General features: G+C 40.3%; 1 protein-coding gene across 1 annotated transcript; it reads right to left on the reverse strand.

The window, feature by feature from the left end:
• Window positions 1-719: 719 nt before the first annotated feature.
• SLC25A20 (solute carrier family 25 member 20) lies at window positions 720-50,363 on the reverse strand. Its single transcript, XM_043977031.1, has 9 exons — window positions 50,146-50,363; window positions 28,416-28,508; window positions 23,738-23,865; window positions 18,000-18,090; window positions 8,218-8,335; window positions 5,741-5,813; window positions 5,153-5,262; window positions 4,387-4,511; window positions 720-1,589 (listed from the first exon to the last, which is right to left on the reverse strand). The coding sequence occupies exons 1-9, from the start codon at window positions 50,284-50,286 to the stop codon at window positions 1,527-1,529; spliced, it is 942 nt and encodes a 313-aa protein (XP_043832966.1). The 5' UTR covers window positions 50,287-50,363; the 3' UTR covers window positions 720-1,526.
• Window positions 50,364-54,924: the final 4,561 nt, after the last annotated feature.

The following is a 54,924-nucleotide window of genomic DNA, read 5'->3' on the forward strand; positions in this document are numbered from 1 at the left end:
CCAAGGCCTAGTGGCAAGCAAGATCTGTATTGAATTGAAAGCAGTTTGTGGAGAGGTGCAGATTGTGGCCAGGAAGCAGACTGAAGCTACCTTGCTTGACAGAGAAAACCATGGCCTCATTTCTTTCTTTCTTTCTTTTTTTTGTGGGGCAATGACGGTTAAGTGACTTGCCCAAGGTCACACAGCTAGTAAGTGTCAAGTGTCTGAGGCCGGATTTGAACTCAGGTCCTCCTGAATCCAGGGCCGGTACCTTATCCACTGTGCCACCTAGCCGCCCCCCTCATTTGTAATTATCTGAAGATAGTAGCCTGATGGGGGGGCAATGGTACACAGTGGAGAGAACAGTGGATATGGAGTCAAAGGGCCGAAGAGGGAATCTTGGCTCTGTCACTAACTGTGATTTTACCATCCTTCTCTGGGCCTCAAGACTCATACCTGTATAATGATGGAGTTGGGTTAGGTGATCTCCAAGGTCCCTTGCAGTTCTAAATCTGATCCTATGGACTAACCAGGTAGAAAGAGCAGCAGCTGATCCAGCTCTCATCCCTCTGCTAGCAGGGGCAGAGTGGGATTCAGAAAAATTCCTCCTCCCAGAAGTAGGAGAACTGAATAAAGGTCTGAAGGTCAAGGGGGAGTCTCAGCAGTCACTTTCATTAGTCCTCGGCATCTGCCAGCTAACAGGCTGCCAGCTGAGAAGTACACAGTCAGAAGAACAAAAATCAGAGAAAAAATGGTATTTATTATTTCCTGATAAAAGAGGATCCCCTCATCACAAAGTGTGTAGAAGGGGTCCTCCCACACACCCGATTTATCCTCACCAATTCCATGACTCGATTGTTGATTTAAAATCGTCCTACTCATAGGGTGGGAGTTGGTTGGGGAAGAGGACACTTTCCCACACAATCCTACCAGAATTAGGCTACTTCTCGATTAGTGACACACAAAATTAAAACCTGAGTGTTGACAAGCTATCTATATGCTCTTAAATATACATCCAAAGACAGCACAAATGGAGAGAGTAAGCTATTGTCACATTTCAACATGTGCAACCAAAGATGAAAAGGTATCCTGAGAATTAAGCGCTCACCAACTGGGGCTTGAACAATCTTGCAACTGAAGGCTAGCTGGTATTAACAATAGATCTCTGGTATTGTTAGTGAGACTGATGGCCCTTCTAGAACCGAGGAAGATGTCCCAGTAGCAGGTTTATAAGAGTTGGGTAGTGATGGCATAGGTGCAAAATAGATTCCATTTTGAGACTAGCTACTGACTTCCACCTCGAAAGCCTTATGAAATCTCCTTAAATCATCAAGACTGAATTTAAGTTTCAAAATGGCACACATTGTACCAGCCAAAGGATGTCTTTAAGGCATACGTTATACAAAGTTCATTAAGTGCTCTTATTTCTTCATTCTCTTCCCTCCCACTAATATGCAGGCTCTTGCCAAGTTAAGTTCAGTCCCATCCCTTCCTTTTGTCATTGTATTTCTTCTCCCTTTGTCTGGAGGGTTTAAGATCTCTGAGTTTCATAAATTAGGTGCGATCCAATTGAAGAACTTCATGGCAATTTCAAAGCCAAGGAAACAGGCCTAGGAAAAAAAGAGATGGAAGGGTTGTTAGGAGAGAGTACTGATTCCCCGTATCATGTGGAGACTAGCTCTCTAACCATTCTGCCCTGCTACAGATGAAGAGAAATCCATTAAATTCAAGGACTTCTGAAGCAGAAAATGCTCAGTGTTGCTGCTATTAAAATAAAATAATTATATCAAATCAGTAGAGTAGTCAGACATATCTACCAACAGTCAGTCTCCCTACAGTCTCTCAATTCCTTGCTACCCACCACCTACTAGCCACAAAACCAATTCAGAAACCTAAGTTCCCATGATCTACATTTTCGTGGAACCCCAGCACCCACAGAGGTGGTCACATCCTAGGTCTCTCCATCATCTGTGACTGTGCCGCCACCACGATCTCAACACTGAAATTTGCCTCTCAGATAACTTCTAATCTGATAGTCTCTCCTATTATTTCATTCTAGAAGAATTTTAGCTTCTTGAAGACAGGGACTGTTTCTTGTTTTCATTTTTGTATCTCCAGCACCTACCATAGTAGACACCTAAGAAACGCTAGCTGACAATTTAACTGGTGTTTGGTTTTTTGGCCTTTATTTGCATTCAAGAGCTGAGTGTATGGAATGCCATATAAGTATAGGTACTTAATTAATGCTTATTAAAGCTAGAGCCAGCCAGCTGGTTAACTGCTGAGGCTCTAGGCCAGGGGTGCTCAACCTTCAGTTTGTAAATTTGTGGTGTTTTTAATATTTAATTTAATTTAATTTAATTTAATATCTAATAATAAATTCATCTCATCATAATGGCTTTCCTTTGTAATCTTGTGTATTTTGTTTGTGCATTTAAAAACGTGATTCTGACAAGGGTTCCATAGGCTTCACCAGACACTGCACCAGGGGTCCATGACAGTAAACAAATTCAGAGCCCTTACTTAAGGCAAACAGTCTCCTCTTTCTGTCAAATAATGAAATAAAAGCTGTGCACTGGACAGCACAGGGACAGTGGAGGTACTGTAACAGACAAGCAATCAGCATGCCTCAGTCTAAGTTCTGACTCAGCCACATAACTAGCTAGTCATGATTTGGGAAAATCTTTCCCCTCGCTGGTCAGCTGCCTCTGCCATAAAATGAGGATGGTGGGCTGCATCATCCTCTCCAACTTGAACATTCTGTGACTCACATTCCCAATATCCAAAAGAAGGAATAGTTGTCCCTTGGCTAAGAGCTTCTCTTCAAAAGCCAATTTACGATTTAAGAGGCCAGTTTGTTCCCAGAGTGGAGATGTAAGCTCAAGATGATTTGAAGCCCAGAGGACAGAAACAGGCTCCTGTGCCCCAAGGCACATGTGAGGAGCCAGTGCCCTAACTTTTTGTAGAACTAAACAGTGCAAGGGGCAGCTAGGTGTCACAGTGGATAAAGCACTGGCCCTGGATTCAGGAGTTCCTGAGTTCAAATCTGGCCTCAGACACTTGACACTTACTAGCTGTGTGACCATGGGCAAGTCACTTAACCCCAACTGCCTCACGAAAGAAAGAAAGAAAGAAAGAAAGAAAGAAAGAAAGAAAGAAAGAAAGAAAGAAAGAAAGAAAGAAAGAAAGAAAGAAAGAAAGAAAGAAAGAAAGAACTAAACAGTGCAAGCACCCAGGGACATAGAAAACCCCTGCTCCCCATAGGGAATGGCAATTGTTCAGCCACAACAGGTAGGACAAATATTCTCTGAAATCTAGGCAGGATGCAGAATTTCAAAACCTGAAGATGCAACTTCCCTCTTCCACCTGAGGACCAAGAATAGGACTCAATGATAACCATATCATAAAGGGATAGAGCACAAGAGTCTGAAATCAGGAAGGTGGCAACATCTGCCTCTGGTCCTTAGTTTGGAGAAAGGCAGGAACTTTAGGTGAGGCACAGAGGGTGACATAGATTCATATCTGCTACTTCTGAACCTTAAGTTTCCTTATCTGTAAAATTGGACTAATAATTCTTACAGTATTGTTTGTTGTGACCTGGCTGCTTTCAAGAACTATGTAAATATGAGTATGGAGAACAGTGCAGTGTCATGGAAATAGCTTTGGACTTGGAATAAGGAGACCTGGATTCCAATGCTTCTCTGACATTTACTAGCCATATGATGTTCAGCAAGTCATTTCAATTCTCTAAGCCTCAGTTTCTTTCTTTTTCCTTTTTTTTTTTTAAGTTTTCAACATTTGTTTTGGGTTTTCTGAGGGTTTTTTGGGTGAGGTTAAGTGACTTGCCTAGGGTCACACAGCTAGTAAGTGTTAAGTGTCTGAGGTCATATTTGAACTCGGGTCCTCCTGTACATTTGTTTTAATAAGATTTCTAGTTTCAAATTTTTCTCCCTCCCTCCCCTATTTCCCCCCTCCCCAAGACAGCAAGCAATCTGATATGTTATATATGTACAATTACATTAAACATATTTCTGCATTAGTCATGTCGTGAAAGAAGAATCAGAGCAAAAGGGAAAAACAAAAAAAAAAGAGATAGTATGGTTCAATCTGCTTCTATATTCCACAGTTCTTTTTTATTCTTTTCTAGATTTGGAGAGCATTTTCCATCATGAGTCCTTTGGAACTATCTTGGACCACTGTATTGCCGAGAAGAGTCAAGTCTATCACAGTTGATCAACACACAATGTTGTTGATACTGTGTACAATGAGCCTCAGTTTCTTTATCCTTAAAAATGGCATCATAACCATTGTATTTTCTATCTCACAAGACTGTTAAAAGGAAATTACTTTGCAAACCTTTAAGCTCTACAGAACTGTAGGCAAATAATGTTATCATTTTGTACTTACAGCATTTGCTGGGAAGGCACGGATCATTACAGCAGTAAAACCTTTATAAAGGGATGCGACACCCTCTTCTCGGATCAGCTCTTTCAACACATCTCGAAACCCATTAGGGTATTTTCCAGGTGGGGCTGTTGGAGCAAAACAGACAACTAAGACTTTAAAACGCTACCTGGGACCACTGTTTGAGCCGACAGCATTACTAACACAGTTGAGTAAAGGGGTGGGAATGGGGGGTTCCATCAGCAGTGGCTCAGGATACCAGCATATGTCATTGAAGAACACAGCAGCTGCCAAAAAAGGCTAAGGCTTTAAGATGACAGATTGAATCAGGTGTTTAACTCCTCAAACATATCTTTTATCTTGTCTACTGATCGAGTACTAACCTCCCCACCTGACGCAAACAGAAAAGGGCAGTGGCTGAATAATCCACAAATTATTTTCTGTTCGGCTTTCAAGTATGGTAGTATGTGTGATTTAGATTTTGGAAGAAAAGTAGATTTATCTTCTCAATTTTTTTTTGGTCCAGGCTGACATGACAATGAATCTGCATTCCTGGTACACACCCTGGCTTAGGTCTATCTTGGAGACTAATGGGGAAGCCAGCTAGGGATTTAAGCACTGCTGTGGAGATTCCACCAAGCAACAGAGTTGATTGTACTTGCAACAATTTTTTCTTCAAGAAAAGTCTTCTGATCAAAAGTAAAGGATGAAACATACATGGAAGTCTTGTGGGTCAACTTCCCACACTGGTGGCCTTATTCTCTCTCACCAGTCTGGAAGCGGGACTTCAGCACATCTGGAGGGATAGCCACAATCCAATTGAATATTCCTGCAAAGCCTCCAGCCACCAGGATTCGAGGGGCACTGAGCTCACTAACACTGCAGAGAAAAAAACCAACAACATTGTAACAGGATGGTTAAGAGGAAGAGAAAGGCTGTGTGAACCAACAGGGCCCAGTAGATCTGGCTGCAGAGGAGGGGGGAGGAGAAGCAGGGACAAGAGCAGGGGTCAGAGAGGCCTTCTTGGACTGTAGCCTCAGTGAAAATAACAGCTACAGGAAAAAGACGAGTGTTCCCTATTCACTTCTTAGGCAGCCTCAAGAAAAGCAGTGAGTTGCAAGAATGGGGAACAATGAGAAAAATGCAGTTGAGAAGCAATTTCTTTTTTTGTTCAGACAGGGCTGGACCTCCTATTCCAGTCCCAGTGTAGGACTGTTAGTCCTGGCCTATAGAAGCCAATGAATGAAAGGACAGCAGAAGGTCAATAGAAATGGAGCCAATCCTGGAAGGCCACATCTATCCCTTATACTTCTTAAGTTAAGAGCAGCAATTCCCTAGGGAAGCCATTTCTACTTACCTTTTGCCTTCTGGGGTGAAGATATCTTTCAGCCACTCATAACTCATGAAGTACATACCACTGGCAGGAACATCTGTTTGTGTCAAGAAAGATACTTACTAAGAAAAATAAAACAAAACTAGCCAATATTCTTGAATTTAAGAGTGTACAGTTAAAATACTGGCTCTAAAAAAGATATAAAAAGAAAAGTTCCTGAATTCTGATCCCAACAGCTATGTAATACATTGCTGACATAAATCACACATGACTGTGTTTAAACTATGGAGTGCCAGAGTTTATTTTCTTGAAATTATTAATTTTAATTATTATTCAAGAAGAAACTCAGTAGCACATTGGTTTAAAGTCTTCCCACTGTGTACATGATTTTTAAAAAATAAATTGAACAATGGAATACTATTGTGCTGTAAGAAATGATGAGCAGGAGGAGTTTAGAGAAACCTGGAGAGTCTTCCATGAGCTGATGATGAGTGAGATGAGCAGAACCAGAAGAACATTGTACACAGTATCATTAATACTGAGTGTTGATCTACTGTGATGGACTATATTCTTCTCACCAATGCAATGGCACAGAAGAGTTCCAGGGAACTTGTGATGGAAGAGGATCTCCAAATCCAAGGAAAAAAAAAAAGAACTGCAGAGTATAGATGCTGAATGAATCATACTATTTCTTTTGTTTTTGATGCTGTTGTTTTTTTCTATTTTGAGGTTTTTCATCATTGCTCTGATTTTTTCTCTTATAACATGACTAATGCAGAAATAGGATTAATGTTGTTATGTGTATATATATATATATAACCTATATCAGATTATCAGCTGTCTAGGGGAGGGGGGAGGGAGGGAGAAAAATCTGAAATTGTAGAGCTTGTATAAACAAAAGTTGAGAACTATCTTTACATGTAATGGAAAAAATAAAATACTTTATTAATTAAAAAAATAATAAATTGAACATGGAAAATTTTTTAAATAAAAAAAATTTTTTTTAAGATATATAAAAAGATACTTCCTTCCATCCCTTTGCAGAGAGGTAGGAGGGTGGTCCATGGATGTGCAACATTGCATATAACATCAGATTTTTTCAAAATGGTTACTGATTTTGTGGATTCTTTTTCCTCCTTTTTTTACAACAAACACTTTTTTTTTGGTGGGGCAATGAGGGTTAAGTGACTTGCCCTCGGTCACAAAGCTAGCTAGTAAGTGTCAAGTTCTGTGGTTGGATTTGAACTCAGGTCCTCCTGAATCCAGGACCAGTGCTTTATCCACTGTGCCACCTAGCTGCCCCTCTTCCTTTTTTAAAAGAAAATCTTTATTATAAGACACTATTCTCTTGGAGGAAAGAGAAGGGATTCAAGGGGAAATCTGAGCAATGTAAAAACAAAGGATATCAATATGAATCTATAATTTAAAAAAAATTATCTACTAAGGCATGGAAGGCTTGGAATTTGGAAGGAGTATCCACAATGAAGAAATGAAACATATTTTAAAGTATTATTATATTGCTAGTTTATCATCAGTTTTACTTTCTGAACCCATAAACTAGCCTGGTTTTACTTGGGTTTTTGCTAAATTATCAATATTTTATTTGAATGGCTGCAAAAATTTATCATGTCATTGCTATTTGGAAGTACAATTAAAAAATTCAAACAACTTTTCTTACCCCGCCCCCCAAAATGATGGTAAATAGTTCAAAGCTCAGTACAGGGCCCCTCCTAAGATTTTTTCAGGAATACCACAAGACCCACTCCTTGCTACAAAGTCCTGGATAGGTGGAAGGAAAAGATTCACTCCACCACCCACATCAGCCAAGACATCCCCTTTGTACAACCCAGTCCAACCTCCTCTACTTTACCTTCTCTGCCACACCATAATCTCAACCTAGGGTCTGCTCTTTTTCCCTGGAGATTTGTGTTCATCATTTCCTTTCCCATCCCAGCTCCTGCAGTCTCCTCCACGAAGAGTCTGCAAAGAGACCACACTGAGGATTGCTGGCAATGCTCAGCCCTATGGCGTTCCCCATCCTTTATGGGAAAAGGCTGTCCAGCAGTATCCAACAGGTCAGCCTATGTACTATCCCCAAACTTACATCATATGCTCTTGGCTCAACTGACCTATTACCTATTTTGGTATTCCCTAAAGATCTGCTCCTGATTCAAGGCACTGAAGCGATTCCTGCTTAAAGCCAATTTCATCTTAAATATGAAAAATAAGCATTGTATCCTGGGCAAGAATGGGGGTAAAAAAATTCCAACTGGGGGCAGCTAGGTGGCGCAGTGGATAGAGCAGTCCTGGAGTCAGGAGTACCTGAGTTCAAATCCGGATTCAGACACTTAACACTTACTAGCTGTGTGACCCTGGGTAAGTCACTTAACCCCAGTTGCCTCACTTAAAAAAAAAAAATTCCAACTTATGCCTTCTCTCAATGTAAGATATGCCTTCATGGCAGTTTTGCATACTCTGGAAGGGCGATCCCCAGTGCTTACCTCTCATGAGCGTAAGCACAGTTCCTTTGTAAATGCCTCTTATTCCAGCTTCATGATACAGTTTTTTGACACAGTCCCAAGCACCATTGTATTTTGTTTCTCCTGTAGAAGCTTGAATCTGCAGGGGGAAAGGCGGGGGGGGGGGGGGGGGAAAGGAGTAAGAAAAATCAGATTATCAAAAGTGAATCAACCCAGGAAAGAGGCAAGGCCGAAATGACATGGTAGAGAACAGCACTTAGCTGAGCTCTCCCAAATTCCCTTCCAAATAACTCAACAATAGCACCTCAAATTCTGGATCAGCAAAACCAACAACAGATCAACAATAGAAAATTGTTCTAACCCAAGACAACTCAAGAGGTCAGCAAAAATGTTCTGTTTCACAAGGGTGGTGGTTAGGCCTGGAGTACAGCACAGAATGCACAACACAGGTCACAACATAGTGAACCTTGGGGATAGTTGCACTGGCAGTGGTGACAACTTCTGGAGCTCTCAGACCATGGACAGTGGAAGAGTCAGACAACTGTTTGGAAGGATATTACAGGGGACCCTTTGCTGGAGCTGGGTTCAAGACCCTGGTGCTTCTGGGTCACAGCCCCAGGGCCAAAGGGAACAACAGCAATTGTGGTTGCAGGGGAATAGGGGCCTTGGTTGCAATTTGAGGACAAGAGCAGTGTCTATGATTGCTCACAGGGAACCTGGTCTCAATTTCAAGACAGAAAGAAGCACCAGCAATTGTGGCTGCAGGAGAGCAGAGGATCTGGTCATAGTCCCAGGGCAAGGAAAAGTGTTAGCATTGGTGGCTACAGGGGGAAAAGGTCCCTTGCTGGGTAAGGACCAGAAAACAGGTCAGAAGAGTAGTGACCACACCTCTCCTTAGATAATACTACGTTGGGGGGCAGCTAGGTAGTGCAGTGGATAGAGCACCGGCTCTGGAGTCAGGAGTACCTGAGTTCAAAGCCAGCCTCAGACACTTAACACTTACTAGCTGTGTGACCCTGGGCAAGTCAACCCCAATTGCCTCATTGAAGAAAAAAAAAAAAGATAATACTACGTTGTAAGCACTAAAACTATACAGACCCTCAGACCTAACTCTGAAAACAGCAGCAAAAAAGTCCTGAAGCTTGGGATAGTGCCCCTCCATTCCAGGAACAGAGCCCAAATTTAACATAAAAGTCAAGAAACTGGCTAGAAAAATAAGCAAACAGCAAAAGAACGTGACCATAACAGGTTACCATGGAGATAGGGAAGCTCAAGACAAAAACCCAGAAGACAGTGATGTCAAAGCCACTACAAGCAAAGCCTTAAAGAAAAAATGTAAATTGGATATAAGTGCAACAAGAATTCCTGGAAGAGCTCAAAAAGGATTTTAAAAACAAAATAAGAGAGGTAGAAGAAAAACTGATAAAAGAAATGAGAATGATGAAAGAAAATTATGAAAAGAGTAAACAGCTTGGTAAAAGAAGCACACAAAAAAAATGATAAAGAAAACAGTACCTTAAAAAAACAAAATGAGCCAACTGGTAAAAGCAGGCACAAAATTCACTGAAAAAAACTCCTTAAAAATTATAATTGGCCAAATTTTTAAAAAGGTATAAAAGCTCACTGAAGAAAATAATTGCTTAAAAATTAGAATTGGAGTGGGGCAGCTTGGTGGCACAGTGGATAGAGCAAGAGCCCTGGATTCGGGAGGACCTGAGTTCAAATCCAGCCTCTGACACTTGTCACTTACTAGCTGTGTGACCCTGGGCAAGTCACTTAACCCCAACTGCCTCACCCAAAAAAAAAATTAGAATTGGAAAAAAAATTAGAATTGGGAAAGTGGAAGCAAATGATTCCATGAGAACCAAGATACAATAAAACAAAATAAAATAATGAAAAAAAATGGAAGAAAATGTGAAATAGCTCACTGGAAAAACAAGTGACCTGGAAAAAATAGATCAAGGGAAGATAATTTTAAAATTATTGCACTACCTGAAAGCCATGATAAAAAAAAGAGCTTAGATATCATCTTTCAAGAAATTATCAAGGAAAACTCCCCCAGTATCCTAGAAACAGAGGATAAAATAGAAACTAAAAGACTTCACCAATTTTGGGAAGGAGACTCCAAAATGAAAACTTCTAGGAATATTACAGTCAAATTCCAGAGCTCCCAGCTCAAAAAGGAAAATATTACAAGCACATTACAAAGAAAAAAAATTCAAATATCATGGAGCCAGAATCAGAACCACACAAAAATTAGCAGTTTTCACATTAAAAGAATGGAGGCTTTAAGAATATGATATTCGGGGCAGCTAGGTGGCGCAGTGGATAGAGCACTGGCCCTGGAGTCAGGAGGACCTGAGTTCAAATCCGGCCTCAGACACTTTAACACTTACTAGCTGTGTGACCCTAGGCACGTCACTTAACCCCAACTGCCTCACCAAAAATTAAAAAAAAAAAAAGAATATGATATTCCAGAAGGCAAAGAAGCTAGTATTACAACCAAGAATCACTTACACAGTGAAACTGAGTATAATCCTTCATAATGAAATAGAGGACTTTAGGCATTCCCGATGAAAAGACAAGAGCTGAATAGAAAATGACCTTCAAATTTACAATATACTCAAATACTCTAGCAAAGCATAAAAAGAGAAATCATGAGAGACTCTATATGGTTAAAATACTTATATTCCTATATGGGAAGATGGTCATTGTAACTCCTAAGAACTTTATCATTATTAGGGGAGTTAGAAGGAGTATATGTAGACATAGAGCACAACATCATAATTTACTATGATGGGATGATTTTTAAAAAATAAAATCAGGGGGCAGCTAGGTGGTGCATGGATAAAGTATTAGCCATGGATTCAGGAAGACCTGATTTCAAATCCGACCTCAAACTCTTGACACTTACTAGCTGTATGACCCTGGGCAAGTCATTTAACACTCATTGCCCCACCAAAAAAATAAGAAGAAAAGAAAAGAAAAATAAGGGTTAAAAAAGAAGGATGCACTAGAAAAATACAAGGGAAAAAAAAAGAGCTTTTATAACAGAGAAGATAGGAGAGTGATGTAGTAAGCAATACTTGAACCTTATTCTCATTGGAATTGACACAAAGAGGGAATAACATTCACACTCAGTTGGGTACAGAAATCTATCTTACCCTACAAAGAAGTAAGGAGGGGAAGGGGACCAGAGAAGGAGAGGGCAGATTAAGGGAGGCACTGGTCAGAAGCAAAAACAGACTTTTGAGGAGGGACAGGTTAAAAAGAGAGAGAAGGATAAATGGGGGTGGGGGGGAGGGGAGAGAAGAAATGGGATAGCAAGAAATACAGTTAATAATCACAACCAGAAATAGGAATGGAATAGGTCCACTCATAATATGGAAATGGATATCAGAATGGATTAAAACCAGAATCCAACGACATTTTACAAGAAACACACTGACCAGAGAGTAAAAATAAGAGACTGAAGCAAAATATTATGCTTCAACTGAGATTAAAAAAAAAAAAAAAAGGGGTAGCAATCATGATCTCAGACAAAGCCAAAGAAAAAAACAGGTCTAATTAAAAGAGACAAGCTGGGAAACTATATTTTGTTAAACAGTATCATAGACAATGAAGTATTATCAATTTTAAACATAGAAGCATCTAAATTCCTAAAGAAAAATATAAATGAGAGAAGGAAACAGAAAGTAAAACTATACTGGGGACCTTAACTTTTCCCTCTCAGAACTAGATAAATTTAACCATAAAATAAACAAGAAGTTAAGAAGATGAATAGAATTTTACAAAAGTTAAATATGATAGACCTCTGGAGAAAACTGAACGGGAATAGAAAGGAGTATATCTTTTTTGCAACTGTACATAGCACCTTCACAAAAACTGACCACATATTAGGGCATAAAAACATCATAACCAAATGCAGAAAAGTAGAAATATTAAATGCATCCTTTTTCAGATCGTAATGCAATAAAAGGCTGTGGAAACATGGATTAAAAATTAATTTGGAAACTAAATAATCTAATCCTAAAGAATGAGTGGGCCAGGGTCAGGGGCAAAAACAAAACCAAAACACAATAAAATAGACAAACCATTGCCTAAATTAATTTTTTAAAAAAAGAAAAAAAAGTGAAAAAACCCCAAATGGTCAGTATTAAAAATGTAAAGATAGCCAGCAAGGAAGATGAAATTAAAGCAATTATTAGGAGCTATTTTGCCCAACTGTCTGCCAATAAATCTGCCAATCTAAGTAAAATGGATGAATTTTTACAAAAAAAATAAATTGCTCACATTAAAAGAAGAGGAGATAGACCCTATCTTAGAAAAATAAATTGAACAAACCATCAATCAGCTCCCTAGGGAAAAATCACCAGGACCAGATGGATTTACAAGTGAATTCTACCAAAGATTTAAAGAACCATTAATTCTAATACTATAACTATTTGGAAATACAGGCAAACGAGGATTCCTACCAAATTCCTTTTATAATATAAATATGATGCCAATACCTAAACCAGGGAGAGCAAAAACAGAGAAATAAAACTACAGACTTATTTACCTAAAGAATACTGATGCAAAAATTTTAAATAAAATGCTAGCAAGGATATTTACAGCAATATTTCTCAAAGATTATATATGCTATGAACAGGTAGAATTTATACCAGAAATGCAGGGCTGGTTCAATATTAGGGAAACTATCAGCATAATTGACATCAATAACAAAAATAAAATCAAAATCATATGATTATCTCAATAGATGCAGAAAAAGCTTTTTACAAAATATAATACTTATTCCCATTAAAAACACCAGAGAACACAGAAATAAATGGAGCTTTCTTTAAAATGATAAGTAGTACCTATCTAAAACCATCAGCAAGCATTATCTGTAATGTGGATAAGCTAGAAGCCTTTCCAATTAGATTGGGGTGAAGCAAGGATGACCATTATCAACACTATTATTCAATATTTTTCTAGAAATGCTAACTACAGCAATAAAACAAGAAAAAGAAACTGAAGGAATCAGAATAGATAATGAGGAAACAAAACCATCTTTCTTTGCAGACAATATGGTGTCTTTCAATCCTACAAAATCAACTATAAAAAAACTAGGTAAAATAATAAGTTTAGCATAATTGTAAACTCATAAATAATCAGCATTTCTACATATTACCAATAAAGTCTAGCAGCAAGAGAAAGAAAAATTTTATTTAAAATAATTGGAGACAATATAAAATACTTGGGAGTCTATCTGCCAAGATAAACCGGGGAATTATATGAACACAATTATAAAATACTTTTCACACAAATAAAGTCAGGTTTAAACAATTGGAGAAATATTAATTGTTCAGGGGCTGAACCAATATAATAACAATGACTATTCTACCAAAATTTGTTTATTCAGTGCCATAGCAATCAAACTGCCAAAAAATTATTTTACAGAGTTAGGAAAAAATAATAACAGAATTCATGGGACATCTAGGTGGCACAGTGGATAGAGCACCAGCCCTGGATTCAGGAGGACCTGAGTTCAAATCTGACCTCAGACACTTGACACTTACTAGCTATGTGACCTTGGGCAAGTCACTTATCTCTCATTGCCCCGTCCAAACACCCCCCCCCAAAAAAAACAACAGAATTCATCTGGAAAAAAAAAAGGTCAAAAATATTAAGCGAATCAATGGGAAAAAAACAATCTGGTACTGGCTAAGAAATAGAGTGAATCAGTGGAGTAGATTAGATATCCAAAACATAGTAGTAAATGACCATGGTAATCAGATTTGATAAACCCAAAGATCCAAGCTTTTGGTACAGTAAGTCATTATCTGACAAAAATTGCTGACAAACTGGAAAGCAATTTGGCAGAAACTAGATACATACTAATATCTCGTACGATATATCAAGTTAAGGTCAAAATAGCTACATGATGGGGCAGCTAGATGGTGCAGTGGATAGAGCACCGGCCCTGGAGTCAGGAGTACCTGAGTTCAAATCCAGCCTCAGACACTTGACACTTACTAGCTGTGTGACCCTGGGCAAGTCACTTAACCCCAACTGCCTCACTAAAAAAAAAAAAAAGCTACATGATTAAGACATAAAAGGTGATATCATAAGCAAATTAGGGAGCATAGAATATTTTACCTGTCAAATTTATGGATAAGGGAAGAATGTATAACCAAACAAGAGATAGAATTATAGGATATGAAATGGATTAATTTTGATTACAGCAAATTGAATTTTTTTTTACACAAACAAAATTAATGCAGCCAAGATTAGAAGGAAAGAAAGCAGGAAACTGGGAAAAAAAATTTTACAACTTTCTCTGATAAAGATCTTATTTCTCAAATATACAGAAAAATGAGTCAAATTTATAAGAATACACGTCATCACCCGAATCATAAAGAGTCAAAGGATATGAATAGGCAATTTTCAGAAAAAGAAATCAAAGCTATCTATAGTTATATGAAAAATGCTCCAAATCATTACTGATTAGACAAATACAAATTAAAACAACTCTGAGGTACTACCTCACACCTATCAGATTGGTAAATATGACAGAAAAGGAAGTGACAAATGTTGGAGGGGGTATGAAAAAATAAAGACACTAATATATTGTTGGTAGAGTCATGAACTGATCCAACCATTCTGGGGAGCAATTTGGAACCATGTCCAAAGGGTTATTAAACCCTACATACCCTTTGACCCAGCAGAATCACTACTAGGACTGTAACCCAAATAAATCAAAGAAAAAGGAAGAAGACCTACATATACAAATATATTTATAGCAGCTCTTTTTTACAATGCCAAAGATTTAGGAATTGAGCGGATGTCCACTAATTAGAGAATAACTATCAAGTCATAGTATATAATTTGGGATAAAGTACTATTGTGCTATAAGAAATGATAAACAGGATGTTTTCAGAAAAACCCCTTTAGATGTACATGAACTGATACAAAGTAAAGTGAGCAGAACCAGAAGAACATTGTATATAACAACAGCAATGTTGTATTATGATCAACTGTGAATGACATAGCTATGTTCAGCAAAATAAAGATCCAAGACAATTCAAAAGGCCTTAATGATGAAAACTGCTCTCCACCTCCAGAGAAAGAATTGATGGGAGTATGAATGTAGATTGAATGCTTTTTTTTACTCTTCATTATTGTTTTTTGGTCATTTTCTTTTGCAATATGACTAATACAGAATGCTTTGCATGACTACGTAAGTATAATCTGAAGGGGCAGGGAAGGGAAGCAGAGAATCTAGAACTCTCAATTTTTAAAAAATGAATGTATGGGGTAGCTGGGTGGTGCAGTGGATGAAGCACTGGCCCTAGATTCAGGAGGACCTGAGTCCAAATCCTGACTCAAACACTTGACACTTACTAGCTGTGTGACCTTGAGCAAGTCACTTAACCCTCATTGCCCTGCCCCCCCCAAGTTTAAATTTTTTGTTTACATGTAATTGAGAAAAAAAATTAAAATTAAATATAAAAAAAAGTGAATAAGCTTAACGGAAAGATCTTCATTAAAAGGCAAAAATAGTGAAAAATTGTAAAAATCCAGTCTTGGCAACATTATATAAAAAGGGCATTTCATTCTATCATTCAGTGACACTATTAACTGGTAGAAACATTCTGTAGACCAATATGACAAAAGGTACTTTCCACACAGTGATTCAATTTCTGACATATCAAAAAAACATTTTTTTAACTTACTGTATAGAAATATTTATAATCCTTCTATCTATAATAAAAACTAGGATATAAACTTTTCTTGCAGTTGGAGATAAATTGCATGTTAACATAATTAAATATATTCCACAAAAATGATAGCTATCTAGCAAATAACTATGGAAATAAAAGGTGATGCAAACAGAAAGCAGTAAAACTATAATGTGCAACTTGACTGCAACAAAAAAGAAAGGAAGAAAAAAGAAAAAAAAAGTTGGAGGTATTAGAATATTAGACATACCTGAAAAGTGTACAGCTCAAAAAAACCTTTTGCTTTCTTTTTTTGTTCATTAAATTATTTCTACCTTGTTATTTAAGATTTTCTTCTCATCTGGGTTATTTGTTTTTGTTGATGGTTATAATCTTTTTAATACAAAAAAATAAGACTTTATGAAAGGGCTTCTCATTAAGCATTTCCCCAAATGTCTGACCAGTAACTTTCCACATCAGGGAATTGAGCATGGGATTTTTCAGTTAACAATTAGCTCATTCAAAAAACACAATCTAAGTACCTATCATATAGAAGACACAAAGATGGAAAAGATAAATGATCCTACTTCCACAGAACTTACAGCCTTATTAGAAATTGAGAACACACACCAATTAAAAAACTGGAAAACAATTCAAGAGAACATAAGTGATAAACAAATTCAGTACTAGGTTAAGAGCACTGCTGCTAAGAGAGACTGTGCTGAATGAAGGTGAGCCTTGAGCTGTCTCTTAAAGGAAGGGTAGGATTTGGATAGGTAGACGAAAAAAGGAATGGGAGGACAGCATTCTTTCAGGTCTGATTCACTGCTATGTTTTTCCAGCTTTCTGATGGCTAGATAAGTAAGGAATAAAGGTTTACAGTAAAGAGTGACAGATCTGTCTTGTTTTCTTGCTGTTAAGATACAGCAATATTCTTCTCTCATTCTCAAGCTAGATACCTCACAGCATCTCAAACTCAAAATACTCCAAATATAACTCATTACCTTCCACCCAAACCCATCCCCTTCCAAATTTCCCTATTTCTATCAAAGGCACCACTAACCCTCCAACCATCCAGGTTCATAACCTTGGAGCCATTCTCTTAGTCTAACTCCACATAGCTAATCCTTTTGTTTCTATTTCTGTGACATGTTTTGCATCTGTCCTCTTCTCTCCACTGACATGGCCATCACCAGGCCCTCATCAACTCTTACAGAATTATTAACAAAAGCCTCCTAAATGGTCTTCTAGCTTTAAGTCTTTCACCACACAGTTGCCAAAGATTTTCCTAAAGTACAGATCTGACTATGTCACTCTCCTACTTAATAAATTCTAATGACTCCCTATTACATCTAGGATCTAATACAGGCTTTCCATGTTAGTATACACCTCTTCACACACACTTCAGTCCAGGCAAACCAACCTTTATACTTGTCCTCACACAAGGTAATCTATCTACTACTTCCAACCCTTTACACTGGCTCTCTCCCATCCCTGGAATGCATTCTCTCCTCACTTCCATTTGTCTCTGAACTCCTGATTTCCTTCAAAGAACAGCTCAAGCACCAACTTCTACAGTACAAGAAGCCTTGCCTAATCCCCAGCTTCTAGTGTCTTTCCCCTAAAATTATATTCTCTCTTTTGTCCGTACCTATATATGTATTTGTTATATCCTCTAATAGAATGTAAGCTCCTTGGGGAGAAGGACTATTTTGGTTTTTGTGTCTATATCTCTAGCACTTAGCATAGTGTCTGGCATACAGGTGGCATTTAATGCATGTATGCAGATGGACTGATAGGTAATGAAAAGGTCCCATATTCTTATAAACCCTGAAAACACTTTGCACATGTATCTAGCAGCTGGTATTTAAGGAATGGAGGGACTTTTTTTTTGGTGAGGCAACTGGGGTTAAGTGACTTGCCTAGGGTCACACAGCTAGTAAGTGTTAAGTGTCTGAGGTCACATTTGAACTCAGGTCCTCCTGACTCCAGGGCTGGTGCTCTATCCACTGTGCCACCTAGCTGCCCCCGAGGGACTTTTAAAAAAATGGCAAACAAAGTCTATAAAACCAGAAAGCAGACCATTCTCTTCCCACTTACCTGTAAGAGACACTTGATTCTTTCTCCGGGAGTCATGATTCCTGTTGTGAACACACCAGATAACATCCCAGCTGCAAACACCTGGGGATAACTACGGTGGGGAAAAAACAGAATAGTAGAGAGCCAGTGAATAACTACACAGGATGTAGGAAATTAAAGAAATGAGAGCTTTATACTCAAACATCTGTACTTTGCAAGGTTGCAAAGGGTATTTGGATAACCCATAATTGCATAGTTATAAGGCTGAGGTTTTGTTTTTTGGCTGTTGGTTTTTTGTGTGCATCCTGTTTTTCCAGGGCTTAAGGTCCAAGGAAGCTAAAGGGTTAGGAAGGTTTTATACCATTGTGGCCTTTCATACCAAAGAGTGGGAAGTCCGGGTTAAGAAGCAATCTTGGATCATTTCCTAAAGAACACTAAGTGTGGATACAAGCTGTCTTTTGAGGGTCACCAAGGAACTAAGAACACTCTGCCCTCTAAGCCTGAACAGTTTAGCACTGAGGGTGTGTGGAATGGCTAATGGCTGTCTCACATTATCAGGAAGGAGATAGATAGAGCTAAGCCAGTCTTTAATTCTGTGAAGCTGCATGCCCACCTTGAGCACAGAATGGCATCTCCAGGTTTGCCTTGTCTACAGTCAAAGAATTGGTAATAACATAGTAACAACTGACAGTGCTTTAAGGTTAACAAAGTCTACCTCATTTGATCTCATAACTCTGGGAAGTCAATGTGATAGGTATTATTACCCCATTTTATAGATGGAGAAATGGAAGCTCAGAGAAGCCTTGCCTATGCTCACAAAGCTAGTAAGGGTGGGAGGTCTTTTCCCACTATGTAACTTGCCTTTCCAGCAGTGGCTTTGGTGACTTCCTGTCTGGCTCAATTTCCATTCCTTTCAGACTAACCTTTGAGACTGATTAGTTGAAGCTGGTTATGTTTCAACAAGAGCTACAGTAGCTTAGGAGATACTTTTGAAAAACTCCTTTGCTGGCCACAGTGAGTCTAATGGATCACATAACCAGAAGAGTTTGAAGCAAATGGCATCCACAGGTGGCACAATAGTTGGGTGGCATCCCAGTTTACAGGTTGAAATGGGGATTTTCAATTTAGGGATTCAGGGATTAGGGATTCAGCAACGAGGGACTTGGCTTCTAAACTCTTTCTCTGTGTGTCCCCCCTCCCCCACTTCAGATTGGGCTCTATATCAGAGAAAATTGTACAGCCCTACTTAACCTGCTGAAGCTTAGACCCTGGGCTACAGTCACAGTTCAATCCTTACACAGGAAAGGAGGAATAAGGCTAAGAGGAAGTGAATTCCTGGAATCTGGGAGTGGTATATATTTACCTAGAAGAATGATGGGGAATTCAGTGGTTTGTATGGTGGTGATAAGAGGGAGGAGAGTAAATTTTGTGCTTATAAAGGGAGGACCAATGGAACTACATGAAGCACATAGTATGGAGAAGAAAAAGGTTCCTTTCCCAAGTAAGGTGACATGTTGATTATGGTAATCATGAGGCTGACTAGGTTCCTACTAGCCCACCACAAGAACAGGCAAATAATGGAGTCTAGTGGTAGTTACCAAGACTAAGGTCCTTTGCATCCCCTACCTTCCACTCTGATACAAAAAGAGTCTGACACTTATGGTGTGATTCAAAGTAATGTGATGGATTTTCACTGGTCTTACGGACATAAGAGTACTTTATAGTTGTCATTGCCTATGTCCAATGAGCAGCATACTTACCCACCCCACCCTAAGCAAAAATATGAAAATGACTAGCCAGAATTCTATATGCAGCAGCACCAGAATCCTAAGCCTGGTACTCTGGCTGGCATGGCCTGCCTCAAACTGATCCTGCATCTTTTAACTATAAATACTCCAGAGGTTATGTGAATGTTTGTGAAGGACAATGATGCCCTAGTATGTTCAGTAAAGGGTGACAAGTAGTAAAGGGGCTTAAGATCATGCCAAATTAGGATCAGTTCAAAGAAATTGTGGGATTTAGCCTAAAAAAGGGATTCTTCTAGTACTTGAAGGACCGTCACATGGAAGAGGGATAAGGCTTGTTCTGATTGGTCTCGATGGGAAGAACTGGGAGCTACTGGTCAAAGTTACAAAGAGGCAGATTGAGGCTAGAGGTCTGGAAAATGTTCCTAACATTTAACATTATCCAAAAATGGAATAGACTAGACTGCCTTAGGAGGAAGTGGGCTCTCCCTCATGGAAGTCTTCAGTCAAAAGTTGGATTATCAGATATAGAGGCTAGAGGGACTTTCTGTACAAAGGATAGGTTGAGGGGCAGGTAGGTGGCGCAGTGCATAGAGCACCGGCCCTGGATTCAGGAGGACCTGAGTTCAAATCCGGCCTTAGACACTTAACACTTACTAGCTGTGTGACCCTGGGCAAGTCACTTAACCCCAATTGCCTCACTAAAAACAAAGGATAGATTGGAACAGATGTCCAGTGAGGTCCCTTCCAACTTAAGATGGGGCAAATCTAAGACCTATTTAGAGAGAGTGGCTATTGACCATCAATAAGAGATTCATACTCAAGTGTATTTACTCCCAACCCTGGTGTGCACCCTCTGCCAATACCCTAATCAAAGACCCCTGAGTGACCACAACCCTTGCCCATTCAGAGCAAAGGCCAAATGCTTCTACCTCTATTCACCTTTGCTCCCTGATATCTTTTCTGGGCAAGCAGAGCCCCTAAAAGGTGGCTCCACCTTCCTGCCTCTTTCTATTCAACATATCTAATGTCCATTTTAGGAAGCAAATGTTGAGAGTCAAGGGAGGAAACATTTTTAGTTGCTTATGTACCTGAGTTACAGCTCAGGTTCTGCAGCATGGCTCCAAGACCACAGATCCAAGTCTCCAACCTCTGATATATTCACTATTGCCTTTGTGTACTATCCTCGAATGATAACAATCAGCACATGCTATTGACCTCTGAGCTCTAGAAGGGCAGGCAGAGACTGTGTCTTCTTTAAGTGCTGTACCTCTCCTAGTACATGGCTATGTACAAAGTGGGCACTTGGAAGCTGAAGGACGAAGGGATGGATGGAAGGATATAAAACAAAGGGAGAGACTCCTGAGGCCAAAGCAGACTTTGTGCCCTTTGGCCCCAGCATTCAGAGTGCTGATAGCCCAGTGAAGCTTAACAAGTATCCCTTACAGATGTACTTTGGAGCTGAAGTCTTGGGACACTTGTGACTTCCTCTGGAAAATCAGTTCTAAGTAAGTTAGGCACATTACTCTTGAAAAAAGTAGAAAGGAGCCTACAGAGTCAATCAGATGTGACAACAGGTACACTCTGTAGGATTCAAACTTCCAATGATAATAACCCAGGTTGCCAGGCTCTTTTGCTTCCGCTCATTTCAGAAGGGGACTGAGTCTTGTCTCTGACTGGGATCCATAGTCCAGCTGGCCTTTTGCTAAGGATCATGGCCAAAGATCTGAAAGGAAAGCCTGCTGGTGCCAGAGCCAGATGCCTAGCAGGGAGGCCCATGGTGACAGATGTGTGTTGTCAGAAGGAATCCAGCATTCCTTATTGCCATCTGCTCCCTACTACTGCCATAGAAGACAGAGCACCACGGTTGGCTACTCTTTTGGAGAGGGATTAATATTTTAAATAGGAGTTAACAATGAAGCTCATATATATATGCCTTCTAGTTTTAAAATATTTCTTTTAACTAGTTGTTTTTTTAATTATTTTTTTTTTTTTTGGTGAGGCAATTGGAGTTAAGTGACTTGCCCAGGGTCACACAGCTAGTAAGTGTTAAGCGTCTATGGCTGGATTTGAACTCAGGTCCTCCTGACTCCAGGGCTGGTGCTCTATCTACTGCACCACCTAGCTGCCCCATTTAAATAGTTTTTACAGCATCTTAGGAAACATATTTGTTAGAATGAACTAGAAGCCAGTGTGGCTCAGTCAACTTTGGGATCTTATTTTGACTTCGTCACTACCCCATGCTGAACTTAACTTTCCAAAAATAAACAAAATAAGGAAAACAAGGCCGACCTACCTCATCCATGTGGAGAAATAGTTAAAACATATATAAGCATGGTACAGAGAAAGGATAAAAGTATCCCTTTTTCCCTCACCAGTTCACAACAACTTGGGAGGGAAGACAATAAAGAACACTCTCCATCTTTCATTCCAAAGATAAAGATCATGGAACTACAGGACTTAAATCTGGAAAGATCCTTAGAGCTCATCTAATAAATGTCCACTTTTTTGAGTATAAGAACAAGATATTTTAAGGTAAAAAAAATTTTGTATTTTAGCTTTTATTATAGGAGCTGCACTATTAATATATTATATTATAGTAGCTGGACTATGAATACATTGATCAAAAATATATAATGACAAAGTAATAATAATAGGCAGTATGATGTAATAAAGAAGTACTAGCATTGAAGTAAGGAAACCCTGGGTTCAAATGTGGCTTCTGCCACTTCCTAGTCAGGTGACCACAAGCAAACCACCTAACATCTCTAAGACTCATTCAACTCAAGAATCCTATCATCAGTTATAGACAAGTTGAAATCTTGAAGTTCCCATACTAACAAAAATCATAGGCCCTTTCTATATTGACTTAATAAAAAGCTCATACTGACATAGCAATTTAAAGTTTGCAAAAGTGTCTTCTTCATAACTCTATGAGGTAGGTTGTGCAAAATGTCTATTTTACAAATGAAGAAACTGAACGATTTACCTAGTATCACAGTGCTGCTTAAGTATCTGAGTAGGGCTTTGAACCCAGATCTCTTAACTCCAAGCCTCACACACATTTTCCTAAGCGGCCAAATGAAAATGCTTGATGCACAGACAGATTAATAGAACTTTCCACCAAAGTTTGAAAACATCTGGATCCAGTCTAACCCCCTCATTTTACAGAGAACAAAAATAAGGCCTAGAGAGGGGATGGGACTTGGACAAGATCACACATGCAGTAAATAGCAAAGCAGAGGGGCAGCTAGGTGGCGCAGTGGATAGAGCACCGGCCCTGGAGTCAGGAGTACCTGAGTTCAAATCCGGCCTCAGACACTTAACACTTACTAGCTGTGTGACCCTGGGCAAGTCACTTAACCCCAATTGCCTCACTAAAAAAAAAAAAAAATTAAAAAAAAAATAGCAAAGCAGAACTATTAAAACCAACCCAGGTCTTCATAAGTCACATCAGTGTTCTTCCCACTCCACCATGCTGCTTCCAGACAAAGCTTTCCAAAGCACCTTCTCTCCTTACCCACAAACCTAGGCAGAGACTGTCCTAGGGCCTGTCAATGAGGTATCTTTTATAGGTGAATTATTCTGTGGCTAAGTGTGAACACTGCCCCACTGTAGTAACATATCCTCTGCTCTGCAAAAGAAGGCAGGAGATATGTAATCCACAACTTTATTACCCAAGATCTATTTTTAGCTTGGACTCTTTTTTCTCACTGTGTCCACTAATGAAACAAAGCAGAAAATACTTCATTTAAAAACAAACAAACAACAAAAGACTATGTTCCGGGGACGGCTAGGTGGTACAGTGGATTAAGCACCGGCCCTGGATTCAGGAGTACCTGAGTTCAAATCCGGCCTCAGACACTTGACACTTACTAGCTGTGTGACCCTGGGCAAGTCACTTAACCCCCATTGCCCCGCAAAAAAAAAAAAGAAAAGAAAAGACTATGTTCCACTCACTACCCTGGGTCTTTCTCAAGGCAAGGCCTGAAGCAGTGGGCCTGAAGAACTTACTTCAATATATCATCTGGGTGCTTCTGTTGTAGTCTCTTCCCCAATCCGAAGCCAAAGAAGCACACAGCAAACATGGGTGTGACCCCAACAAGAGGAGCAGCCATTCCTCGGTAAAGGCCTCGAATACCCTGAAAGACAATGTGCAAATAGGCAATGGGCACCTTTTTAGCTTCTAAATTGAGAATGGGAAGGGACTTCTGAGATAGGTCATCTAAGCCAACTTCCTCATCTTCTGGATGAGAAAAAACTGAGGCTTACTGAGGTCATGTGATTTGCCCTAAGGCCCACAAGTAGATGGCAGAACCAGGATTTGAATCCAGGGTCTCAACTCCTCCATCTGGCACTCATTCCACTGTTCCATGCATTTTCAAAAGGAAAGTTTCCTGAAGAGGAAAGAGAAAGACCGCATCCTTTTAACTTTCCACTTTTTTCCTTCACCAGACATCCTGGCAAAGACGACAGAGAGCAGGAATCTGACAGGCCCAGTCCCTTCTGCTATGCGGTCTGACATTCCCCCACTTGAGCCCTCCAGCACAGGTGCTGATCTGGCAGCCAAAAAAGTGAATGTGATGCTACTTTGTATTAATAATGGAAAGAGAGTTTCAAGAGGGAGGGAGGAAAAGAAGGAGACCTCTGGGAAGAAGGGGATAAGTACTATTGTGTTCTGCTGTTCTCTGATCTGGTCAGGGCATTATCTGTCGGTTATGGGATGGCACATTTTAGGAATAGCGCTGACAGACTGGAGTATATGCAGTGGAAGGAGAACAGGATGGTGAGGGAACCAGAAACCATGCCATGAAGATAGTTTGGGACGTGGAAGTGGCCTTTGAGTATCTGAAGGCTGGAATCATGGGGACAGAAGATGAGACTTGTTCTCCTTGACCCTGGAGGGTAGAACTCAGAGAAACGGGTAGAATTTACAGAGAGGGAGATTTCAGTTTGACCTAAGAATAGTCTTCCTAATAATCAGTGCTGTCCAAAGAACCGAATGGACTGCCTCAATAAAGAATGAACTTCCCATTAAGAGAGGTTTTCAAGCAGTGGATGGATGATCCCTTCTTTTTTTTTTTTTAAGTGAGGCAACTGGGGTTAAGTGACTTGCCCAGGGTCATGCAGCTAGTAAGTGTTAAGTGTCTGAGGCCAGATTTGAACCCAGGTCCTTCTGACTCCAGGGCCGGTGCTCGATCCACTGTGCCACCTAGCTGCCCCTGGATGATCCCTTCTTGAGAGGCAGCCTTTGCTTGACCTGAGCTCTGAAGAGAACCAGAGACAACAAGACATGGAGGTGACAAGGGTAAGCATGCAAGGCATGGACGTCAGCATGTACAAAGACAGAAAGGTCAGAAATGAAATGCTGTTCAACAGGCAATCCTGTCTCCAGAGTGTGTTCAGGGACACTCAGATGGGAAATCTGACTGGAAAGACAGGCTCCACAACTTCACTTGTCTCCACTACCACCAAACTGGTCACATGTGCTCATTACTACCTTTTTGGACAACTATGAGAGCCTCCTAATCCATCTACCCAACTCTACTTTCTATTTCCAATCCACTTTTCATGCCACACACAAAATAACTGAGAAAAAAATAAAATAAAGACATTCTTAAAAAAAAAAAAAGCTAAATCCTTCTGCCTAGCATGAAACCCCTTTACAAAGTAGTCTTTCCAGCCTTATTTCACATTTCTTCCCTCCAGCCAACTTCTCTGCCCTCTGAACACAGACCTGTGCTTTCTTGCCCCAGGGCCTTTGCTCAGAGCGCTCCTGTGCTTACAAAGTCCTCTCCAAGGACTTGACTCATGCTTCTCCCTCTGCCTGTTGAATTCCTCCTCATCCCTGCTCAACTCCAATGTTCCTCCATAAGGAAGCCTGTCCTGATTCCCTCCAGATGATGATCTTCAGCCAGGATTTCATAGAGCACTTTATTGGGCATCTCTTTAATGCATTTTTCTTGTAACAGTCGCAGTAGGAATGGTGTGTCCCCCAGGCTTTTTTGTTTCTATTTCATTCTCCTACTAAGACATTAGCACCAGAAGGGCAGGAACTGCATAGTACACACATTTTGTATCTTCCAAGAACATAAGAACAACTAGTACTCAGAAAGTGTTCAATAAATCTTTAAGCAAAGACCTTATAGGGAAGCTAGGTGGCACAGTGGATAAAGCACCAGCCCTGGACTCAGGAGAATCTGAGTTCAAATCCAACGTCAGACACTTTACTAGCTGTGTGACCCTGGGCAAGTCACTTAATTCTCATTGACCACCACCACCACCCCCAAAAAAAGTAAAAGAAATGACCTTATGAAAGAATAAATGAAAGAATGTTAACCTACTTGGCTTAATGAGAAACTTTAATTAGGACTGAATTTAATCATACATTTACATTTCATACACATATGGATTTGTCAGCTACACCTAAGGATTTCAAAACATCGTTTTTAGATACTGAAAAACTTGGATGCCCTTTTATTAAAGACTCCCCAAAATCCTGTGAATAAATGCTCATTAGTGAGGCAATTGGGGTTAAGTGACTTGCCCAGGGTCACACGGCTAGTAAGTGTTAAGCATCTGAGGCCAGATTTGAACTCAGGTCCTCCTGACTCCAGGGCCGGTGCTCTATTCACTTCGCCACCTAGCTGCCCCAATAAATGCTCATTAAAGGACTGACTGGCAGGATAGGGAATCTCATGTCTGCTTGACAGACAAAGAAACCAAAGCCCCAAAAGGTCCAGCTTGTCCAAAGGCACATTAAAGCTTGGAAGCACAGTGAGAACTCCAAAACCTGAGCCAAAAGAGTAACTAAGACTCCTGCATGAGAGCTCCTGGAAGGGTAGAGTTGAGTTTGCTGTCCTTGATTTCTAAAGCACAGCGTGAGGTATCTCTGGGCATACAACAAATACGAACTGATGATTTTCAAAGGATCTCCTTTGGGTCAAGTCTGCGGGAGCTATTTTTGCACTAACCCTGTCCCTCTTCTGGTTCAAATGATACACAGTCATTTCAGGAACTGCAGTGGCCTTTGAAACTCTGTGGCAACCATCAACAGGCTCTGCAAATAGCAACAGTGGATTATATCTTGGTCACTTCAACCCCACCCCATACAAGGAGCACCTCTGAATAGGAAGGGCACCTATATTTATTGATGTCCTTATATGGTTCCCTTCCCAGAGGCAGTTTGCCTTCCAGACCACCCTGTGACAATGAGCCCCTCCTACTCCTGACTTCTCAGAACTCTTCTTTCCAACCCATTCTCAAACCAACTAAGTCAAGCACTACTAAATCTGTTGCTTTTTCTCTCATCTGTATCACAGTCACCTTTCAGTGCCTACCAAAAACAGGAAGTCAACGATCTATTGATTTATTTATGAGATTCTGGGGGGTAACTGGGAAGATAAAACTTCTCATTGAGAACTGAACAAACAAGTCTCTTCTTTTCAGGAGGGAGAGAAAAGGAGATGCTCTCAGTAGATCTTCATAAAATCTCAGCAAACATATGGTACAATGAGCCAGGCAATAAATGCATCTTCCAATCACTTTTTTTTTTTAGTGAGGCAATTGGGGTTAAGTGACTTGCCCAAGGTCACACAGCTAGTAAGTGTTAAATGTCTAAGGCGGGATTTGAACTCAGGTACTCCTGACTCCAGGGCCGGTGCTTCATCCACTGCGCCACCTAGCTGACCCCCAATCACTTCTTTAACCTTAAATGAGTTTGAAACACCTAAAAAATGACTCTGACACTCACTATAAACTGGTTCAGTGTCTACTTCAAGGTGTTTGAGCAAATCTCCAGTATTAAGAGAAGTGAGCTTATACATAATTATAATGAACCACCTTGGCCCCAGAAAAGAAATAGGAAATGCATCTCCCTCCCCTTTTACTGGAAAGGTAAAGAACTATGGATGTGAATGCAGAGAGTGTCTTTCATCTGCATGGTAGGCCCGAGGGGAGGGGGGGGGTGCAGTAGAAAAAAGAAATCTACAAGATAACTTATATATTTGAAAGAAATAGCAACTTGTATATGGTAGATTTGCAGTTTCATGTGCAATCATCCTTTTTACTGTACTATGTTACATAAATATGTTTTGTTCCATGAATTAAAAATAAAATAAATTGGGGGTGGGGGTGGGAGAGAACTATTATGAATGTTGGAATGCTGCATGCATTATCCCAAGTAACATGTCAGGTAATGCATTCCTTAAACTATTATTTTTTTCACCTTTGTTAACACAGGAGGGATTACTTTTGGAGGCAACAGGAGTGAAAGAAAAAGCCAGAATCAAGAGTTGGAGAAGGCAGGGTGGCTGTCTTATCATTGGCATCATCATCATCCCCGCCCCTCCTGCACCTCACTCTCCCTGTGGCTGTTGAAGGGGAAAACAACTAGTTCATTCTCCTAAAGGCTTAATAAGCAACTTTAGAGAGTGGTCACTAAAGGATAATTTAAATGCAAGCCTAAAAGTTTTTCACCTTCCTAATCTTGGTTTGAGGCCAGTCTTGTTCTAACTGCCCATAAAAGGGAATAATTTTTAAAGATCTGCTTATACATACAAAATAATGGCTAGATTGGTCAGTGATAAAGAGACAAGAAGAGTAGGAGAGAAGAGGCAGTACTGCAGACATCCTGCTCTGCAAAGCATAAAAAAACCACTGCTTGCCTAAGGGAGGCCTTACAAAGACTTACCTCTCCAAAAAGTGTCTTTTTGAAACAGTCAAAGGTCCCAGAGTAGAGGGGAGGTTGTCCTGGCAGGCTCTTCGGCTGAGTCTGTAGTCTTACCTGTAAAAAAAGGGTTAAAATGCAGTTAACTTTCATCTATTCAGAGCTGACTGCTTGATAAAAGGATTTTCTATTCTCTCTTGTCTTTTTCCTTCTTGCTGTCAAACTTTCTCAATATGAAGTGACATCTAACACTTTCATTTTCTCAAAATACATTATTCTCCCAAGCCTCTTGGATTTTGGTTTTCATCCCTACAATTGCACTGAAAATGTATACTTAGAGATCCTAATAACTTTCTTCTTACAAAATCCAATCTCTTCTCTCTCCTCATCCATTTTACTTTTCTTCTTTTTTCAATAGTATTTTATTTTATTTCTTTCCAATTACAAGTAAAAATAGTTTTCAGCATTCATTGTTGTAAGACTTTGAATTCCAAATTTTTCTCCCTCCCCCATCCTGAAGCCAGCAAGCAATTTGATATAGGTTAAAAAACATATTTCCACATTTACTCATGTTGTGAAAGAATCAGAACAAAAGGAAAAAAACAGAAGAAAGAAGAAACAAACAAAAAACCCCAACAACAAAAAGTGAAAATAGCATGCTTCAACCTGCATTTAGACCACTTCACTTTTCTGCCACATTTGAGACAGAAAGCCATTGGACCAATTCTTGAAACTCTCTACCCTCAGTTTTCTGAACACTCTACTCTGGCTTTTCTTCTGCCTTGCAATATTCTTTCTCCCATCCTCTCTGCTTCATTGACTCCCTCACAGAATTCACCTACTCATAGCTTCAATTAATCATCCATGCTAGTGACTCACAAGTGACTCTGTCCTTGACCATTTATTTATTCTAGTTTGTGAAGCTCAAATTAGATAACAGGTATAAAGTGCTTTGCTCTAATATCATCATTAATTGATCTCTTGTCTCCAGTTCTCTTTCCTCTTCCAATCAATGTCAAGACTCATCTTTCTAATGTATCATATTTTCATCATGTCACTCACTCACTTAAATAACATATACAACAATGTCTTTCTACGGCTCAGCAAACCATGTCTGAAATCCTTACTCTGACATTCAAGGCCCTCTAACTTTTGGTTCCAATTTTGCCTGTTGAAATAGCTGTGAGCTTCACACCTATCAGAGTAGCTAATATAATAAAAAAAAGAAAATATTGGATGCTGGAGAGGATGTGGGAAAACTGGGATGGTAATTCATTGCTGGTGGAGCTGAACTGATCCTACTATTCTGGAGAGCCATTTGGAACAATGGCCAAAGGGCTATCAAACTGTGCATACACTTTGATCCAGCAATACCATTGCTGGGTTTATACCCCAAAGATATCACCCAAAAAAGAAAAAGACCTATTTGTACAGAAATATATATATATCTATATATATCTATATCTATATCTATATCTATATCTATATCTATATCTATATCTATATATATCTACTCTTTTTGTGGTGGCTAAGAATCAGAAATCAAAGGAATACCCATCAAGTGGGGAATGGCTAAACAAGCTATGTGGTTAGAGCACCGGCCCTGGAGTCAGGAGTACCTGAGTTCAAATCTGGCCTCAGACACTTGACACTAACTAGCTGTGTGACCCTGGTCAAGTCACTTAACCCCAATTGCTTCACCCCCTCAAAAAATATTAATGTTAAGGGGCAGCTAGGTGGCACAGTGAATAAAGCACCGGCCCTGGATTCAGGAGGACCTGAGTTCAAATCTGACCTCAGACACTTGATACATACTAGCTGTGTGACCCTGAGCAAGTCACTTAACCCTCACTGCCCCATCCCCCCAAAATATGAATGTTAAAAATGATCTTTACTTGTAATTGGAAAAAATAAGATGCTACTATAAACAAAACAAAAAAAGAACTTTTAAAGGAGGCGTAACAGAAGGCAGATGAGCCAGGATAATGACATGGACTAAGAAAAATGTGCCCGTCTCTTAAGAAAAGCAAATGAGAATTAAAAAAACAAGTAAATTCAATTAATAAGGACCATATTTTCCCCTTCACTGAGAATAGACTCTACTTAGTCAAATTACCCATTCTTTGCTTGTTTTCACCTTTTTTATGGAATGCAATTCAACCAGCATTAAGCACATATTCTTAGACACAGTGCCAGGTGCTAGGGATACAAAAATACAACCAAATCAGCCTCTGTCCTCAGGTAACTTACTAGATACTAGTGGGGTAGCAATATGTCCACAGATATTGCAAAATAAATAGAAAGTGATTTAGAGGTAGGGAATACTAACACCTAGGTCTCTTGTAGGTGGCCTTGAAGGGAGATAGGGGTTCCAAGAGACTCCCACATATACATATATATAAATATATATATATATATGTCTATCTCCAGATCAAGACTCTTTCAAGCTCCAGTCCTACCTAGACAATACTTCAAACTCATGATTTCCAAAATAAAATACATTCTCTTTCCCCCAATACCCACCCTTCTTTAAAACTTCCTTAGTCTTTCTAGTCATGCAGACACACAATCTCAATGTCATTCTTGAGTCCTTACTCTCCCTCACCCCACCTATTCAATCAATCACTTGCCAAGTCTTGCTATTTCTGCCTCCACAACACATCTAAGTATGTTTGATCAGGCCACTCCCCTAATTCAAAAAATGCCACTGGTTCCCTACTACCTCTAGGGTCAAAATTCCTCCAGCATTTAAAGCTCTTTATAGTGTCACCTCATCCAATATTTCCAGCCTTATTATAAACTAGTCTCTGTCACACCCATTACAGAATAGCCCACTGGACCTCCTGACTTTCCTTCCTACAGGGTACTAATCCACCTCCCTTAACCACACCTTTGCACCTGCTGTCCCTCAGGGCTGGAATATGCTTCTACATACTTCTGAATGGAAAACTCTTCCATTTCCTTTAATACTCAGCTTAAGCACCACCTTGTGAGTACTCCCTTAATGATATCCAGCCACTGACTAAGTGCCTTCTCTCCCAAATTATACTGTATGTATCTTATATATGTTTGGTGTATACTTAAAAGCATACATGCTGGGGGAAGCTAGGTGGCGCAGTAGATAAAGCACTGGCCCTGGATTCAGGAGTACCTGAGTTCAAATCCGGCCTCAGACACTTGACACTTACTAGCTGTGTGACCCTGGGCAAGTCACTTAACCCCCATTGCCCCGCCCCCCCCCCACACAAAAAAGCATACATGCTACCTCCCAGACACTTGAAGAGGGGTGCCATTTATCTTTTGTTTCTGTAACCCCAGTACCTGGCACAATGCTGGTTCTTTTGTTTGTTTTTCAGTTGGGCAATGAGGGTTAAGTGACTTGCCCAAGGTCACACAGCTAGTAAGTGTCAAGTGTCTGAGGCCAGATTTGAACTCAGGTTTTCCTGACTCCAAGACCAGTGCTCTATCCACTGAGCTACCTAGCTGCCCCACAATGCTGGTTCTTAATATATTCTTGATTGATAATGGATTTTACTATTACAGATCTGTGACTTCATCTGCATGAGTGCTCCATCTATCACAACCCCATGGTACAATATGGAGGTAAAAGTGCTGGATTGAGCATCAGGAGAGATGTGGGTTCAAATTCCACATTAGACCCTAGATGAGTGACTTTAACCCTGAGCTTCTGTTTCCTCATCTGTAAAATGGGGTTGGCAATATCAATCTCTATTTCCCCGGAATGTTCCCAGAATGAAATTTTTTTACAGTACTTTGCAAACACTGCAGTACTACATCAATGTTAGCTCTTTTATTTCTACATACACCTTCTCATCCTGTGTGATTCTTATTTTTCTCTTTCTGTAAATCCTATAGAAAGGAACCACTTAAACACCTTCCTCTGTATCTATATGTTATTTCATGGCTATCAGGGCAACACCCCGGTTGTGCATCCCTCACTCTGGCAATCACTCTCTTTCTGGTTAGACACATCCTCAATGATGTTTGCTAAGTCATTTCTTAGACTCAAGTTATTACTGGTAATGTGCTGCCTTCTGCTTATGCCCACAATGTGGCTTCCCACTACTCTTTGGGTACCTGTCCTTTTTGATTACTTTTAGATACAAGATCCTCAGATCTATGATTCCCAATCATACAGTATCAAAGAGAGAACAATGATAATTAATACAGTGGCAACAAACTATATTATATTATTCTACCTTTCATTATGGTTATTTGTATAAGTGGCCTTATCTCCCCTACCAGATGCCCTTGAGGGCAATTACCAACTTCTAGATCTTTCCTGTCCCCCACTTCCCCTCACTTCCCCTCATACTCCTCAACAGCCAGAATGGTTGAACATTATGCCTCAAAGGCTACATACCAGAGGAGTTCAAACTCTATTCCACCGAATTTGGATCTGAAACCTTCCGTGTATGTTGTTTTCCCTGTTAGAATTAGAGATCCTCAGGGGCAGCTAGGTGGCGCAGTGGATAGAGTACCGGCCCTGGAGTCAAGAGGACCTGAGTTCAAGTCCGGCTTCAGTCACTTGACACTTACTAGCTGTGTGACCCTGGGCAAGTCACTTAACCCCTATTGCCTCACCCAAAAAAAAAAAAAAGAATTTGAGCTCCTTACATTTTCCCATTTTATACATAGTAAGCACTTAAATGCTTCAGTCAGTCAGTCATCTAGTCAATGGCGTTGACCTACTAACAGAAACTAAGTGGTATAATGAAAAGAAAGCTGGACTTGGATTCAGAATATCTGAATTCAAATCCTGGTTCTGCCACTTAAAAACTATGAATCTTTCAAGTAACTCAACTCCTTGGGCCTTAGTTAATCTTAAATCAGAATAATATTCTCCAATAGATAAATGATCAAAGAATACATATTGGAAGTTCTCAAAAGAAGAAACAAGGGGCAGCTAGGTGGTGCAGTGGATAAAGCACCAGCCCTGGATTCAGGAGGACCCGCTTGACACTTACTAGCTGTGTGACCCCTGGGCAAGTCACTTAACCCTCATCACCGCGCCACCCCCCCCCCAAGAAAAGAAGAAATAAAAGCTACCAACAACCATTAAAAAAAATGTTATAAATCACTATTAAGGGAAAAAAAAAACAAATTAAAACACCCGAATTCATCTCATACCCATCAGATTAACAAAGATGAAAAAAATGAAAAATAACAATCACTGTGAGAGCTGTGGGAGGGAAGGCACCCTAAAGCACTGCCAGTAAAGCTATGAATTAATCCAACTATTCTCGAAAATAATTTAGGACTATAAGCAAAAAGTTACTAATCTGAGTATACTGTGCCCAAGTGATACCTCTACTCCAAGGAGATATACTCCAAGGAGACCATCCATATGTGCAAAAATATTTGTAGAACCAGAAACAAAGCAGATGTAAATCACTTGGGAAAAGCTTAAATAAATTATGTTTAAGAATATAATGGCAGAAGACTGATGATGGAACTTGAGTCTTACTCTTGGCAAGAATGCTACCTATGACTTCAGACATGGCCAATGTATGGATTTGTTTGTCTTGACTATATTTATCTGTTATTAGGGAGGGCTTTGGGGGGCCAGGGAGGGGACTGACAGGCAAAGGAGATTAAAGAGGATCAGTGATGTCAAAGAGTGTCAATGGCATACTTTTAAAATGTACAGAAAAAAGCAGAAAGAAATTCAGAGACAGGCATTTCTAAGAGGAAATTCAGAGATAAGCAACAAAGTGAAGTTCAGGTTAAATTTCTTTTTTACCTCAAAAGTAAACCATGCTGTATGCAACGTACAGTTTTCATGTAAAGTCTTCTTTTTCTGTTCTTTATGTATGAAAATGTTTGTGCTTGTTAAGTTCATAAAATGAACAAAAAAATGGGACTCCTAACTTCTGTGTATCCTGTGGCCGGGCATACCAAACTCTGGGATTACAAGACTAGGTCTTATGGCTGGAGGTGTGAGGGGAGGGCACCATACATTTCAAAAACCAAGCTACAACTCATGTTTGTATCTGCTGCTTCTACCAGGAACCACAGAATGCAAGTTATGTTTAGGTCTCTACAGATGTTGGCAAAAGGGCCCTCCACCCCTGAGCACACACCCAGGTAACAATGTGAGATGGAGGACAGCTTTTATTTCATCCCACAGATAATATAAATCCTGTGGCAATTCTATAAAGTAGTTAGTACAAGAGTAGAATGTGTAACCAGGGTCACTTTAACAAGGTTAAAAATTAAAAGATGAAGTATCTGTTTTGGACTCTATACTGGGGCAAACCAACATTTAATGATTCACATTAGCTCATAAACAGTTCATATTCTCCCTCTCCAGTGAATGCCACCTTGCTCCTCAATATACAGACCTATAGAGTTCTCTGGATATATAGCACCACCCTGTGGTTGGGACAATCAGGGAAGAGAGACAAATTTAAGATTCCTAGAATGAACTCCTAACTACCCTTACTATATTAACAGATCAGGGAAATCAATCAACAAAAGTAATTTAGGATTCAGGAACTCTTTCTACTTTGATGCTGTCATTTCTTAGAGAAGTTGTATAACAGTCCCTCCACAGCTACTATCCCTGGGCCTGCAGCATAATTTTGGGGAACCAAGTCAACGAATGGGCTTCACCCTGGGACTAAAGCCAGCTTTCAGTTCTCTGTTTAAATTCTCTCCTGATCTTCTAAACCTCTGGCAGAGCTGTCTGGCCCTTTTTATAGGCCACAGTCCTAGAAAGCTATGGAAAGACCCATGTAAGTCACCAGATCATCTAAAACTAAAATTCTAGTTTGCCATCAATTACTGAGGAGGTCTAAGCACCTCTAAAAGCCAGAATCAATATTCCCCAAATAGGTTTCCTACTGTAACTTTCTTAAGATCTCCCTACCCCAACCAGAGAAGTGATCACCAGGGGATGTTCTCCAAATCAAAGAGGCATAATGAAGTCCCAAACAAAGGCCTTATCTTTTAACCTTGTTAAGGGGCTCTGGATTACTCATAGTCACATCATTTACATTTGCACTAACTAATCCACAGGGTTTGGGTGAAAAATTCTCAATTCAACAACAAACATTTACTCAGTTTACTTACTACAGTAAGGCACTGTGCTAAGTCCTGGAGAGTACACGGATTTTCAATCAACAAGCATTTATGAAATGACTGCCATTTGCTAGGCCCTTGGGATATAATTTTTTTAAATGAGACAGATCCATAGGGGGCAGCTAGGTGGCGCAGTGGATAGAGCACTGGCCCTGGATTCAGGAGGACCTGAGTTCAAATCTGACCTCAGACACTTAACACTTACTAGCTGTGTGACCCTGGGCAAGTCACTTAACCCCCATTGCCTCACCAAAAAAAAAAAAAAAATGAGACAGATCCTACCCTCAAGGAGCTTACATTATACTCTACCTATTCACAAATCAATATAGGCTATTGTATATACAAAACAAATTATAGTGGAAGAGAACTAACAACTGGGAAAACTGGGCAAGTTGTCATCAACTTGGCACCTCAGCTCAGCTTTGAGCAGGGCTGAAGGAGAGGTGAAGAGGAGGCATATTTTAGGAATGAGGGGCAGCCCGGGGAAGACACAGAGGATGGAATGGTGTAAACAGGGAACAGCAAGAAGTCCTGTTTGGCTGAATAATAGAGTGTATATAGGGCAGTACTTCATAATCAATCAGATAGAATAGAGGCTGGAGCCAGATTGCAAAGAGCTTTAAATGCCAGGAGTTTATTTTGTCCTAATAGCAATGGGGAGTCCCAGAAACTTCTTGAAGTCAGGAGTGACATGGTCAGACTTGTGCTTTAAGAATATCGACTGAGTAGCTGTGTGGAGAATGAATTGTATAGGGGAAGCCCTCCAAACCATAACTTCTCTGCTCCAACCACTATCTTCCCCTCCTCTCCAACAGTCATCTGAATTGTCTTGAGGACCCTTGGTCCTAGCAAGTGAGCCCCTGCCTTACCTTGCTAGAACCCAGGCCTCCACTTTATGCCATGGATTCTCTTCTCAGACTATTCCTTCCACTTTCTCCCTGGTAACATGTACTATACATGTGGGATCACTGGCTAATCTTGACGGGGCCTAAGCTACTTCCAGGGCAACTACCACTCACAGACCCTATGTCATCCCCTTTCAGCTCCCCTTTAAATACTGTCTTCCTCCATCAGAATGCAACCACCTTGAAGGTGTAGACTGTCTTGTTTCTTGGATTTGTATCTCTACACTTAGCACAATGCCTGATCAACAGTAAAAACTCAATCATTATTAATCATTCTACATGGCTCAAGCCTATAATCCCCACTGAAGGAAGGCTGAGGCTAGTGGATCACTTGAAAGTACAGTACCCATATGGTCAGCCCCCAAGGAAGAGGAATGGGGTCCTAACAGATAGGCTACCAAGGGGCAAGCAAGCCCAGGTTGGAAACTGAGCAGGTAAAAAGCTCCAAAGCTCACAAGTAACAAAACGAGGTTCATGAATGACCCATGTACTTTCAGCCTGGGTGAAATAGAGACCTAGCCTAAAAATAGAAATAGATGAAAATGCTTTACCTATTTATCTAATTAATGAGATATGGTGAAAAGGAAACCTTTAAGGAAGGTCTTAAAAGCTATGCTGAGTAGCTTGCATTTTATCCTACACACAATAAAGAACCCAGAAGGCTTTTGAGAAGGGGAGGAAGGTGATGAGTTGTTTTGGAAAGATGATTTTGGCAGGTCAATGAGAGATGGATTGGAAAAAGGAAGGCCTGAAAAGAGGGAAATCAAAGACAAGTTTATTACAATAATCCAGGCAAGAGGCAGTATGTGAAAAGGGGATCAAAAGATTTTTCAAACATGGGCAGCTGGAAAAAAAACAGTAAATAAGGGAAGAAATGACCAATGGGGCACCCTCCCGGAGGAGACAGGAAGGGATACGGGATGAAAGGCCCAAATGGATGGCATCATCCTTGATAAAATGGGACAACTATTCCTTAGGAACTAGAGCAAAGTAGAAAGGAAAGGATGGGTTACAACACACAGAAGTGTTGAGGTGTAGAGCAGGGAAAATGAGGAAGCTCTGGACAGCCGGCCTTCACTTTCTTGGTCAAATAGGAAGCAATATCCTCTACTGAGAAAGGGAAGAGGATCATGAGGGACTCAAGAATAGACGCCATGGAGAGGGAAATAGTCAATTATGAAAGAGTAAGAGGATTACAACCACTCTTGGTATGTGGAACAGATAACAAAACCTATTTCCCTCCTCCATAGAAGCAGAAAACTAGGAGTAGGAAATCCTGCATATACTGTGGAAGGTAGTCCTTCTTTCAAGTAAGTTTTACTTAACTTTCTAACAAGATAGCTTCCCATGGAGCAGAAGTAGTATATCAGGAAATGTCTGAGGGGGCAGCTAGGTGGTGCAATGGATAAAGCACCAGCCCTGGATTCAGGAGGACCTGAGTTCAAATCCAACCTCAAACACCTGACACTTACTGGCTGTGTGACCCTGGGCAAGTCACTTAACCCTCATTGCTCCCCACCCCCCACCCCCCAAAAAAGAAAATGTCTGTGGAATAAAAAACAAAAACCATCAATGAAAATAACATTTAGGGGCAGCTAGGTGGTGCAGTGGATAAAGCACTGGGTCTGGATTCAGGAGGACCTGAGTTCAAATCCAGCCTCAAACACTTGGCACTTACTAGCTGTGTGATCCTGGGCAAGTGACTTAACCCTCATTGCCCCACAAAAAAAGAAAAAGAAAAAGAAAAAAACATTTAAATCAAGAGACTGCCCTGTGGCAGTGATGGCCCAGTCTGAATTTATAATGACTCCAGTTGACACAGTTCTGTGCTGTCAGAGAGCTGGTACAGTCATGGGTGATGGCGAGATCTAAGTGACCATCACCTCCATAGGTAACTAAGACACAGCAAAGATGTGGAGGAGCTGAGTCTGATAAACTGAGGTGTGAAATCATCATGTGTACTGATGTTCCCAGTTATAAAGTGAAGGCAAGGGGTGAACTGATAGATAGTGAGCCAGGTATTAAAGCTGGAGAAAAGAGGGAAAATTGCCTGCAAGCTGAAATATTATGGCAAGAAGAATCTAGACAGGTGATACAGAAGAATGGAAAGGCGAAAAAGTTAATAGAATGACACTGGCAGAAGGAGGGTATAGAAATGGCAGTGGGATGGCAAGGTAAAGGTTGATTTCTTCTCCCTGTTCTGTGTATCAAGATGTATGAAAAATGGAACAGCCAACATTAGAGAAAGTTGCCAATGATATGGTATCTTCTGAAGAAGCAGCAGCTAGGTGGTATAGTGGGTAGAGTCTGGCTTCAAGTCAGGAAAACTTGAGTTTAAATGCAGACTCAGACTCTTAATAGCTATGTGACCCTAGACAAGTCATTTATTTAACCTGTTTGCCTCAGTTTCTTCATCTATAAAATAAAGGTAATAGTAACTCCTACCTTCTAGGGTTGCTGTGAGGATCAAATAAAATCACAATTGTAAAGCAATTCACACAGTTCCTGGCACATAGTAAGCACTATATAAATGTTAGATATTATTGTTAAATATTTACTAACCCCTCCCCCCTACTATGTTTCAGACACTACACTAGGTACTGGGGATACAAAGTGAAATTAATAAAACAGTTCCTGCCCTGGGGTGGGAGGGTAGGAAGTAGGGACAAAGACTTGAATGCGTTAGAAATGTGAGCTATTATCCCTCGGAGTTCCTCAAAAAGGTTACATCTTCTGGCTTCTATATTTGCACTCATGCTGTTCCTTTATTCAAGCTTTCCTACTCCCTTGTCTGTCATTCAAACAATTTCCCACCCTCTCAGGTTAAGCTCAGCCTTTGTAGAGCCTGCCAGGATCGTCCCAATGCAGAAGTGATCTCTTCATCTTCTGATTTCTTCAGACATTTTACTTTGTATCCAAATCCTTTGTTTCCAAGGCTTAGTGGAAGCTCTGGGCAGCTAGGTGGCACAGTGGATAAAGCAATGGCCCTGGATTCAGGAGGATCTGAGTTCAAATCCGACCTCAGACACTTGACACAAGCTGTGTGACCCTGAGCAAGGCATTTAACCCTCACTGCCTCACAAAAAAAAACAAAAAACAAAAAAAAGAATGGAAGCTCTAAGAAGGAAAGAGGCTTGTTTTAGTCATCTTGGCAATCACCTCAGTGCCTAGAAAGTACCTTTCCAGAAGGGTGCTGCTCAATAAATATTTGTCATATGAAACAATGACAAGACTTTAAGGCTAGCCTTAGGCAGAAGCAATGATGGGCTTACCCATTGAGACTTCAGGAACACTCTCCCCCCAAAAACCTGCTGAAACCAGAAATTAGGCAACCACACTTCATTGTTCTGGCTTAAATTCAAGGAAGCTTTATAGGACTTTAAGATGTAAAATTTCTTAGGAAAGGATGTGCAGCAATCCTTAACTCTGAATTTATTCACATGCTTTCCTAATCAAGAGCCTGAGGGAAAGGCTGAATAAATCTGATTTCAGATTTCAAAATACCCTAACCCAATCCTTGTATTTTAGCCATGTGCTTAAATCAAAGTTTGGCACTCCAGCACAGAGTATTAAGTATGAATACTAATTCAATAAAACCTGGATCTCTTTTATTCCTGAAGCAAAGGTAAGCATCGTGAAACAAAGTGGAACAGGGAGAGAATGGAGACAAGGAGACCAGTTAGGACAATAAACTACTCTGGGGGAAAAGAAATAAAGATCTGACCTAGGGAGACTCCAGTGGTAATACAAATGAAAAAATTATATAGATACAACAGAGGTAGAAATGACAGGATTTGGCAAGTCAACAGCTATATAAGAAGGCAGAAAGAAGTCAGAGATGACCAAGGCCTCAAGTCTGGAGGAGAATGGTGAAACTATCAACAGAAATAGAAAAGTTAAGAGGAAGGAGATACTTTGGGGGGGGGGGGGAGGAGACAACAAAAGATCAGCTTGGGACCAATTGAGTTTAAAGTCTAAGTGTAACAGAGATGGTATGGGGGGCGGGGGGGCAGGGAATAGCTTTTTCCAAGTGGCTGGAAAAAGAGCTATAGCTCTAAGGAAAAGTTGAAAGAAAGATATGGATTTGGGAGCCCTTCAACCTCAGTCATCCTAAACCACTCATTCTCCTCCCCCTGAAATATTTAATCACTTGCTAAATCTTATTATTTACTGTTTTATTTCTCCCTAACCTTAAAGAAATATTAAAAGGAACATTGGCATTTCAAGAGAGAACTGGGAGAAAGAACAAACAAAAATCCCCAATACTAGGGATCACAGAATGTCAGAGCTGGAAGAGATTTAGAAAATCACCTAAGGGGCAGCCAGGTGGTGCAGTGGATAAAGCACTAGCCCTGGAGTCAGGAGTATCTGAGCTCAAATCCGGCCTCAGATGCTTGACACTTACTAGCTGTGTGACCCTGGGCAAGTTATTTAACCCCAATTGTAGTACCAAAAAAAAGAGAGAGAGAGAAAGAAAAAGAAAATCATGTAGACCATCCCCATTTCTTCCCTCCCCCACTTTACAGATTAGGAAATAGAGCTATGCAAAGTCAAATCCCTTCTCCAAAATCGCACAGCTAGTAAGTAACAGATTGGAATTAAACTCAGGTCTTCAAACTCCACAGTCCAATACTAGACAAGGCTCTCATCTCCCAGCTTTTGGAAAATATCTAGTTTCCTTTAAATCTCAGCGGCATGGGCAGCTAGGTGGCGCAGTGGATAGAGCACCGGCCCTGGATTCAGGAGGACCTGAGTTCAAAACCGGCCTCAGACCCTTGACAATTACTAGCTATGTGACCCTGGGCAAGTCACTTAACCCTAACTGCCTCACCCCCCCCCCAAAAAAAATCTCAGCAGCATGTCACCTTCTTCACGAGGCCTTTCCTGATGCCTCCAGTTCTTAGGGCCTCCCAAAAGAATTATTATATATTATATATTTATTTTGTGTATGTGGTCTCCCCCAATAGAATATCAGTTCCTTGAGGTTGTTACAGTACGAGTTAATAAATGCCTGTTCGAGGGGCAGCTAGGTAGTACAGTGGATAGAGCACTGGCCTGGATTCAGGAGGACCTGAGTTCAAATCTAACCTCAGACACTTGACACTTACTAGCTGTGTGACCCTGGCCAAGTCACTTAACCACAACTGCCTCACCAAAAAAACAAACACACAAAAAAATGTCTGTTGATTAACTGATTTTGTCTTTGTATTCCTAGGACCTAGCACAGTGGCAAGAACTAAACAGGTACATCATAAATACTGATTGAGCCATCTATATGTAAACTAAAATTGAAGCCATGGGAGTAAATGAAATCACTCAAGGAGACATTGTAGCAAAGAAGAGGACCAAAGGTTCTCTTTGAAGGGAGACCCCCAAATTTGGGGGTAGGAGAAAGATAAGGTACCCAGATTAGATACAAAGAAGGAAATACCTTTCCACAGACGTAGGAAGAAAACAGTGAAAGTGAATGTAATAAGAGCTGAAGAGAGGGCATCAAGAATTAGGTGGTATATAATGCCAACTACTGCAGAGATCAAGGAAGATACTGCTAGAAAAGAGCCAATGTGGACAAGTTGTGGTATATGAATACAATGGAATACTATTGTGCTATAAGAAACGATGAGCAGGAGGAGTTCAGAGAAACCTGGAGGGTCTTGCATGGGCTGATGATGAGTGAGATGAGCAGAACTAGAAGAACATTGTACACAGTAACATCAACATTGAGTGTTGATCTACTGTGATGGACTATATTCTTCTCACCAATGCAATGGTACAGAAGAGTTCCAGGGAACTCGTGTTGGAAGAGGATCTTCAAATCCAAGAAAAAAAAAAAAAAAGAACTGCAGAGTATAGATGCTAAATGAACCATACTATTTCTTTTGTTTTTGATGCTGTTTTTTTTTTCTATTTTGAGGTTTTCCATCATTGCCCTGATTTTTTTCCTCTTATAACATGACTAATGCAGAAATAGGATTAATGTTATTATGTTTATATACATATATATAACCTATATCAGATTACCTGCTGTCTAGAGGAGGGGGGAGGGAGAAAAATCTGAAATTGTAAAGCTTGTATAAACAAAGGTTGAGAACTATCTTTACATGTAACGAAAAAAAAATACTTTATTAATTAAAAAAAAAAGGAAAAGAGCCAATGACTTTAACAATAAGGAGGCCATTGGTGACTCTGAAGGTGGCTGTGTTACTAGTGGTGGGAAGAGAAGTCAAATAACAGCAGTGAAGGGCAGGTGCTGTTAGCAAAAGTCTAACAATGAAAGGGAAGGGGAAATAGTTACAGAGCTGAGTGAATTAACTACAACAAAACAATGAAATGTTCTGATATACAATAAACTTTACAACTATAAAGCTTTTTAAAAAACTTAATGTGGGATACAATCTTCTTCTGATAGCGTCTTATGCAATTTTGCATCGAACTCTCAAAATTTTGGCACACAATATTTTACCATGAAATGACACTTTTATTCCACATGAATATTCTAAAGAACATCTTGAAAAGATACATTTTTCCAACTCTAGCCTTGATTATAGGTTTCCAAGAGGGTCTAATTAGGCAAGTTCCCAGGCAATTAAAGCCTGTTAATCTTCATCCCTTAAATATACTGCTTAGCCTTTTGTGATGTGTGCCATAACACAAGGTCACATTGTTCTATCTCTAGTTGGGAATTTCTGACCACCAGAACAATTCTGTTTCTCAGTGTACCAATATTTTACCAGAATTCATCATTCCCTCAATAACAGATCTCCTAGGAACACTAGAAATAAAAAAAAAAATTGCCCCCAACTTTTTTTGGATGGCTATTTTACAGGCCAAAGTAGATGCCCAAATCTTAGACTCATCAAGATATCTGACAATGGTTTTGGTATTATTTTGAATTAAAAATCGAGTTTTATTACGAAAAAATTACCTTTTCCCAATCCTCAGTATGCTGTTCTTTGTATTGTATTGCTCCATTTTTTTTTCATAGCAATGGTTAGCAGTTGTTTTTTGTTTTGTTTTGTGGGACAATGAGGGTTAAGTGACTTGCCCAGGGTCACACAGCTAGTAAGTGTCAAGTGTCTAAGGCCACATTTGAACTCAGGTCCTCCTGAATCCAGGGTTGGTGTTTTATCCACTGCTCTACCTAGCTGCCCCATAGCAGTTGTTTTTAACTGATCTTTTAACTATTCTTCCAACTTTAAGATGTCTAAGCCACATCATAGAAGAACCAATGACAACTCTTCCAGTTGCCAGGTATCTCTAAAGTCTTTGCTTGTTTTCTGAGAATTAGACTATTTTGTAGCAGTAGTTCGCTAGGTCTACGTGTTATTTTTCATTTTTGACCACATTTTGACCACACTTTTCTTTGAGCTTCTCTGGGACTGATGCTATTTCATTGTGGGTATGAATGATCTTTGAAATGTTTGTTTTCCCCACTCCAACAGACACTGAAGAGCTTTAAGAGCTACAACTTCTGTACATTTCCTTAGAGTTAATAATCATTCTTGAGAACCACAGGATTAAAAACATGATAAAAGATAAAAATAAAACACAAAATCCAGCATTCGATTGCTAAAGAATTCATTAGAAAAAGGGATACCAACTCAATTGTTTCATCTAGTCAAGGTCATATGTTTTGAGTCAGCTTCATATAAGCAGAAGTAAATATGCATGACCATTGCTATCACAAAATGAAACCATATCAAAATTATTGTTTGACCCAAATAATTTGCACATTTCTGTAAAACTGGAAAGGACCTCAAAGGTCATCTGGTCCAACCTTTTCATTTTACTGAAAATGAATGAGTCCTTCAAGATTAAAAAAAAAAAAAAACAGGAAGGAAGGAAGGAAGAAACAAGAGTGGAACATAAGTCCTCTGATTAGATCCGGTATTTTTTTTTCGTTGTACCAAAACTGAGGGAGAAGGGGTAGCTAGGTGGCACAGTGGATAAAGCACAGGCCCTGGATTCAGGAGGATCTGAGTTCAAATCCAGACTCAGACACTTGACACTGACTAGCTATGTGACCTTGGGCAAGTCACTTAACCCTCATTGCCCCACCCCAAAAAAAGAATGGAGGGATCTTGGCAAGTTTGCCCAGTAAGAGAAAGAAGCTAGTATATAAAGGGAGTGGTTAAGGCTACATGAGAGGGCATAATTAATGTAGTAAAGTCAAGCAATAACAGGAATAAGAGAGAAACATAGGTACATACATGTGTAAAAGACTGCTGCTTTCACAAAGAGAAAGGCCATATGAGACTGAAAGGAAGAAGACATCCAAAGGTTTAGAACAGGGATTCTTAAACCCCTTATTGGAATAATATTTTAAAATAATTAAGAGAAATGCTAAATTTTAGTTAGAAGTTAGGGGGAAGGGGGAACGGAAGGAATTTATATAGTGCTTAATACATTCCAGGCACTGTGCTAAGCATTTTACAGATGTTATCTCATGGGGCAGCTAGGCAGCACAGTGGATAGAATACTGGCCCTGAAGTCAGGAGGATCTGAGTTCAAATCCAATCTCAGACACTTGACACTTACTAGCTGTGTGACCCTGGACAAGTCACTTAACCCCGACTGCTTCACCAAAATAACAAACAAATGTTATCTCATTTGATCCTCCGGACAAGCCAAGGAGATAGGGGTTACTACTACTCCATTTTACAAGTGAAGAAACTAAGTCAAAGAGAGGTTAAGTGACTTATTCTGGGTTTCACTAACAGTAAGTGTATAAACCTCCTATCAGTACCACTTAAGGCCAGACCTGATAAAGAATAATAAAAAAGGCCACAACGTTTTATGAAATTATTCAGTAGATCCCTACACACAGGTTCTTGCTTTAAAAAGTCTGTTGAATTAAAAAAAAAAACAAATATTTACTGAACATCTGCTGCTCCAAAGACATTAAACACAAAGCGATCCAGAATTTGGTCATAGATTACAGGGCATTAGAGCTGGGATGGGGTGGTGCCATGCATAGAGCACTGGGCCTGGAGTCAGGAAGATTCATCTTCTTCAGTTCAAATCTGGTCTCAGCCACTTACTAGCTGTGTGACCCTGGGCAAGTCACTTAACCCTGTTTGCCTCATCTGTAAAATGTTGTCCAACAAAGAGTTGGACATGACTGAAATAACAGAACAACAGAACTGGGATGACCCTTTAAAATTATTTAGGACAATTCCCTTATTTCAGAGGAAATGAAATTACTTCCCCAACTTCACATAGATACTACGTATCAAGATCTAGATTTGAAGCCAATACCATATTCAACAGGGCAGCTAGGTGGCACAGTGTATATAGAATGCTGGGCCAGGAGTCAGGAAGACCTGAGTTCAAATGTGACAGCAAATACTTATTAGCCATGTGATCCTAGGCAAGTCATTTAACCCTAGTTGCCTCAGTTTCCTCATCTGTAAAATGAGCTGGAGAAAGGAATTGGCAAAACACTCCACTATCTTTGCCAAGAAAACTCCAAATAGGGTCACTGAAACGACTGAACAAGAACATACTTAATATGTCCTGACTCCACAGCCCACTATAACACAGTACCTCTAAGGTCCCTGCCCTCAAGGAGCTTAGTCTCTAACAGGAGAGAAAAGGAATTTACACCAATATGTAAAATAAAAGGTGATAAGCATCTAATCACATGTGAGCACAAAAAAGAATTTCTTTGAATTTATTTTGCACATCTTTGTCCTTTAAAGGAATGTAAACCACCTTAAGGGCAAGGATAAATAGTAGGCACTTAATAAATGTGAGTTGCTTATTCAAGGGCTTAAATGCCAGGGTAAGGAGCTACTTTTGCCTAATAAGCAAAGAAAAACCATTCAAGACTTTTAAATAGAGGAGGAATGGCTAACTGTAGAGGTCTGGATGGCTATGCTTTTGGTCTATTTGGCCTGCATGCAGGGTGCCAAGCTGAAAGATTATTAGGCACTTCCTATGGCAGAAAGGGAAAAGTGTTTCCAAAGAAGCTAGAGATGAACTCCCATGCTCAGCAATGTGAAAATATTCACCTCCTAACATGTCTTCATGCCTCTATTCTGTCTCCCTTCAATCTAGCATTTATAGGCTGCCTGACCAATTTTTCCTAGGTACTGATCTAGCCATATCACTTCTCACCCAGTAGTCTCTCCCCATCTTATCTATTCTTAACACGATGCTAGTCAAGTCCTCTGCTTTCTAGGGACTCCTCCCAATTGCTTATTGGGTAACTAAATTCAAATTTGTTAGGCTGGCATTCAGGGCCTTCCATAATCTGGATCCATCCTGTCTTTCCCAGCTGTATACATGATCCAATCAAACTAAGATCTTCTATGGTCCTTCCTCTTACCCCCTCCTTAGAATATCCTTTCTTCTTTGTTGAATTGCAACCCATCCTTTAAAGCCTAACTCAAAAGTTTCCTCCACCAGGAAACCTTCTGATCTTACTCTTCGTTTCTTTGTCCTGAGACCTCAGAAAGCACATCGTTTTGCAACTTTGGAGCCACTAACTATGCAATATTTCATAAAATAATTGTGTGTGCTTGTGTTCCAACTGTAAAGTTCATGAGGGTATGGTAATCTTCTCTAAATTTTCTATGTGATCCAGTGCCAAACACAGTGCTCCATCAGGTGTTAAAAAAGGTTTGATGATTGAATTAGCAAATTCAACAGTTTCTACCTTTGCCTTCTTTGTATCCCCAGCACTTAGCAAGGTACCTAGGCACATAGTAAATGCTTAATAAATGCTTGTGGATTTCAATTAAATTTGGTTTCCAGGGGCAGCTAAGTGGCACAGTGGATGAAGCACTAGCCCTGGATTCAGGAGAACCTGAATTCAAATCTGGCCTCAGACACTTGACACTTACTAGCTGTGTGACCTTGGGCAAGTCACTTAACCCTCACTGCCCCGCCCCCATAGATATTTCTTAGTTCATTTCTGAACAGGATTTTAGCAGCCAAGCAAAAGTAGCCTGGCAATGGGATTTGCAAGCTCTTTGAATTCAGTACTTTCTGGGCTTAGATACCTCCATTTGCTTATCTTCATCCCTCACCCTCAAAGCTACAAAACAAGATCATAGAGAAAAAGAATATAAAATAACACAAAAATGATTCAATGAAGTCAAGGTTAAAAGAAACTGTCCTCTCCTAGGCTCGGATTAACATGAAATGGAAAATTATTTCATTAGACTAAATTTTGTCTACAGGTGAGGATAAAGGAATCATTCTTAAGCTGTCTCATAAGTTTCCAATCAACAGGAGGAAGGCAGACTTTCCTGATCTAATCAAAATTGTTCACCCCCCCCACACACACACACTTAATATAATTCTGTTGTGACCTCTGTACTCACTATTCTATATCTGGGATTATGATAGTCTCTTTTCCTACACCTTGAAACCATTAACAATCACAATATTTTTAGAACAGTGGTGTTAAATAGAAACAGATCCCTGTGAGCCACATGTTGACTTAGAAAACTCCAACATTAACATTAATATTGCATTTTTAGGGGCAGCTAGGTGGTGCAGTGGATAAAGCACCGGCCCTGGAGTCAGGAGTACCTGAGTTCAAATCCGGCCTCAGACACTTAACACTTACTGTGTGACCCTGGGCAAGTCACTTAACCCCCATTGCCCTGCAATAGATAGATAGATAGATAGATAGATAGATAGATAGATAGATAGATAGATAGATAGATAGATAGATAGATAGATAGATAGATGTATATATTGCATTTTTATTTGTTTTATTAAACTTTTCCTAATTATATTTTCATCTGGTTCAGCCTACCCAGGCCTGAGTTTGATGCCTCTGTTCTAGAACACCAATATTATCAAGTGCCATTTAAATCTTTGTAAAACCTGTGACTAAGAATCACAAACTCCTAATGCTATTTCTTCCATTCATTCATTCCACAAATATTTATTATGTGCTTAAGACTATGTGCATGGTGCTATGTCAGATGCTGAGGGTGAAACAAAGTTTAGACACAATTCAATCTCCGCTTTGATGAATCTTATAGTATACTGAGAAGTAAGGTACCAGCCCAGATAACCACAATATATAATATTCTATCAAAAAGGTCTCAAAGAGGTTTGAATGGAAAGATTGTTCAAGGGAAGGAGCTCAGGGAAGGTTTCCTAGAAAAGGTAATTTTGAATTGGTCTTGAAAGGGCAGATTCAACAGATTGAGTGAGAGAAGCATTGAAGGGCATAAGGAACTGGGTGGACAATGGCAGAGAGAAAAAGCTTTGCACTTGGAAATGCATTATAGGCTAGAGCTGAAAAGGGTGGCTCCTTTAGTACACTAAGTTCATTGTTCATGGCTGATAAAGGAAATTCTCCTATCACTCTCCCCAGTGGAAAGGCAGGTGTCTTATCTTTGCCTTCAAAGGCACTCTCCCTTCCATCAAATTACACTGTCTTGGGGGCAGCTCTTGGCACAGTGGATAAAGCACCGGCCCTGGATTCAGGAGGACTTGAGTTCAAATTCGGCCTCAGACAGTTGACAGTTAATAGCTGTGTGACTCTGGGCAAGTCACTTAACCCTCATTGCCCCACCAAAAAAAAAAAAATTACATTGACTTTCTATCTCCTTAATTCCCTCTTCTTCCCACCAGACCTAATATAACACTTAGTTTTGCATATTCAAATGTTAGCTGTTGTTCAGTCCCTGTCCAACTCTTCACGACCCCATTTGGGGTTTTCTTGGCAAAGATAATGGAGTGGGTTTGCCATTTCCTTCTCCAGTTCATTTTACAGATGAGAAAATTGTGGCAAACAGGGTTAAGTGACTTTCCTAGGGTCACACAGCTATTAAGTGTCTGAGGTTTGATTTGAACTCAGGAAGATAAATCTTTCTTATCCCCTTAAAGAATAATAAATTCCATGGAGGCAGGGTCTTATCTGAACTTTGTACTCTCCGGCCCCACACTGGAGCCACCTAATTAATATTTGCTAAATGAATCCATTTCTTTGGTCTGTCCACTTACACAGCTGCAGAATACTAAGACCCAATTTCCACTGGGTTCCCACAAACTCACAGAATTCTCCCACCAGTTCTCAGAGTTGGAGGAGGCCTTGGAGCGCATCTAGTCCAATCCCCTCATTTTACCAAGAAGGAAACTGACGATTCTACACTTTAGAATCCAGCGTGTGAAGAAATAGATATAAAAAGCTCAGAGGGAAAGACGAGGGAAGAGAATCCTACTAGTCAGTAGGTGAAAGGTCTTGTCAAAGGCACATTGCCCCATCATATTCCTTATCAGATCTTCCCAAGGAAGTAAGTAGGCACAGAGGGCAAAGATTAGTATCTCGATTTTACAGGGGAGGAAACCGAGGTGGAGTCGGGAGAGAAGGGTTAAGTCCCAGGCTGACCACAGACGCCAAACAAGTCATTTCTCCTGGACTTCAGTCTCCTCATTTGTAGAAAGAGAGGACGGTGCCCCTCTTAGGCCATGCAAGGCCAGCCCACCCAAGGAGAAGAGGCCCATCTGGTCCAGGTCCTAGCCCTCGCCTTCGTCCATCCCTCTGCCCCACCCTCTCACCCCTATCTCCTTAGGGGAGCCTTGGCTCCCGTCAAGCACTGCTTCCTCTCTCCCCCACTTCGCCCCCTGCCCAGCTCCTCACCGGAAGCAGCAGCAATCCCCTCGACCACTTCCCCGACTAACTGACAGGGAGCTAGTTCGCTCGCTCCCTCCCTCCCTCCCCCAACTCCCGGGCAGTCCCCGGCGCTGGACCACGGCAGAGGAGGCCAGTTCCGCACCTTCACCGTGTCCAGCGGGTGGCCCACTAACACCACGCACACGCCGCCGAAGCCACCGGCCAGGAAGTTCTTCCAGGGGCTGATGTGACCCGTCGCCGCCGCCATCTCAATCTCATCTTCGGCTATAGTACCAGCCTCCATCTCGGCGTCTCAGCCCTCGGCTCACCCCAGCTGTAGCCGTCGACCTTTCCCCCACATTGGGGGAAGGAGGCGGGGCCTCTAACGAGGGGCATGCTGGGAAACGGGAGGCGATGCAGGCCTTGAGCCCCTAGGCGCCTAGCCTGGTCACGCCCCCGTAGCCACGCCCCCCTGCTTCGCGGGGCGCGGGGGACCTCGCTTTCCTAGCGACATGTTTGCACTTAGCTCTGCGGGGAGGGAGGTGCGAGGATTGTCATACACATTTTTTAGAGGAGGAAACTGAGACCGGGAGAGGGGCTCTGAGTAATCGAAAGCCTTGGATTTGGAGTTGGAAAACATGCTTGCTCAAGTATCGTAAGATTTATATGGAAGAGAAGCCTCTTTTTATAAATGAGGAAATAGGGTGAGGGGGGATATTTCCTTGCTCCTTGTCAAACAACCTGTAGAACGTAAGCTCCTTGAAGGCAAGGATTGGGTGTTTGCTTGTTTTGCCTTTTATATCTTAAGTGCCTGCACAAGGGAGACATTTAAATGCTTGTTAGATTGAATTAAATTGGATTGCAAGCCAGAGTTCCCATTATTGTAGGTTATCCCTTATTACTTGTAGGAGGTGGGTGTTTGTAAAAGTCAGGCTCTAGATTTACACTGACCAGGTAGCATCTCACAAATCGTTCTTGTTGGAGCTGCTAAGATTAACTCTGGATCCATCAGAATTTGACTGTTGTCTAGATCTACAGAAAAGTAAAAGGACCCTTGACTCTGAAGCAAGTACTCAGACAATTCCTCTAATTATTCAACAATTCAGCTAATACAGGTCTAAACACTAAGAATTCCAACCCATGCTAAGTAATGTCCAGAGGAATCTCCAATCCTGACTAGTAAATCCCACCTCTGCCAGGGACTTACTTATGCAGTCCTCAGACTTAATAATTACTTACTTTTATATAGGACTTTAAAATTCACAAGACAGTTTACATATATTATCTCACTTCAACCTTACCATAACCCTTTGAAGTAGGCTAAGAACAAGTTTTATTATCCCATTTTGCAGATGAGGAAACAGACTAAGAAGCTAGGAAACTTTCTCATGGACAATGTGTCAGTGTCAGAAGCCAGGGCTTTCTGACATGCTTCCCCAAGACTTAAATGACCCTGAAAAAATAAAAAATAAAAAGACTGATAGTCATTCCCATTGTAGCTCATGGGTCTAATGTAGGCCAAGGTCTGGATTTGCTCCTCCAGAGCTCCATGTTATGGTTTGTGTTCTTCCATGGAAGAATTCCCTTTCTAGGTTCAAGAACTTAAATTGTCCAGAATAATAGTTCTCAAATATCCCAATTCTAGGACCATGCACAAAGCCTTTTCAGCTTAATTTATTGTTGTTAAGTCGTTTCAGCCATGTCTTAACTCTTCATGACCTCCTTCAGCTTAATAGGGCCAAGAAGAATTGTCAGGGCCTTTGAAAACCCAGGGTCACCTCCATACTACACTGAAGTAAATGCTTCCACTTAATACAAGGGAACTCAGGGTTCATAAGATTTAGAGCTAGAAACATCTAATCTCATTTTATAGATGAGGAAACTGACTTCAAGAGGTTTTTTTTATTGGGGGTTTTTGGTGGGGCAATGAGGGTTAAGTAACTTGCCCAAGATCACAGCTACTAAGTGTCAAGTGTCTGAGGACAGATTTGAACTCAGGTCCTCTTAAATCCAGGGCTGATGGTTTATCCACTGTACCACCTAGCTGCCCGGAGATTCTCAATTCAATTTAGTAAATATATATTTTTTAAATTTAGTAACCATTTATCAAGTGCCTACTATGGAAATAATTTCAGAGATCCCAAACATGTTACTGGCAAAAAGCCTACCACTTTAATGCCAAAATTTACCTGAATAAGCAATATGTCAGCAAACCACAGAACACTTAAGATCTCGGGAGAAACAAAATGACCAATTACCCAAAGGCCAATGGAAGTGACATATAAAATAATCCAAGACATTCTCCTTCCTGATTCAAAATCTTTCTGCCCAAAGGACTTCCTCATATATCCCCTTCATATTTCACTGAAAAATGCCATTTGCCAAGAGTTCCTCTTCTTTCCTCCACCTTATTTCACATCACTCAGATGCCTTCTTCTCCAACTCTCTTCTCATATGAAGAGGTGGCCCTTCTTGTCAAGGCAAAGCCTTCTACATGCACAAGTAATCCCATTCTATCCCATCTTCTGAAGCATATTGCCCTTCAGTATTATCCCTACAGAACTATGGCCTACAGAACTTTCTCACTAAACTTCAATATCTCCCTATCTTCTGGCTGCTTTCCTGCTGTCTACAAATAATTCAATGTCTCCCTCATGTTCAAAAAGCCATCATTTGGTTCATCCAACACAATATGCCTGGCACATAGTAGGTATTTAATGAATGCTTGTTGACTTGACATTACTGAGGATATAAATGAATGATATTATGAAGAGGACCCGTCATGTAGAGAGAATAAGAGACAAAAGATAGCCAAATGTTCTACTGCTATCTCCAGATATTAAATAAGAAAATCTTCAATATATTTTATATCCTTTATGTATCATTTGTAGGAAAACAGAGCCAGTAATGAGTCAGGTTTGAAAGGCCCAGAGAAATTCTAAAATTTATCAGTGGTAGGAGGACCCACATGCATGAAATCACAGATTCACCAAAGTATCAACATAGCCCCTTTGCTAGATGCCATGGGGGGAGGGGCAAATAAAAAGATGAATAAAGCACTGTTTCTGCTCTTAAAGAGATGCTAATCTATAAATATGGAATGGATAGATCTAATTTATGTTGCTCATATTTTTGTTCAATAGATATTCAGAATAAACATTTTAACGTGTCCATCTCAGATTTAAAATTTACTAACACAATCCAACCAAATGGTTTTGTACTTGTTTTCTGCAAGGTATGACCCTTTACATTCAAAAACTGAAATAAGTTCATATATAGAGAGATGTATAGGTATGAGTGTATAGATAAGTATGTGTATATATGTATGTGTATATCTACATATGTTTGTAGATATACACATAGGGAGAGAAAAAGTGCATGCATGCATGCGTGTGTGTGTGTGTGTGTGTGTGTGTGTGTGTGTGAGGGAGAGAGGGAGAGAGGGAGAGAGAGAGAGAGAGAGTGAGAGTTTAGATTTAAAATAACAAAGCTATCCCTGTGATTCTGATAAGCCCATGTTCCATTCCCTGGCCAGCATTCCCCACTCCCTCATACTTACCCATGTCAGCCCTCTCCTTCCCCTTTCTCTTTCCTATTCAATCCTTTCCCTTCCATCATGCCCTCCCTCTGAATATATGCTAACAAAATTCTACCATAAAAAAAGCCACCTTTCCCATTGGATTTATACCAATTCATATAGATTTTTTTTTTTTTTGCGGGGCAATGGGGGTTGAGTGACTTGCCCAGGGTCACACAGCTAGTGTCAAGTGTCTGAGGCTGGATTTGAACTCGGGTACTCCTGAATCCAGGGCTGGTGCTTTATCTACTGTGCCACCTAGCTTCCCCCTCACATAGATTTTATATTTAGTCATATACATATGTATATATACAATGCCTAGCAATAGTAGATGCTTCATAAATGCTTGTTGAATTTTATTTATTTATTTATTTATTTTTGGTGAAGCAACTGGGGTTAAGTGACTTGCCTAGGGTCACACAGCTAGTAAGTGTTAAGTGTCTGAGGCCGAATTTGAACCCAGGTCCTTCTGACTCCAGGGCTGGTGTTCTAACCACTGTGCCACCTAGCTGCCCCAATTTAATTTAATTATGAGACAAAGGTGAGGAAGGAATGCCTTCTAGGAAAGTAGGATAGCCTGTATAAAGGTACAGAGATGATAGAGAAAAAACCTTGAGGGAATTGTGATACTTTGTGAGGGAATTGAATGAATCACACTGATACCATCTTCTGATTCAATTCTGGATCTGGTTCAGTTACCTTTCTATTCTAGTCCAATTTCTATCTTGTGAGAAAACTTTATTGCATTGTTTAAACCTAGCCCCTTCGTGATTGGAAAGCTGAATCACCTCTACCAGATTTAAGACTGATGCAGATTTGGAATTATGCCCAAAGGGCGATAAAAGTGTGCATACCCTTTGACCCAGCAATACCACTTTTAGGTCTTTTTCCCAAAGAAATCATGGAAAGGGGAAGGGACCCACATGTACAAAAATATTTATAGCTGCTCTTTACGTGGTAGCAAGGAATTGGAAGTTGAGGGGGTGCCCATCAATTGGGGAATGGCTGGACAAGTTGTGGTATATGAATACAATGGACTATTGTGCTGTAAGAAATGATGAGCAGGAGGAGTTCAGAGAAACCTGGAGGGTCTTATGTGAGCTGATGATGAGTGAGATGAGCAGAACCAGAAGAACATTGTACACAGTATCATCAACATTGAGTGTTGATCTACTGTGATGGTCTATATTCTTCTCACCAATGCAATGGTACAGAAGAGTTCCAGGGAACTCATGATAGAAGAGGATCTCCAAATCCAAGGGAAAAAAGAAAGAACTGTGGAGTATAGATGCTGAATGAACCATACTATTTCTTTTGTTTTTGGTGCTGTTGGTTTTTTTTCTATTTTGAGGTTTTTCATCATTG

Source organism: Dromiciops gliroides, chromosome 1 (genome assembly GCF_019393635.1).
Source record: "Dromiciops gliroides isolate mDroGli1 chromosome 1, mDroGli1.pri, whole genome shotgun sequence".
Classification (NCBI taxonomy): domain Eukaryota; kingdom Metazoa; phylum Chordata; class Mammalia; order Microbiotheria; family Microbiotheriidae; genus Dromiciops; species Dromiciops gliroides.

Bases quoted from the DNA above. Each gene is read 5' to 3' on its own strand.
- SLC25A20 (XM_043977031.1), bottom strand. From the start codon at position 50,286: ATGGAGGCTGGTACTATAGCCGAAGATGAGATTGAGATGGCGGCGGCG. The intron at 23,866-28,415 runs GTAAGTCTTTGT...ATTGTCTTTCAG, and splicing joins AAAAGACACTTTTTGGAGAG to GGTATTCGAGGCCTTTACCG. The intron at 4,512-5,152 runs GTGAGAGAGAAT...TTGCTCCAACAG, and splicing joins GAAGTCCCGCTTCCAGACTG to CCCCACCTGGAAAATACCCT.